The sequence below is a fragment of the Ostrea edulis genome, chromosome 5, assembly GCF_947568905.1.
Source record: "Ostrea edulis chromosome 5, xbOstEdul1.1, whole genome shotgun sequence".
Lineage (NCBI taxonomy): Eukaryota > Metazoa > Mollusca > Bivalvia > Ostreida > Ostreidae > Ostrea > Ostrea edulis.
In genome coordinates, this window is record NC_079168.1 from 35,496,234 (window position 1) to 35,568,322 (window position 72,089).

Sequence of the window (72,089 nt, forward strand, 5' to 3'; positions counted from 1 at the left end):
TGACAGATTGGTATCACAATTTAGTATCTATACAATAGTGCTTACTATGTAAATTAGTGGGAGGGAAGTGATGAGCAAGATTTCATTACGTTTTATATACTGCATGAGTGTTTTGGACACCAAATCTTTGGGCTCATTTCGTGTGCATTGTTGTGAATGCATGGTATGAATACGTACCATTTCTTTCAAACTCATACCCTAAATACAATTAATCTTGTCAGTATAGAGAGTCTCCCTTATGTTTCCCAATTTCGGATATCCCTTTTCAATGGATTATTAACGTTGTATAATGATTTATATGCCGTGCGTAATTCATGTGGATAGTCATTGTGTTTTCTTGTACAAATTATGCATTTACCACAGAAACCAATATTTAACGTCAGTCAGTTTAATAATTTAATATGTATTCGTAAAAGTGGTATCTTTACAGGTGATATTTTTAACTGTCTAGAGCTTTAGTTTGTCGTATTTCAAATCTTTAAATGTATTGAGCTCCAAGTCTCACAATTGTATCTTTTTATTTGGCTTTCCAGCTGTTAAAATCTAAGAAGGTGAGTTTTGTGCTTTCAAGTGTCAGTATATATCCTTAGAGACATATCAAATTTGTGGAGTAACCCGTATGACCAAACTAAAGCGATCGCGTAGTAGTAGTCAACGTAGGGAATCATCTTAATGAACATTTGCATTATGATATTTCATTAATCATCATTAGGTGCCAAAAAGTGTGCCCTAACCCTACTACAGAAATTTCTGACAATTATTTAACAATGCTGATTTTTTTTTTATCATTTTAAAACCAGTCTTTTATCTTTACTGCCTTTACTTTTTTTTTTCATACCGTAATCCTCGGCGCAGATAGTTTTGTGAATTTAGGTTAAAACATTATCAATGTGTTTTCATGATTTATTTCCGATTAGTTTGAAGCAAGTCCTTGTTTGACTATGTGTGGACGTCGAAGGCGACCCGGGGTGAGTTGTTAACCGTAGGAAGTCTGTGATTGGATGATATATTTTGGCATTCATTGGCCAGTTTGAACTTTAGTGCACAAATGAATTCTTTAGAAATGCACGTAAGGATTTAAGCTCAGTCATTAAGAATACCCCAAAATATCTCATAATTTGGAATGTTTTTTTCAGCTTATTGCTAACAATGATAGCTAGTAGTCTACATGTATATGTTACGTATATGAAGATCAGTCCATCGTGAGCATGTGTTGGCTGTTGTTTGTGACATGTTCTGTGTTCTGCTTTGATTGATTGTTTATATTTCACCCATGTTGTGAATAATATACACAGTAATTAATAATTCAAGAATGACAAGAAGTTAAGATTAAAAGACACTTGAACTTGAAGGCAAGCGACATAGAATATTGATAAGGAATAATCACCACTCATACGGAATTTATATATGATAACTCCTATCTACACACGGTCACACACAAACAGGTCTTGATGCATTATGCACACTTTGTATTGCTTGTATCACTGCTTTGTAAGTTTTGTTGACAGTTAATTATTTTGTTATGATAATATGGCAAAAAAGCGCCTTTCAAAGACTGAGCTAATTACCCTTGTCAATGCTGACATTATTTCACTTCCCTCCCCAATTTCTTTCATAATTTTTGCATTAAGGTGATCGTATTTTGATTTAGTATGCACGGATCGTTACAAATTTATAATTGTGAATTTATATAATTTAGTAGCCACTGAAAGAAATTGTCATTTTCTTTTGTTCCAGTTTCTTGCCTTTGCTGGGAAATTTATGAGGATATTCAATCTAATTTGCCTCATGTTACTGTTGGGTCACTGGAATGGATGTCTGCAGTTCTTAGTGCCAATGTTAGAAGACTTTCCCAGGGATTGCTGGGTCTCCATAGAAGAACTGAAGGTAATTTACTTCGCATGAAGAAACGGGGTGACGAGGAGGACAAAATTGTGAAATAGTGACCCCCGGTGAACAAACCTCACTTACCGAATTTAGGATAGAGGATATGTCAGTACCGACGGGATTTGGAGTAGAGACATATTTCTCCGTCGGTCAAAAAGGACAAACAGACGAAATTTTGCATAAGAGGCAAGATCAAAAGATCAACGTTTGACATATCTAACGTCCTCACCCCCATGGAAATTAATTTGCATGATAAAGTGAAGATAACTAATCAATTTTATAAATCCTGTAAAGGATACAAAATTAAGTGTAAGGCAAACACGGACCCCTGGACACACCAAAAGATGGAATCATGTACAATGTACTTAAGAGGAGTAAGCATCCTTTGTTGGCCGGTCACACTCACCTTGAGTCATGTATTTTCATTACGTAAATGGAGTAATCCGTAGTCAAAATCAGTAATTGCAAATTAGATCATTATAACGACCATAGAGTTTGCAAAAGTTTACTTTAAACGAGACTGTTGATATCCCAACAATATCAACTTAATTGTCAGAAGCCTGCCTCGATTTGAAAATTGATACCCAGAACATCATTCTCTTGCGTATTGAATCAGTTTAGACATTATTTGTCGAAATGAGCATCTGTTGCATCAAAATTGGTACCGTATAAGTTTTACATTAAGACCCCTGGGTCGAGGCCTCTGCTGGTGGACTGTTAGTCCCCAAGGGTCTCTACAGCCCAGTAGCTAAGTACTTCGTTACAAGCTTGAAAATACGGATGTATATTTAATTGCTGTGATAAAATTTAGAAATTCATTTCAAAATTAAGGATTATCTCCCTCATGCATAGCTTTTATCTTTAGACGAATTTGGCTCCACCTTTTGGCACTCTGTTTTTTCCCCCTAAAATAGCTCTAGCAAGTTTATCGTTATTTCGGATTTCAAACATTTCCGTTGAGCATCACTGAAGAGACATTATTTGTCGAAATGCGAAAGTTACATTTAGAAACATAAACACCACATCATAGATCGGAATATATCCAAATGTGTGTCAAGTTCAAGTACCTTTCCTACTATTTATTCATAAATGAAAGTGGTTATGTAGTCTTAAAATGTCATTTTAAGATATACTTGTAAAACGTTAATTCGTTGAATAAGTGAATCACGAAATCTATGCTGGACGACAGAAACTTGTTCACTCTCTCAATTTAGATTTTTATCCGACATTGATCCTTTGATCTCGTCCCTAAAATATCTTATTCGAAAACATTGCCTTGTTCTAGTCAAAAGAAAGTTGATATTTTACAGGCCGAGAGCATCTAAATCTGGAAGCATGAAAAACTAAGGACGAATACTAGTCCCGTTATCCATATTTAATGAGACATCAAAATAGCTACGTACGTTGGATTACTTTCTTCATCAAATCAAACATTAATGAAGCAATGCCAGAAAGGTGCCAGACATACACAAATATGATGCGGGGGAGTGGGTATGATTCTCACTGACTACAAGTAAAGATAAATCTTCACATAGATTTTCTGTGATGAATCCCATGAGGTTTTGGCAGTACAGTCTCGTTCATGGACACTGATACCATCCAACAAACACGTGGTTGTATGATGAAATGTTATACGTATGATATATAAAAATTCCCATTCTCAATAGCATTTGACAGCGTGGCGAGAATTTCATCGTCATTGAAACAAGTTTTTGAACACTTGCCTAGCTCGTCAGCGGTCTACCGCGCTTGTAGGAGATTTGGTTCCGCAGATCAGGAGTTCATTTTTTCAAAACTTGCCTAGATGGTTTAGTGGGTGGGGTGGGGGGTGGGGGTCCACATGCTGTTAGGAGATTTGGTTTCGCGGGTCGTGCGTTCAACCCCGGGTAGGGGCGGAAGTGGTTATCAAAATACAGTATAGTGAATTCCTCTGTTTAAATTCATTCATGATTCTTGGATGTTATTTCATGATATATATATATATTTGTTTGGGGGGTTCCATGTTTTGATTTATTTGGCAGAGACAATTTCAATGTAGATTTCAAAGTGCTTGAGTTCACATGATGTTGGTTTATTTAAAACGGAAATTGAGTAATTAATGAGTTTGACTTAGAAACTGCACTAAATCAATTACGAGTTGTTTTTTGTCAGTTTATTTTTGTAAGAAATATTTGTTTATTCCCAACAGTAAAACGTTGCAGGAAATTCAACTTTTTCCTGACAAATTGTTCTTGTAAAATAAACAATCGAAAACTTATTAGCAATAATAATTAATCAGAAAGTGATTTATTCTATTTGTGAAATAATCTAAAGACGTTTTATCTGGGATCTTAGGTGATACAGTTGACGTAAAATTTATTTTTGTGCTCGCCTAATTTCACCAACAGTTATATCTCGTTTACATGTTGTACATTACTATGAATAACAATATTAAAATAACTATTAAATGACTACATTACCGTTCATTTCAGGATGCTTCATGGTGGGCGCAGTATACCTGGGCGTTGTTTAAAGCTTTGTCGCACATGCTCTGTATAGGATATGGGCGTTTCCCACCACAAAATATGACAGACACGTGGTTAACTATATTGAGCATGCTCAGTGGTGCTACATGTTATGCACTTTTCCTTGGTCACACGACAACGATTATTCAATCATTTGATACATCACGGCGGCTGTACAATGAGAAGGTATTAATGCTGAAATAGTACATGTATATCCAACGGATAAAGATACATTTACATTTATATGTTTTTCAAAAGCATGAGTAAAAAAAAAAATTTTAATTGCATTAAGTATATACATAAAGAAAGAAAAACTGAAATTTATATCGTGCAAATATTTTAAGAAAATTGCGGCTTCGTATGATATTTAAAAGGTTTTATACTAATAGTTAAAATTCCCATTCGTGAATCGAAGGCTCATGTGCGCGCTTTTCTGATCGAAGCACGTCTGCCTGTCTGCAATCTTTGCACGTTTTGTCAATAACCGCTTGTCCACTTCAAACAGAGGATATTTGGGTATAGGAAATTCTATTATACTCAAACGAAGCACTACGCCGCCTTACTTGGGGCGACGATGAGAAATATTAAAAGAAAATGGTGGAACGATTTGATAATTTCCTAAGAATGACTTGGACTTAATGGGTCCCAAAGACTTACATAGCGGTATACAAGAATTGCCAAAACATTCGTGGACCATTCTGGCTGAAAAATAAAATAAAACAAGAAACATATTATTAGATTTCTATTATATTCTTATCAAAGTCAGAGTGGGATATGTAAGTTCATGTAGGATTCTGTTTGTGATATTTTTTGCACTTCAGAATAAACCCGTAATTTTTATTTTTTTAAATAACCAATTATATTCTAGACGTTTTTATATATAATACTGATATTCTTAATTAGATACATAATTTGCATAAATCAAAGGAGACTTAAGAATAATGACATTAGCGTATGTACCATTTGGTCCTATAATAAAGTAATTGAATTTCTTAACAATATGTACCGTTAGCAAAGATATGTATCAAGGTTTCAAAACAAATTCATATTAGATTAAATTTAGACATGTATCAATATGGACATACATGTATATTTACCTAATATTTCCGAAATATATTTTGTAATTGAAGTTTGAAAGTATTCTTAGATTTTGTGAAAGTATTTCAACTTCATGTATCAAAACAAGGATGCATTTCACTTATTGATTGTGATATTTGTTGACCAGTATCATGTTATAACATTTGAATTTGGAGTGGTTTCCTATACTATTGAATGTAGTTATTTTAAGAGGCATGTGACTTACAATCCGTCTATTCTGTCATGACGTCAAACTGTAGGGTTCTATAGTCGCCTTGTCTTGCTTTTTACTCCAAATCCACCGTGTGCCAAAAGCATAATGTAGTATAACAAATCAGTTTTAAACATGATATGACATTGAAAAAGTCAATTTCCCGATCCTGCAAAATAACGCAATTTCAATTACAGTAATGTGACTCAGTGCCTTTATTCACCACATCATGGAGTCGTGTTATCAAATTCCCACAACACAATAAAGTGATTCAGTGCTTGTCAACATCTGTCAGAGTATCCAAATTGTCGTGAAAATGCTTATTATACTTAGAAATATGGACATCATTGGAATTTTTCTGATCGCTCCAACATTGTCCTTGTTCTCTGTCTGCGATTTTCGCAGACGATCCACATCATATGATACCTTAAATGCACGTTTTTTCCGACTGTTTTGTAACGCCCCTTTGAAACTATAGGTTAGAACTGGTCCTCAGTACCCCTTGCTTGTCGTACATGTAAGAGGCGACTAAATGGGGGCGGTCCTTCGAATGAGACCGCAAAATCGAGGTCACGTGTCACAGCAGGTGTGTCGCGATAAAGATCACTCCCTGCTCAAAGGTCGTAAGCGCCGAGCAGAGGCCTAAATTTTACAGCCCTTCACCGGCAAAGTAACGTCTCCATATCAGTGAAAAATTATGGAGAGGGACGTTAAACGGTATTCAATCAATCGATCCAGTTGAAGTTTTGAAACTTTTCCGTTCCCCTTGCTCTTCATATCTACATGTAGTTGATTGATTGATTATGGTTTTACGCCGCTTTGGCAATATTTCAACATAATACGGCGGTTAACTAATATTGAAATATGTTTGGTTGTGAGTGTTTGAGTTTTCCTGACGGCCCCCAGTGAGCCTACTCTTTTTCGAAAATCAGGGAAACTGTCTTTTGTGTGTCAAGAGGGTTGTGATCCTTGACACGGGACACCCTTTAATGTCCCATCCGACGGTCATTAAAGTTAAAAATACATAAACAAGTAAAAAAAAAAAGTCATTTCGCGTATATAAACAGTTTTATCATAAAAGTATTCAACATTTTCTGTAAAAATAGTATTCTTGTAAATATTGTATAATAAATTGATGGTCAATGTTTTTAAAAAGTTCTTGCATTGATTGCACATTACCAAAAAGTCTATTCCATATGGGCGTAAAATCACTGCATATCCAGTTGAGTTGGGCAAGGATTTTTCATGTAATTGAATACATGTATGTAAAACTGAAACAGTATAAATTTCGTTTAATTATTATGTATTCATAGATGTTAAACCTTACCCCCTAGGAATCTTCATACCTTCCATTAAATTCAGTCGATTACGATCAGAATTTCAAAAGTAGTAATAAATAACATTTTAATCAGAGAATTACATTTCGTTGGTATTAATTAAGCAGCAACTGAGTTATTTTCTATCAATTTTGATTGGGATCGACACCTCTTCCTGGGGTTTAGTTAAAAAAAAAAAATTAAAAATCAATATTTCAGAAACTTGGTATTTTATGTCAATATTTTAAAAAAAAATATGTTTTCCAATTTTTTCTCATTTTTCAATTTGACATTTTTCTTGAAGATTTTACAAATATCAATAAATAAGGTTTTTAATTTTCATAAATACATGTATTTATTTTTAAAAATCAGAAATCTATCTGAGTCTTCTTGGCATATTTTCTTAGATATTGAAGCCATCAAATCACAGCGAAAAATATCTCATTTGCAAACAAAACACCAAGTCATTATACTAGTAAAAACAAGAATATTCATGTCATATAAAAAAGAGTTTGTATCACTTTTTCGATGGTGAAATCATACTTCCCGAGATGCTTTAAGAAATCTTTAAATAACATTTTGATGTAAAGATCCACCTTGAATTCAGATCATTTTTTCAAATCAAAACTTTCGGGGGTGGGGGGGGTGGGGGGTGGGGGATGGGATCTACATGTAGATAACCAAATTTTGATGATTCAGTTCCCCTCAAACGACTGTCCACAGTGTGAAAGTTGCGGCCACTAAAGAAAATATTTGAAACTCCTCTCAAGATCAAGGGAATCACAGATTGACATAATATAGAAGTATCTTTGCGTAAGGTAATTTAAATTTACTTGAACCATAACCCCCAAGTTCTAAGCAGGGCCACAAAATTTTACACACTTGCGAAGTCCATTTTGTTTGAATCATGACACCCCAGCCGGACTAGGGCGTAATTGGTACAATAATTCTCACAGAAATATAGTGACAAATCTAAGTATGTTGCAGGTTTACTACCTTAATATAATAGGGCTTTATGTCTTAAGTGTTGTGGACAATCACTTTTGTATGGTTCTCCTCGCTGGATGGGGTCTTTAATATGGTGTAGAATCTTATTCAGGAATACTGTATATATCTAAGAAAAAATCTTTTCAAGCACAACGAGGCCGTTAAAGGTGATATAAAATATATGGAAAAGTAAGAAAACCTTAAAATCGTTTCATAAACACGAAGGCTATAGAATTTGCAAATTAATATTCCCAACTCTATTGTCAGAAAGACTTGTGCCCACGGGGGGCAGAATGGACCTACAGTAGACGATCGAAGAATCCCCATATTAGAATTTAAGAATCTTATTGATAGCCAATTAATTACATTGTCAAAAATAATATGTTATCCTGCGGCAGATAATGTATAGGTTTGTAAAAACTACTCTTGACCCAGTGTAAAGCCACTGAAGGGCTCGAAAAACGTATAATGGCATATTAGGTGAATTGTGGCAATTGAAAAGGTTCTGATCCTTGTCATCCAGAAAACAAGAGAAGACAAAACATCGTTGGCCACATTAAATAACAGAACTAGCTTTAATAGGTCCACTGTAGCTGTCTAATGATGTCAGCGGGCATTGTGTATCCTACTTAATGTATGTTTTACGTCTTGTCGTTAGAATTGTTGCTGACTACAGATTAACTTTCCAGTCGTAAACGAACTAGTTCGTAGATAATGAGAGAGAATAGAAACTTTTCATTATTAAAGATTCTTTACTTATGAAATTTACAGACTTTGATTTTTACACACAAAGGATTCGCGTACTTATATATGACAAGGTAAAAGTCAGTTCATGTCACATGTTCTTTGAGGAAAGAAGTATCATAGAGTCACATATGTCAAATGTTAAAGTCGTAGTTTGTACTGGTTGATAAAATACATTAAAGTACTTAAAGATATAAAATACAGCACGATTATTTTTGTTATGCAGTATCCTCTGATCTTTATATTAAGGTAAAGATGCAACATTTAGAAAATAAATAACAGACACATTTCATATCTACATCTTTGGCGGGAAATGTACGTCTACAGGATTAAGCTAGTCTGTGACAGCCGAAGGTTAAAGGAATTAGAAATAAATATGATTGATTTTATAGATCAATAAAGCTAGTACAATGTCTTCTTAATACTTTCATTTCCGTACATTCTACGCCATGACGAATGAGATACACAGGTAGATTATAGAAGAGAGTTTACAGGAATATGTGATGTAAAGAATTACAATGTAGCAGTTTTTATTAGATGTAAGGAAATATCGATGATTTATTGATAAACAGTAAAACTGCACTTTAATTTAAATTATACAGATAGACATTCTCTCTCTCTCTCTCTCTCTCTCTCTCTCTCTCTCTCTCTCTCTCTCTATATATATATATATAAAGCACTGGACAAAGTCACAACACTGTTGATGTATATATTATAATTATATATATATATATATATATATATATATATATATACTGTATATATATTTTTCAGTTCAAACAAGTTGAAGAATATATGATATACAGAAAATTACCACGCAAACTACGACAGAAGATCTCAGAATATTATGAGCATCGTTACCAAGGCAAAATGTTTGATGAGGACAACATTTTGGATGAGTTAAATGAATGTCTTCGACAGGTATGTACTCATGAATATACAAACCTTACAATCAGGTTTATATTGAGGTATCAACTAACAAATATCAAATTGAACAATTACATGTATAGCAAAGAAGTTTGACATAAACGAAAAGAAAATAAAATGCCTAGGCTACGTTTGTAAGGAATGTAGAAAAATGAAATGCCTAGGCTACTTTGGTAATAAATGTAGATTTAGTTATCAATGTTGTATTCAAATATAAACTGCAACAATCACAATTACAGACAAAACCAATTTTATGAAATATAGGTTTTTCAAGTAGAAAATCAAATATGCATATTCCCTATTGAATTGAAGAAAGAATTCAAAAGAAGAAGAAAAAAAACGTGACGAACTTGGTCGTTACATTTCCTCTTTGCACTTCTAGGAAGTAATCAACCACAACTGCCGAGCTCTGGTGAAATCCGTGCCATTCTTCACAAATGCTGATCCCCAATTTGTGTCTGAGGTAATCAGTAAATTGGAATTCGAAGTCTTTCAACCCGGGGATTATGTTATCAGGGAAGGGACCATGGGAACTAAAATGTACTTCATTCAGGAGGGCATAGTCGACATCATCACCAAGGACGATGAAATTGCCACGTCACTGTCGGATGGCTCATACTTTGGCGGTATTTGTTTTCTTTTAAAATAACATTAACTCTCTATTGTGAAATATGTTCTCAATGACATGTGCAGTTGCTACTGTCGTTTACAAATTGAGATAGGAATGTAAGTTTGGTGCATGTATTTTATACTTTCAAGTTTTAAATTCTCCAATTCAAAATTAGTTAATAACACTGTTATTTCTCCGATGCAGAAATTTGTTTCCAATCTTGTTACAGTGTTGGACAGATTCGACTCTTCATCTTTTTTTAAAAAATGTTTTAGAATTGTTTCATACTTGTTCATATTTTTATATTTGTAGAAATATGCTTACTCACGAATGCTAAACGGGTAGCTAGTGTACGTGCAGAGACTTACGTCAATCTTTATTCATTGTCTGTGGAACATTTCAACACAGTATTAGAACGATATCCTCTCATGCGAAGAACTATGGAAAGTGTGGCCGCTGAAAGGTTGACGAAAATTGGTAAAAATCCCAGTATCGTCAGTAGTCGAGCGGACTTAGAGGAAGACCAGAAGTTGGTGAATGAGATTGTAATGGAATCAACGCCAGTTGTAACAAGTGCGAGTGAGGACGAGGATAAAGATTCTGACGACAGTTCAGAAAGTTCAAAAAGTTCACGTAGGAAAAAGAAATTCAAATTTGACTTTACAGGGAAATTGCAGAAAATAACAGAGGAAAGAAAATCGAAATCTAGAGAAAGCATTCACAAAGATTCCTTGGAAATGTCAAATGGTAAAATGGAAAAGTTACGGAAACTACCATCAGGTTCAAATTTGTTCGGACTACGGGTAGGATTTGCAGGTTTTACGGACAGAAAGCGATCGGAGAGTGTGGGTGCAAATTTAAATTCCATAGATCGTTGCGATTCCGGACAGAGTCAAGCCATGCGAGTTAATCTTCCACGCCGTGCCAGTTTTCTCGGAACAAAATTCTTTAAACCTAAAGAGCAAAAGAAAGAAAAGAAGGAAAGAACGCGATCTACAGGTGGAAATGATTCACCCTCCTCTGACGGGAAAGGTGGTGTGATCCAGTTTCTTACAGTTCCTTTAAAAGCTGAAGTACGGCATAAACTAAAGGGGAAGAAATCGAGATCAGAACATTCTGTTTCACAGAAGGAATCCACCAGCATGCATTCCCAGGACATTTCTGAAGATTCCTCGAACTTGCAGTCAGGTAGTGATAATATACCAAAAACTGAAACTGTGGTGCATCACACTGATAGGGCGAAAGAATGCGTTTATCAGATAGAAAATCTAGATGAGAAGTCCGTTAGTTCTTGTTTATAAACTTCTTTTTACACGGTGTTCTCTTCATGAAATCTTGGGTTATCATAAGAATTTAAAGTGTTCACTTCAGGAGTTCGTAAGGGGATCAGTGATCATATTCAACATGCCATATCATAAATCTGATATCTTAAATAATCAATATGAATGCAAATTTCAATTATGCAACCAAACGATAATAAAACTACATTGTATGTCATAAAGCAGATATCGAAAGACAATTTTCATTGAATTACCAGTAGATGCAGTTTTGATGTATTCAGGTTTCAACAAAAACACATTTTATTATTTTTTCTATAATAAATGCAGGTCATGCAAGGCAGCTTTAATAACGATATTTAAATATTTATAGAAGTGATAGGCAGTAACTGTGATAAAGAATAAGAATACCAAAATTTCTAATCATTTAACTAAACGTTTTTACGGTTAGTTTATTAAATTCAATCTTCTATATCTTTTCATATGGTTCTAGAATACTTCAGTGACAATTATCAAAACATATGACACGCAGCTAGTTTGATAACTTAGAGAAATATAGGCTTGAAGTGGATTTTATGGAATAGCAAAGATAACGAACAGCTTATCCGCGACTAATTTATACAACCAGAATTCAATGGTTCCTGGCAATCCATCTAAATGAGGTCTCATCAAATACTACTCATCCAATTCAAATTGACAATGAACAGGATCTTTGATTAATCCCTGGAAATTCTTGATAATGCCTAACTTTATGAGGCTATCTCTGCGAGTCTTTAACCTCATATCAGTCCTTGTATCGTTTGTAATTGAAAAATCACAGATTGATAATTACATGTATAACTAAACATTTGAAATTAGAATCAATGTAATAATCAGACCTCTCTAATCGAAGTTCATGTTCCATGACCTTTGTACATATCAGTACATATCAAATCAATATTACTCTCATGGTCTTTGCTTTGATGGGAACGTGTGCCAGTCAACTCTAAAGTTTGTCCATTCCTTTTAAGCTGAACATAGTTTTGTTAACGAATTTACTCTTGTGTGAATTTGTTCTGTGTGAATTCAAACAAGGATTAGGACTATATATATGATTGTTAGATTTGCAACATTATACCATATCAATTACAGAAGAGAAAGCTTTGAGAGGGATACGTGTTCACATTATTTTATAAGTTGTCTGCCTTTTTATTTTCGATATTCTAATGTTCTGTGATTCTAAGTGCAATTTGCATTGCACATCATTTGTGCCAAAAAGGAATTTTCGTAGTGCGTAGTCAACAACGAATTTCGTTACTTTTGTCTAATTTGCAAAAGAAAATAGAATTTTATATAATCTGATATAAAGCAAGCTTTAAGTTGATGACTGTACTTTATATCAGTATTATGGGCCACAGAAGTAAGTTGTCATTTGAAAAGTGCAGTGCAATTAAGGAATTGCTGCATCGCAAAATGAATTAAAATTCAGTAATATTCATTTTGAATGCCAACAGACTATGTAAACCAGGAGAAATTCATGACATCATTTTTGCGTTTTGATGATTTTATTGACCTTTGTACGTCATGATATTATTAAAGGATTATGTCTTTTGTTCTACATTAACTGATATTTTACGCCCCCTCGGTACATTTATAGATTGATATCAGACTGTGAACCTCATCTCTGTGTCTGTGTTTCTGGTCTGCACACCAAATCGCTCTGAATTCTGAACCTCTGAAAGAAACATTCCAAAGAGTTTGTTTTTTTGAAATGAAGTTAGTTTTAATTTGTGGTAGATAGAAGCTCGTTAAAACAGCGATGCTCTCTCTCTCTCTTTTCTTTTAGATGATATATCTCTTTTCTTTTAGATGATATATCGCCTATTGGCCTCAAAGTAATAAGTGTGCATTATTTTTGTTCCTTACAAAACAAGTGTTATTGTTGCAGATAACAGCGACTGTGATATTATACATGCATCTCGTTTTGTTAAATATTTGTTACATCTTTATTTGTATCAGTTAGATTTTTATCTCTTCCTGAGACGGAATCAAGGAGAGAAATAATACCTTATGATTTTCAATGTGTTATCAGAATAAAAATAAAAATAAACAAGGTTATTTTAAATTGTTGTGATTTTACTGATGCTTTGCTGGTGAAACCAGAGTCTCAAAAATCAGGAAGACACATATATTAAGACCTTTTTCTATGTTTATCAGAAGGCTTGAATTGAATAGAGGTTATGAGTCTTCATACAGGGCAGATATCGTTGAAACATCTATTATACCGATATACTGAAAAAACCTTGAATATTGTCAAAATTGTTTTAAATATAAGCACCTGAATTTATAAACATGATGTTTATGAAAGGCGAAGATAACGAACAGTGATCAATCTCATACTCGTAATTTATATTAATAAGCAATACAAAATAAAGAGTTGGGCAAACATGGACCCCTGGAGATACCAGAGGTGGGATTAGGTGCCTAGGAGGAGTAAGCAACCCCTGTCGACCAGTCACATCCGCCCTCTATCTTGATCAAGTAAACGGAGTTAGCCGTAGTCAAAATCAGTGTGTCAAGAATGGCCAAAATCGGTATGAAACACGTCAGACAGCATTTGATACAATGATAAGTTGTATTGGCATACTAAATCGTTATTACGACCATAGTATTTGCGAAATGCTGACTTTAAACGAGACTGTTGATACCCCTGCACCATCAACTTATTGTCAGTAGCCTCTCTCGATTTGAAAACTGACCATACACAGAACCAGGTCTTGCGTATCGAATCAGTTGAGAGATATAAACACCATATGCAGGTGATAATGGAATATTGCTACATAAATATGGAAAGTTGACGATGGAGAAGATGAAACCAACCCGTTTGTCATAAAGTTGAGTTAATAGTTTGCCGTTAATATCTACTTTCAATAAAATATCTTAAGTAATTAAAAAGTCATTACTTTGTATAAATTATTTTTGGAAAGAAAATCGCCAGTGGGTACCCCCTTTCCCCGGCTTTGTCATTTTTGCCCCCCCCCCCCCCCCCCCCCCACCGGTTGTGATAGTATGTTTTACAAATAAAATGAATATACTAAAAGGACTTGAATCATTTAACCTTATAGTTAAAATTGTATAATTTTTTTTATGGCTGCCACCATTTAGGAATCTATGTGATGAACATATCCAATGAATGAGAGATTATCACCCCCTAAACACCAACACAGAAAAGGATTAAATAATATTCCCAACAATCTCCCCCAATCATTGCCTTTTTAAACCAAACCTGCTTCTCATCGAATTGTATATTTTTCAGCTAATTAAACTTGAACTTGATTTTAGTTCTACGCCTGGTATAATATACTATGGGATTAAACATTCTTTTTGAAGAATTTATCGATGTGTAAACTCCGGACATTTTACTCACAAACTGAATAAAAGTGCGAAGCACTTTTATGTTAAGTTTTTGAGTAAAATGTTCGGAGTTTACACATCGATACATTCTTCAAAAAGAATGTTTGATTCTTATAATTCCAATTCATACACTTTATTAACAATCGGAAAAAATTGAATAGTTTCCCCGCACTATGTTATTTGTTTTCAGGCGTGTATGAATACATCGTGTTTTCGGATTTATTGATGTGTAAACCTTTGTTCAGCTTTATTTTTGTCCAATCAAAACAACTGTAATAAATAACATTGGAATTATATATATGTATCACATGGAATTTTAAATCGAATGAGTCCGATGTGTATAAAAGGTTTGCATCATTTGGGATCGGATTACGCAGAGTGAAAGTTCGTACCGGTATCCTGCAGATAGGTGATGAACCCAAAGAGATGCAGTGGAAAACACGACTGAAACAGAATCAGTGTAAACTAATGTTAAGTTTATGGCCCTAGTAAGAGGAATTAACTGATTTATTTATTTAAAAAAATACTAAATAGCAAAATGGCTAACAGAGAAGAACAAGATAGTTTGGCCAAAATCTGCCCTGTTAATAGCAGCTGTAATATATCCAACAGGAAATTCTATATTAAACTAACGACGTCACCAACTTTGACGTTAATTTTGACGTAATATAGGAGAATTCTCACCAAACGATGTTCTGAGACGTCCGACATTGTAGGAAAATAAAAGTTGTATAACGTATAGAAGAAATATTTTTCAGTAAATGCGAATTTATTGGTTTTCTACTGATCTGAATGGGTAGCTCACATTCAAATCACTGAATTATATACGAAGTGCAGGTTATCACCAATGTAATTTTTCACGAATCGGAACATAATAGAACGTTGGTATTTGTATTTAATTAGCATAAGCAATATCTTAAATTAGATAGATTAGAAATAAACAGCCAGAAGTTCTCGCTTATTTACAAAAATAAATTAGAGAGCTGCGGTCACCTAGTCTCCGTTATGGCCCTGTCACACTACATCACACTACATCACGACCTCACTACGTTCTATCATTTTTTTTTTTAGATCGTGGTGAGATCGTAGTGCGAACGGCATGGATTTGTAATTTTGTCTGTCTTCACGATGTCTTCACGATGTTACTGCGTCCTCACTACGCTCTTATCACGACTCCACTACGATTAAACTACGGCCTTGTTACGATTTCACCACGTTCTCACAACGTTCATCAAGTTCTTACTACGCTCCCACTACGTCCATCACGTTCTAACTACGCTCTCACACGACTCCCACACGAGTTTCCTACGCTTCTGCCACGATTGTACCACGATCTTACTACGATTCTACCACGATCTTACTACGGTTATACCACGTTTCCGCGCCGCTGTCGCCACGCTTTGCAGCAGCTGAATCAGATCCAGATTCAGTATAAATACAGCTCAGAACCTTGTCATCCATTTGTACCAATATTTCCATTGTAGAAGCATGCCGCCAAGGTCGTACCCAGCAAGATCTACGCTGCCTTACGATTCTCCTCCTCCTCCTCCTTCGCCTAAGTAACAATATAGCAGTTTGGTCGTTAAGTGTCATATACTGAACATGCATCAACATCTCCATCAATATTTCTTGGTCTGGCCTTTCCATGATTCCAAAGAAGCAATGGTCATATGCAACCTTTGTTCAGTTTTTATACCAGTGTGTGGGGGAGAACAGAACGTGATTCGGTCGTGGCTTGCGCGCAGTGAAATCGTAGTGAGGACGTACATGTATTAAGGACGGGATGAGCTTGGTTGAAACGTACTACAGTCTTCAACAACATAGTATGGACGTGCCGTGATCGTAGCGGAAGCGTGAAGAAAACGTAGTGCAAACGGGATGATCGTAATGAGAACGTAGTTAAAACGGGATGGTCGTATAGAGAGCGTAGTGGAATCGCAGTGCAGTCGTTTTCTTCTGCATCACGATCCCATTACGATACTACTACGACCTTGCCGATCTAAATACGACCTTAGTACGTCCTTGCTACGCTTCCACTACGATCAAATTTGACCACGACCTTACTACGTTTGTTTTGAGCATGTTCAAAGTTGCTCCACGACCATCACGTTCTTACTACGACCTTACTACGACGTACCCGATCGCACTACGATCATCAAATTTTTACATGGTCGTAGTGCGAACATGGCCTAGTGTGATGGGGGTATTAGTTAAAAAAAAAAGGAAAATGATAAATCAAACAAAATGTTGAACTTCCTAACTTAATGAAATCACGAATTGTCGTTGTTTTATACATTCTTTAATCCCCGTAATGTGATGTACGAACGTGTGTAATTAATCACATAAACTGTATTATGTATATTACACGTGCGTTAAATACGTTTTACCACGAGAGGGGGGTTGGGTTTATAAATCCCGTGTTAGAGTATGTGTTCTTCCCATTATCTGCCCATAGCTGTCGGTTACACCTCTGTCAATACCGAAATTACGAGATTTTTGAAAAACGCTAAATGTAAACTCTTATACAAACATTTAATCAACTTCATCAATTTATGGTGCAAAACTTTAAGATAAATTTATTTTACCGCTAATTGTAAATATATCATGATTTTGATTTTAATCAAAATAAAGCATATTTGCGCAATTTTTGTGTTATCTTGGCTACATTAATAATTCTAATTCCTACATTTCCGTTCCGTTCCGCGTTTGTGACACTTCACTTCAAGCTGGCGACGTCTCTACGTGAGTGAACAATTCGAGAATGGGACGTAAAACAAACAGTTAGAAATAATTTCAAACTGTTTCCTTCATTGATTATACATGTATATTGTTTAACGTCCCGCTTGAGAATCTGGAGACATCAAAATTGCCGGTGAAGGACTGCAAAATTTCGGCCTATGCTCGGCGTTTACGGCCTTTGAGTAGTGAGGGATCTTTTTCGTCCCACACCTGCTGTGAGACGGGACCTCGGTTTCTGTGGTCTCCTCCGAAGGACCGCCCCATTTAGTCGCCTCTTACGACTAGCAAGGGATACTGAGGACTTATTTTAACCTGGATCCCCACGGGGACGAAGAAACAATGTATAGGTAGCATTTCATTTAAGTACAAATATATTTAATCTCTTACTATTTTATAGTAAGTTTTGAAAAGTAAACTTTAAAAAGTTGGGGCCTCGTTTTTTCCGGTCTCATCCGTAGGACCGCCCCATTTAGTCGCCTCTTACAACAAGAAGGGACATGAGGACCAATTCTAACCCGGATCCTCACGACAAGAAAGGACATGAGGACTTATTCTAACCCGGATCTCCACGGGTTGTCCCGCACAAAGAAAATATACAGCGAAGGCCTACTCCAATAAACTAATACTACAGTATAGACTATTGTAGTTAACAGTATCAATAATTTTTTTTACCGGAGTAAATCAGAGTATGAAAGTTTTTACTATAATACTTAACGTATGGGAGTAAAACATCAAAGTTCACCGGCAATGGTGACGTCTCCAAATTTATTCAAAATATCAACGAATTTACATAAAGAACCTAGTATCAAAAATGATTTACTTTGTAAAAAATGTTGCAACACCAGTTTCTTTCATCTTAGCCGAAGTATGATAATTAATTTCACACAACAAGATGAATAACTGTTACAGTTTCCATGTTAAAAGTTATTTTCAATAGCATCACTTATCTCTATAAAATAAAAAAAACAAAAACAAAAAACAAAAAAAACAACACTATAATTAAATTTATTGATTGTCATTATTTTTCAAAGATAAGAAGACGAAAACGATCAATTCAGGGTACGAATACATACATCGAATCTCACTCAAAGTGAATTACAAATTTTCAGTATTTTTCATTTCAATTAAGTTATCCAGAAAACGGCAAATTTATAGCATACCCGTACTGAGTAGAATGGGCCTTTGTTGCCGTATTTGTAATACATATCGTCAGATTAGGGCAAATCAAGTTCTACAGACTAGCTGGCCAATATAATTTTATGATTATAATTCAGACTAATAATAAAGTACATAATGTAGCAAAAACAGCCGATACTCATAAATAGCCTAGGGGCTCACATAGAAATAAATAGAAAAATTGATTAAGATATAAATACCACTTCTCCACACACGCATTAGTCCAAATGTGATATATTGCAAAAAGCGATTCTCCTCCAACCAATGGACTTTCCTCCAATAGGCTAGGTTCCAAAGTAGGCGAGGTTGACACCATTGAATATGTGCTGTTTTGAAGTTAGTGCTTCCAGAAGCAAAAGTCTCTTTAAGTGACTTCTATTCTCGTTGAAAGCAAATGATGTACAGTGTAGCAACCATCCACTTTTCAAAACTCAGCTATTGGTAAAAACATTTCGTCTAACTATCCTTCTGAGTGCATTGTCCTCCCGAACAGATGTTTTACGGGGCTTTCCAGATCTTGCACGATCTTTGACGTCATTTGTTAACTGGTGCTTTCTGACAGTTCTACAGATGATTAAATGGTGATGACCCACTTTGTCTCAGTGACATACCTGCTTCCTTCATTCCAAGAAGCTACCATTTACAATTTCGGTGTGTAGGAAAAGTAAACCTGATTTGAGCGAAATTACTTTACAAAATGATCAAGACTGTTAGAAATTAGTAGAATAGCCGCACGTGCGATTCTTGGCCAACAGAGTGGACAATAAACAATCGAATACAGGTACATTGTAAACAACGGTACAAACTGAATTGCATCACTTTATTCAAAATTATAGTTCTGTTTTCAAACACTATAATAAAGGAGTAAATTTGGTACTGCAATATCTTTCCCCCATGTGTACATCACTTTCACTATAACTATAGCCAATAGGTTTTACAGTTGTAAATGTCAGCATTTTTCACAAGGGAACGCATTTCGATGAGAATGATGTCTGACGTGTTTCATACTTATTGTTAGGCTGTTCTTGACACACTGATTTTGACTACAATTACTCCGTTTACCTGATGAAGACATACATGTAGGGCTTATGGCGGGTGTGGCATGTCAATAGGGGATGCTTATTCCTCCGAAGCACCTGATCCCACCTCTGGTATGTCCAGGGGCCTGGGTTTGCCCTACTCTTTATTTTGTATTCCTTATAAGGGTTATCATATTGATCACTGTTCGTTATCTTCACCTTTCATTTAGCATGTAAGAGATTATACTTTTTTATTATATGATTGATCAGTACTGAGGATTCTGATTGGCTGCAATATGAAACAGTCCACATGAGCCACACGTTGGGCTTCTCCCACGAGAAGGAGAAATGACTTGTAATTCGATCATACTTGATGATTTCCTTTGCCCAAAATTACCATCGAACGTAAGATTGTTTGTAATTTTTCGTGAACATCAGGTGATTATTACAGACCACACGTTACCCGTGCAACATATCAAGATATGGGACGCACATTTTATTTGGCTACTTTTCTAGTATTTTCCGAGTTCTGTCATACATTCTAATGAAACTATTAAGACACGCACAGCTGGTTACAAGGTAAGTACATTTCCATCTTTGTACATTGGTGGCATTTCTGTATGGAATTTGTGATTCATAAAAAATATAATACGTAGAAAATTAAAACAGCTACTTTGAAATTGTAAATATATACAGCAGTGGAAATATAACCCACTATACGGTATAACGCTTGCTACAAATTTCGTCTTATGCAAGGAATGTTTGCAATAGTAAGTTGCGTGCTATTATCAACTAATGCTTTAGTCTAATCACAGGGGCTTATTTCTGACTCTTAGAATTAAGTTTGAAAAAGAATCAATAACAGTCTATATATCTTCACCGTAACACAAAGGGACGTACATTGCGCATCGACGTCGCGCTTCGAAGTTTTACCTAACCAAATAGACACATTGTACTGTAAGTACCGTATGATCCGAGAGTGCATAGAAGCGTTAAACTGGAAGAGGACAACGCTGCCAAGTTATAAAAAGGGTTCTACAGAAGAAATGTTTGAATGATGCAGTATTTGAGCCTTGTCAGATAAAAATCAACCTTCATTCAGGTGACGTCATAATAAGATTTTCCCGTATCTCCACTGCACGTTGCAATCACGTGTATACTCTGTAGTTTCTTTTCCAGCTTAAATGTCTATTGATATTTGTAATTAAGGTTTCATGGCGTTGTTATGATTACTGTGTAATACAACAAGTTATCAATTATCCATCACTATCTGAGTTGCTGTTATTAGCCTTAATTTCCATCGAGCTGCTACCATGGCTGTATGTAAAATAAATGACCAGAATGCCGAATTCGATGCTTTATCTAAGAGTATACTAGCAACTCTCCATTTAATATTTTGGCTTGTTGATTGTGATTTTTGATATCCTCTGCTCTCAGAGGGTAATTTCTTTCTTTCTTGGAGTTATCCTATTCATTTGATGTCATGGTCATGGGAAGGGATCGTTTGAGATACCCACATCTTAGGAGTGTTCTGGGTGAGGCGGATGTTAATCTCACCTTAGCTACAACGAACTGCTCAATTTAAAGCGAGCAAATCATAAAGCAGACAATATACTGCTGAAATCTTAGAGAGAGAGAGAGAGAGTAAACCTCTACATTAGATAGTATATGCCCAACACAAAGAAATAATACAAGGTATGATAAAAAGGATGAATATAACGAACGGTGATCAATCTCATAACTCCTATAAAGAGTGCATTAAGAGTAGGGCAAACACGGAACCCTGGACATACCAGAGGTGGAATCAGGTGCTTAGGAGGAGTAACCATCCCCTGTCGATCGGTCATACCCACCGTGAACCCCATTTTTTGATCTGGTAAACAGAGTAATCCGTAATCAAAACCAATGTGTAAAGAACGATCTCAATTGGTTTGAAACATGTCAATTAGCATTTGACCCAAATACAGGTTGTATTGGTAAATTAGATCGTTATAACGACCATAAAATTTGCGAATGCTGCATTTATACGAAGCTGTTGAAACTCCTGCACATAGTCTGTCTCGATTTAAAAACAACTAACCATACACAGAACAAGCTCTTGTGTATCGAATCAGTTGAGAGACATACACACCATATACAGGTGATAATGAAACATTGCTACATAGATATGGGAAGTTGACGATGAAGAAGCTGAAATAATATCGATTGTCACAAGACTGAGTTATGAGTTTGCTGTTAAACATCTATGTTCAATAAAATATCTACATGTAAGTATAAAACAGGTGTGGAAGACTGTGATGTCTTTCATTTCATGTTCACCGGGATATATCGAATTGATTGATTGTATATAGTTTAACGCCTCCTCTCGAGAATCTTACACTAATATGGACATATCAACACTGCCGGTAAAGGACTGCAAATGTAAGCCTATGGTCGGCGCTTATGGCCATTGAGCAGGGAGGGATCTTCATCGTGCCACACCTGATGTGACATGGAACCTTGGTTTTTGGGGTCTCATCCGAAGGACCACCCCATTTAATTGTCTTTTACGACAAGCAAGAGGTACTGAAGATCTATTCTAACCCGGATCCTCACGGGAATATTTATGACCTATGAATGAAAATGTTTATCATTATTAGATAAAACGTTGTCGACGATATATCTCAATGTCGAGTTGAAAGGCTTAGGAAGACATTTAGAAGCTTTTGAATAAATTATGCTTCTAGTCTACTCCCCAATCTTTGTTTTTCTCGGGGGTGCATTGCGTTTACAGGTAATTGCTTAACTGGTAGCTTAGTAGTTTACGTGTTCACTGCTGATCTGTGGTTCGTGTGTCCGAGTCGAACAGGGGAATTTAATTGTTTTTAGATTACTTTCTGCTATATCTGCATATTAAAATCTAGATAAGGTAATTGAAAGGTTAAAATAACGAACAGTAATCAATCTCATAACTCCTATAAGGAATACAAAATAGAGAGTTGGGCAAACACGGACCTCCGGATATACCAGAGGTGGGATCAGGTGCCTAGAAGGAGTAAGCATCTCCTGTCGACCGGTCGTACCCGCCGTGAGCCCAATATCTTGATCAAGTAAATCGTTATTCGTAGTCAAAACCAGTATGCCAAGAACTGCCTAACAATCGGTATGAAACACGTCAGATATCACTTGACCCAAGGATAAGTTGTATTGGCAAACTAGATCGTTAAACGACCATATAATTTGCGAAATGCTGACTTTTAAAATGCTGACCTCTGTAACATTAACGTGTTTGCCTGCCTCTATTTAAAAACTGATCATACACAGAACAAACTCGTGCGTATCGAATAAGTTGAGAGATATAAACACCTATGCAAGTGATAATGGAATATTGCTACATAGATATGGGAAGTTGACGATGAAGAAGCTGAAATCATCCCGTATGTCATAAAGTTGAGTTGTTAGTTTGCTGTTAATTTTCATTTTCAATAAAATATCTAAGTACGAAGCAGATGTGGAGGACTCTGAGGTGTATTTTATTTCGAGTTCACAGGGATATATCGAATCGACATATGAGTGAAACTGATTATTGCTATTAGATAAAACGTCGTCGATACATCCAAATGTCGAGTTAAAGGCCACAGCGAGAGGTTTCTTCTCCTTATGTAGAAGCTTTAGAATAAACTGTGCTTCATAAGAATATAAAAACAGGTCATCCAACAATGGAGTACAATTTGTACCCATGGGAATACCAACAGACTGTTAAAAAAGTATGTATTCAGCTGATCAAAACTCGGAATTTTACCTACCCGAATAATGAAAGGACTACGCATGTTAACAGCCTTTCTGGGGGTTTCCTCATTGCATATGTTATATCACTTTGATGCAATTTTGATATAAATAACGCCAGTCACCAGTGCTTTACTAAGTTTTTTTTAAAAATGCAAAATTTACTAGACTTCTTTGTATCAACAAATTCATAATACCAAATATAACACGATTATATAAATATCAGAGAAATTACATGATAATTGAAATACGACCTCAATTGCGCGCCCTGCGATTGGATATGATTTTGAAAAAAGATACCTTATATTCTAATGTCGAAGAACGATTGATTGGTTGTATACTATTTAACGTCCCTCTCGGGTATTTTTCACTCATATGGAAACGTCACCATTGCTGATGAAGGGCTGCAAATTTTGGCCTATGCTCAACACTTATGGCCATTGAGCAGGGGGGGGGGGGGTCTTTATTGTGCCACACCTGCTGTGACACGGGGCCTCGTTTTTTTTTTACTAATCCGAAGGACCGCCCCATTTAGTCGCTTCTTACGACAAGCAGTAGGTACTGAGGACCTATTCTAACCCGGATCCCCACGGGATTCGAAGAACAGAGAACGAAATATCCATTCGTTTCGGTATTTCCTGTGGATTGTTGTTTCATCACGATAGCATTGGGGTATTTTATTTCTAAATTAGAACTTAAATCAATATTATCTACTTTTATCCCTTGGTCTTGGGAGGAAATCCCTGTTGGCTGACTTAACTGAGTTCATGTCCATCAACTCGTGAAAACAACACGCGCGGCTACAGACTTTTTATTTCCGATGACCGAAGATAGCAAAGACTCATAGCAGATAACCCACGGTATGACGGGTCTTGGAGGAAATCCTTGTTCGCTGATTTAATGAGCTCATGTCCATCAACTCGGAAAAATGACACGGCTACAGACGTTTGAATCATGACGATCGAAGATAGCAAATAACGTGACCCTATGCAATTTGCCACAATCACCGATCACCAGGAATTTTCATTTATGATTGAGTAAAATCAAACAGAAACATTGGTATAGACATTCTTCTTAATTTTAAGAATGAAACATAGAATGTGAAGAAAATGTGATCATAAAATATGTATTCATTCTATCGTAAATTCACTGAAATTATGTATTTGTTTCTTTACTAAACGATATAACACTTGCTAATCCTGACATGTTAAAGACTACATGTGCACAGCATTTGCGTATTCTGCAAAGATTCAATAGATTGTTTTACTTTCTAAATGCTATATCAATTGAATTTCATATTTATCAAATGTTCTTAAAAGGTTTCCCGAGTATTTATTGCAGTTATTTTTCTTATTATTTCTTATAATTTGAAAAATTTTGTTGACATTGTGCTAATGATCAGGAATATTTTTGTCGAATTAAAATGTGATGAACCTCTGTTCTGCAAGAAAACTAAGCTTTCTACTGCTAAATTCACATTTTCAGGTGGTGGAGAAAACATTCCTAAAATTAGACTTTGTCATTCCAAATAAGAATCATGTCTCAGCATACCAAATGAAACTAGCATCTTGTCAATCCAAATCATAATCAGTCGTAGTCAGTTCAAATCAAAATCATCCTAGTCAGTCCTAGTCAGTTCAAATCAAAATCATCCTAGTCAGTCCTAGTCAGTAATAATCAAAATCATCCTAGTCAGTCCTAGTCAGTTCAAATCAAAATCATCCTAGTCAGTCCTAGTCAGTTCAAATCAAAATCATCCTAGTCAGTCCTAGTCAGTAATAATCAAAATCATCCTAGTCAGTCCTAGTCAGTAATAATCAAAATCATCCTAGTCAGTCCTAGTCAGTAATAATCAAAATTATCCTAGTCAGTCCTAGTCAGTATTAATCAAAACCATCCTAGTCAGTCCTAGTCAGTAATAATCAAAATCATCCTAGTCAGTCCTAGTCAGTAATAATCAAAATCATCCTAGTCAGTCGTAGTCAGTCCTAATCAAAATCATCCTAGTCAGTCCTAGTCAGTAATAATCAAAATCATCCTAGTCAGTCCTAGTTAGTAATAATCAAAATCATCCTAGTCAGTCCTAGTCAGTAATAATCAAAATCATCTTAGTCAGTCGTAGTCAGTCCTAATCAAAATAGTCCTAGTCAGTAATAATCAAAATCATCCTAGTCAGTCGTAGTCAGTCCTAATTAAAATTATCCTAGTCAGTCCTAGTCAGTAATAATCAAAATCATCCTAGTCAGTCCTAGTCAGTCCTAATCAAAATCATCCTAGTCAGTCCTAGTCAGTAATAATCAAAATCATCCTAGTCAGTCCTAGTCAGTCCTAATCAAAATCATCTTAGTCAGTCCAAATCAAAATCATCCTAGTCAGTCCTAATCAAAATTTGTTCTAGTCAGTCATAATTAAAATCATCCTAGTCAGTCCTTATCAAAATCATCCTAGTCAATCATAAGCAGTTCTATTCAGTCCAAATCAAAATCATCCTAGTAAGTCCTAATCAAAATTATCCTAGTCAGTCCTAATCAAAATTATCCTAGTCAGTAATAATCAAAATCATCCTAGTCAGTCCTAGTCAGTAATAATCAAAACCATCCTAGTCAGTCCTAGTCAGTAATAATCAAAATCATCCTAGTCAGTCCTAGTCAGTAATAATCAAAATCATCCTAGTCAGTCCTAGTCAGTTCAAATCAAAATCATCCTAGTCAGTCCTAATCAAAATCATCCTAGTCAGTCCTAGTCAGTAATAATCAAAATCATCCTAGTCAGTCCTAGTTAGTAATAATCAAAATCATCCTAGTCAGTCCTAGTCAGTAATAATCAAAATCATCCTAGTCAGTCGTAGTCAGTCCTAATCAAAGTAGTCCTAGTCAGTAATAATCAAAATCATCCTAGTCAGTCCTAGTCAGTCCTAATCAAAATCATCCTAGTCAGTCCTAGTCAGTAATAATCAAAATCATCTTAGTCAGTCCAAATCAAAATCATCCTAGTCAGTCCTAATCAAAATTTGTTCTAGTCAGTCATAATTAAAATCATCCTAGTCAGTCCTTATCAAAATAATCCTAGTCAATCATAAGCAGTCCTAGTCAGTCCTAATCAAAATCATCTTAGTCAGTCCTAATCAAAATCATCCTAGTCAGTCCTAATCAAAATTATCCTAGTCAGTCCTAATCAAAATTATCCTAGTCAGTCCTAATCAAAATTATCCTAGTCAGTCCTAATCAAAATCAGTCCTAGTCAGTCCAAATCATAGTCATCCTAGTCAGTCCTAGTCAATATTTTATTGAATAAAAAATCATTTAATTTTACATGTTACACACTTTTTCAATGGTTGAAAAATTATTGGAATATCTCATATAACGAGAAAAAAAAATTTGCCGGAACTACTTTCTATTGGAATGTTGGGGATTCCTCTGGATGCTTCGTATGTACAGATCTATTTACAGATCTATTTATAGATAGGGAATCCTGAAAAGAAAAACTTAACAATTCTATCATTCTACATAAATTTAGTCAACAAAACAAACAAATATCAAATATAAATAATAATTAATTATGCAAAATGAAATAAACATGGCTATTTGAGGACACCCCCCACCTCCCGAAAAAAATAACACGTCTGCTTCTGCAATTCCGGGCTGAAAGTCAAATGTATTCAACTGGGGATGACAATAGTTCAGTTTGCACCTTGTGACAACTTCCGTCATGTCACAAACCCAAATGCCAGATACACTGCCTCAGAGACACTGCATATCGTAGCCCTTGACGACTATGCCTATGATTTCGAACTTTGGCATAATATGTTTATGAGTGGGCACCGAAACGAGGCTTCCGTAAGACGTTACAACAGCTGTGACGCCTTATAAATCCACTGATGAAACTCAGAAAACCTTCTCTATGGCCACCTGGAAGCCGTGACAACCCTCAAGCACACCTGACATCCCACATCATGATCATGCACGTGTCCCACGCTTGCCGTTAGTACCGATATCGAACCTTGCACTTAATTCCAGTTCCACTCAACAAAATTCCAGCAATTTTCTCTCAACAGGACTTATCTCTAACTTATCCTTTTAAATCTGCACTCTTCTGTCCACGGGAAACCCGTTTGCTCAACAGTAAACAACAGCAATAACGAACAGTGATCAGTCTCATAAATCCTATAAAAATACAAAAGTGACAGTAGGGCAAACACTGGCTCCTTATATCTATATTGATACCAGGTGTTTACTTCTCCTAGGCACCTGAGTCCACCTCCGGTGTGTCCAAGGGTCCATATTGGCCCCGCTCTTGATTTTGTATTCTTTGTGGGATTTATGAGATTAATCATTGTTCGATATCTTCACTTTTCATATGAAAGTACAGTAAATTCTTGTGGTCAATATAGTGTTTTTAAAGTGTGTGTATCCCCTATGTATTGAATCATACATGTATATGAATTTCACTTAAGAGTTTTTACAATAGTTTTACTTGGACATATACATCAAATTTCTGATTACTGGGAGAAATAACCAACATATCCCTTAAGGCAGTAAAACTGTTTCAAAAAACAATTTTTCAAATCAGGACACGTTATTTTGTAGAAAGTGACCTACAACAAGATATCATGGGTTCTCCCGTGTTGTTGATGTAAAATCTCCTGGGATAAATTTAGACAGAAACGTTCACATTACGCTGATTTATGAAATGCAATTAAGAGCGGATTAAATATTGGTGTAAATTGGCTAGTCGGTCTATGTTACGTCCTATGAATTTAAACTTTCATAAAACAGGTCTAGATTTAGGGCAGACTTTAGGTCGACTGGGCCCAATTTACGCCAACACTCAGCTGGCTTAAATTGCATTTCATAATGCAGAGTAAATGTGAACGTGTCCGTCTAATAAAGTTAGCTCAAGACTTTCGTCATTGACAACCATTGTAAAAGTTATACGGTACCAATTTTGATGCATCAGATGCGCATTTCGACAAATAATGTCTCTTCAGTGATGCTCATGCCGAAATGTTGGAAATTCGAAACAACAATAAACTTGTAAGAGCTAAAAGGAAAACTATAGCGCCAAAAACTGGAGCCAAATTCGTCCAAGGATAAGAGCTATGCATGAAGGAGATAATGTACCAAGGGACGATGCATAGGATACATACTGCTATATAGATATAAATATCATTATTGTATCTATTTCCATGTGTACACCTTTCAATCATAAAAATGTAAATCATAAAAAAAAGGTAAATAGATTTGTTCCACCTCGTACCATACATTTGTAAAAAGGAGACTGAAAACCTTAATGTATATGTAATACATATACCTGTACATAATATTAGTTTTACATTATGATCCCTGGGTCGAGGCCTTTGCTGGTGGACTGTTAGTCCCCGAGGGTCTCTACAGCCCAGTAGCTAAGTACTTCGTTACTAGCTTGAAAATACGGATGTATATTTAATTGCTGTTATAAAATTTAGAAATTCATTTCAAAATTAAGGATTATCTCCCTCATGCATAGCTCTTATCCTTGGACGAATTTGGCTCCACTTTTTGGCACGCTGTTTTTGGCTCTATCTAGCTCTAAAACTTCATAGTTATTTCGGATTTCAAACATTTCGGTTGAGCATCACTGAAGAGACATTATTTGTCGAAATGCGCATCTGGTGCATCAAAATTGGTACCGTATGAGTTTTACATGTAGACTCTCATACATGAACTAGGCACATGATATAATTATTTTATATACCTATACTTATGATATACAGTTATATTAAAATTATATAGTACTTATAATATGACAATAGTGTAAAACATATATTTTATTAAAGTATGAAAGAATGATTACATATAATGCATGTATATCGGATATACATGTAGAAGACGAAGGAATACTGTATTTGGAAGGATGTTCAGCAGTTTTATGTTGCAAATTGTTGTTTTAAATATACTTTCTCAAATTTTCACCTGTACTAAAATTCGTGAATATTCAAATAACAAAATGATAAGAACACATGCATGTTTATATTGGTAAAACATTGTGTCCTTGAGGTAAGGACGCTAAATTCCATCCTAAGATTCACTTCAATCTGATTAGAATCAGATCCACTGAGGTTCACGACAAATGAATTGCTGATCCGATATTAAAATACATGTAACTTATGGAATTCTAATTTCGTTGGCCATTAACTTTGAAATCAACATTTTAATTACAATTTATATTCCACAACATTTTGTGATTTAATGATAAGGACATGATGTGTCCAGTATATCACATATGCCAGCGAGGATGAATGGTTGTAGATCCAGTTTATGTGCACAGGAGATACTGTTCATGAACAAGATATACTCCGACCTATTCATGTAAAACTTATACGGTACCAATTTTGATGCACCAGATGCGCATTTCGACAAATAATGTCTCTTCAGTGATGCTCAACCGAAATGTTTGAAATCCGAAATAACTATGAAGTTTTAGAGCTAAATATAGCCAAAAACAGTGTGCCAAAAAGTGGAGCCAAATTCGTCCAAGGATAAGAGCTATACTGAAATGATGCAGCGGTAACCTGTTCTCAAGCAAGGATTATCATAGATACATGTATGGTGGCTTCAACATACATGTACATCACGTATATGTAGAAGCGTTAACACATACATCCATGCCTTTTCATTTGTAGCATTGTTATCTATCATAATGATCTTCCCTATAATCTAATTTACAGACAGTGCCCGACCGACACACTACTTGAAAGATGACAAATGAATGAATTCACCAAGGTCATGGGATAGACAATTTGTTTCTTCAATGAAAAATACTTTGTTCCAACTTCTTTCTTTTCCTAATGCTGCATTGGCATACAAATGCGATGTTTCATAAAAGCTAAGCTCATCTGTAGTGGAATTATGTCTCTCGAAGTTAATTCTGAAAGTTAAACCAGATATTTCGGAGCGAGGCGATTACCTGAACCCTAAGGCCATAACTATGTCAGAAGTTATTCGGCCAGACCCATATAAGTAGTTGTCCTACCTATTCTCATGACTTCAAAATGCCCATGTATGACTGAGATAATGTGTCAAAACTGAATTGTTTAAAAGTTTGTAAGTTCAAGGGGCATAACTCTGACAGAAAATATCTGATCGGAACCATATTATAGTAACTTGACCATTCTATTGTCATGATATATCTTCATCCCAAATTTCAGTTCAGAATGGCCATGTATGACCGGGATAATGAGTGGAAACTGAATTATTTAAAAATCTGTGGCGGATGGCCATGGGCATAAAATGTTTCGTGCATTCTCCATCTTTATAATACATTGTTTAATCAACCTAACATAGAAGATTTGTTAAAGACTGAAAATTTTATCCTTTGCAAAATGTTCAGTCTTTTTTTTTCAAATCTAGAAAGCAGGTTACATAATATACAGAAAGAACAAACCTTTCACCAAAACTGTCATTTGAAGCAAGTATACGATTTTGTCAAATTTAATGAAATATTTCAACAGTTAGTTACTTTATTGTTGGTCTATAATTTCATTATGTAGTTTGACAGTGGGAAACTGAACATTTCAACAAGTGTACAAGGAGAAAATACTTGATAGCACATGTATCGTAGATGGTACTTAATCGTATCCGTAAAAAAGCCACGACAGTATATGTTGAAAAAGTTTAAGATAACGAACAGTGATCAGTCTCATAACTCCTATTAAGAATATAAAATTAAGAGTAGGACAAACACGGACCCCTGGATACATCAGAGGTAAGATCAGGTGACTAGGAGGACTAAGTATCTCATATCTACCGGTAACACCCTCCGTGACCCCTTTATTTTAATCATGTAAACGGAGTAATCCGTAGTCAAAATTACTAATTCACTATATAAATTACCTTTTGAAGAATTAACTCTAAGCCCTGTAATTATTCGTGTTGCCTCAACTTGAATCTTTTCAAGTAATTCAGAATTTTCTTTTGTACAATTACCCCATACTACATCCCCATATTCCAAGACTGGTCTGATGAAAGCAAAGTAGATCTTCTAGAAATGTGCTTGGACCAATAACCATCAGACTGGAAATGCAGGCCTAAGTGAATATGAGAATTTTGTTGATTAATAGCTTCACCGTCATATTCAAACTGAATCTCAGGAAAGTTAATATTCTTTCTAGTAAAATCAACGTTGACAGTTTTATTTGCATTAAAATCTACAGCCTAGGTATTAGACCAGTCTTTTTTTTATTTTGTTAAGGTCAGTGGTAAGTGAAAGAGTTTGGTTTATAATGTCATTATCTATGATAGCAAATAAGGAAGTGTCATCAGCAAATAATCGGATATTGTTAGAAATGCCATTAGTGATATCATTGATTTATAGTAAGAACAAAAAAGGGACCCAGCACTGACCCCTGGGGTATCCCAGCATTTAATACTTTGTTTGTGGATGAATAGCCTTCTAGAGTTACTCGTTGTTGCCTCCGAGTTAGGTAATCCTTAATGTAAGGTGAAGATAACGAACAGTGATCAATATCATAACTACTATAAGCTATACAAAATAGATAGTTGGGCAAACACGGACCTCTGGATACACCAGAGGCGGGATCGGGTGCCTAGGAGGAGTAAACATAAAGTAAACAGTCAAAATCAGTGTGCCAAGAACGGCTTAACAATCGGTATGAAACACGTCAGACAGCATTTGACCCAATGCGAGGTTGTATTGACGAACTAGATCGTTATATCGACCATAGAATTTGCGAAATGCTGACTTCAATCGAGACTGTTGAAACCCCTGTACCATCAACTTGTTTGTCAGTAGCTTACCTCGATTTAAAAACTGACTATACGCAGAACATGCTCTTGTATATCGAATCAGTTGAGATATATAAACACCATATACAGGTGATAATGGAATATTGCTACATAGATATGGGAAGTTCACGATGGAGAAGCTGAAATCACCCCGTTTGTCATACAGTTGAGTTGTCAGTTTGCCGTTAATGTCTACTTTCAATAAAATATCTAAGTATGAAGCAGAAGTGGACGACTCTGTGGTGTCCTTTATTTCGAGTTCACAAGGATATATGAAATCGACATATGAACGAAAGCTATTATTGTTAATAGACAAAACGTCATCGATATATCTAAATGTCGAATTGAAGGCCACAGCGAGAGATTTTTTCTTCTCACGTAGAAGTTTTTGAATAAATTATGCTTCATATGAATATAGAAACAAGTCAGCTAACAAAGGAGCACAATTCGTGCCCAGCCTAATATATTACCAACAAAACCCAACCTCTGAAGTTTGTGAACAAGACTTAAGTGCCAAACTCTGTCAAAGGCTTTGGAAATATCGCAGAAAATAAAACGAATATTTCCCTCTATCTAGATTTGACATTATTTTATCATAGATTTCAACCAGCTGGTTAACAGTTGAGTCTCCTGGCTGGAATCCCGACTGATATTTTGATAGTAACTCATGATCTTTGATGAAGTTGAACATGTATTTAAGTAATATTTTCTCCATAACCTTACACACAGCACTAGTTAAAGATATGGGCCTATAATTAGCAAGTTGGTCTGTACTACCCTTATTCTTATATACTGGTGTAATATTTGCTTGTTTCCATATATATGGAAGACTTTCTTCCCTGAGTGAAAGATTGAGGATCCTTGTGAGTGGCTTAAAGATAGAAAAGCATGTTTCTTTAAGTAATCTTGGTGAAATACCATCAGGTCCTGGAGGCTTAGAAATATTTAATATTTTCAACTTATCAATAACATCTTGTTCAGTTATTATAAGATCTTCAAATTCAGAATCAGGGGGTCTAGGTCCATGCTCTGGTAATTCTGGGTCCCCAGTAATATTTGATATATTTGAGAAATAAGAATTGAATTCATTTGCCTTATCAATAGGATGAACAAGTATTCTACCATCATGCGACATAACGGGATATCAGCTTAGGTAATTGTTACGCATTTATGACACAGAGAATTATGACAAACTTAAAGAGTGCCTTTGCACCTAAAAAAATAGTTGGCCGAATTGAGTGGATGACTCTGTGGTGGCTTTTATTTCGAGTTTACAGCGATATACTGAATCGGCGTATGAATGAATTTCATAACACAAGGAAATGTGAAATACACGTACAATTTTCCTCATAGATATAAAACGACAAACTAACAACTCAACTTTGATAAATGGAATGACTTCAACCTCTCCATCGTTAACTTCCCTTATGTAGGTAGCAATATTCGATTATCATCTGCAGATGGCGTTTATTCAATACGAAATAGCTTGTTCTGCGTATGATCAGTTTTGAAATCGAAACAGGCTACTGACAAACAAATTGATGGTGCAGGGATTTCAACAGTCGCGTTTTAAGCCAGCGTTTTGCAAAATATATGGTCGTTCTAACGACCTTGTTTCCCAATACAACCTGTCATTGGGTCAAAAGCTATCTGACGCGTTTCATTCCATTTGTTAGGCCGTTCCTTACACATTAATTTGACTACAGATTACTCCATTTACCTGATCAAGATATAGGGCTCATGGCGATTCTGACTCGTCGACAGATGCCTAGTTCTCCTAGAAATCTGATCCCACCTCTGGTATATCCAGGGGTCCGCGTGTGCCCAACTCTTAATTTTGTATTTCTAATAGGTGTTACACTGTGTGGAATTGATCACTGTTCTTTAACTTCACCTTTTCGATAAACATATGACCTGTTGCCCATGATAAAAAAAGATTACGATCCATTTTACAGTAGAACAATAATTTTTGTACGATTAGGAAAGTACATTGATTGATTATATATTGTTTAATGTCCTTCTCGAGAATTTTGTACCCATATGGAGACGTCACCATTGCCTTTGAAGGGCGGAAAATTTAGGTCTATGCTCAGCACATACGACCTTTGAGCAGGGATGGTTCTTTAACGTGTAACACCTCCTGTGACACGGGGCCTCGGTGTTTGATGCTTCATCCGAAGGACCGCCCCGTGTAGGCGCTTCTTATGACAAGCAAGGGGTACTGAGGAAATATTTTAACTTGGATCCCCACGGGTATGGATAATAGAATTAGAGAAATGTCACTCGGGTTGTTAGCTGATCCAAAAATGGGATACTTCGTTAGCATTTATGGTATTCCATATTATGTTTTGAAGTTGAAATGTGGTATGCATGTTTGATCATAATTATACACCTGGAGATGCACATTTCTTTGTCGCCTGCTGAACTTAGTGACATGAGGGGACCACTTTGCCAATGTATGTGTGCCTGGACAACGTCACATATTTAAAATGAATTGCTTGCAGACAACACATGTATAACTTATAGAAGTTTTATTATGTGCAGGAGGACACTTAACAACAAAGGGTTCCAAAGATGTTTAGAGATCACCCATCTCAATGACCGGCATATACATCTTGTAACGTTAAATCTCTGATAAATTAGAAGAGAACCTTGCTTACTGTATCATCATAAAAATTCTTAATTCTAAAATCAGAAAAAAGAGATATACTTGTTTATCTGAAAAAAAAGACTGAACATTTTACAAAGGCTTAAATTTTCAGTGTTTAACAAATCTTCTATGTTAGTAGATAGGCTCTTGTTTAAACATAGCAAAAACAATCAGCATTTTAAAACATAAAAAGCTTGTTATACTGTTTCGTGTGAAAATATATAAAACATCAATTCTTATATCAACATTGTAAATATACAACCTGTCACCATTACAGCCAATACGCGTACGTGTACACATGTGCAAACTTCTATCTAGTTAAAAAATATTTTATAATCTGAATTTGTAATGTATTATGCAACTGAAGACAATATTTACATTCCACCATGATTGTGGTATGACAGACTTCAAAACTGTGTGCATTTCCAGCCTCTAAGCATCCCAAAACCACACTACAGGAGAACATAGACATCACAATGCCTATTTGACATATTACAGAAAGAAACCACAGCGATTCTATATTTGTTACAACTCGTTGGCTGACAAACACGGAGAGTGGGAGTGGGATATTACAATGCTATTAAAAAAAAAACAAACACCACGTGTAAATTTAATGTAAATAAAAATATTACCCCAATGTATATTATGCTAACAATATGAAAACACTGTGTTGATCATTTGTCAACTCCCCTGTACACTGTTGTGTTAAAACATATATAAACAAATACATCGTATCTCTAATTAGTTCATCGTAAAGAAAATTGTCATTACGAATGATGAACCAATTACCTAAGACATGCCTGTAACTTCCACGCACAAGAAAATAGCAATGATACCAAATGTTCTTCGAGACAGAAAAGACTCCTTCCTTGTACAGAAAACAAATTTGGTTTCACATCCAAGTACATTAATGTCGGTAAAAGATTTATACGATTCAGTTCGATATTTCAAACTTGAATTAAGAGGAAGAAAACAACCCAAATTAAGTCAACATGTAACTTATAGCTAACTATAAATACTTTGATACATAATATAAACGAATAAACACAAATGATAAGGGCTTTGCATTACTTGAAATATTGCGATGATAACTCTTGATAGACAGGAACAAAGAAATATGCGAACAAAGACAAAAGGGCCGTGACATATTCACAAATCTATCTTTTGTAACAAAACGTTTGTATCATAAAATCATTCATTTCCCATAGCAAAAAAAAAAAAAAAAAAACCTCTTCTCAGCAGAACCAGTTTTACATTCGACTGATACACAAAATTAATATCCCTTTTCTTTTAAAAAGGATAAAATCGGGAGCTGTGATATGACAGAAAAAGATGTCAGAAATATGACATCAGAAATCTCACAGGGTTCTTTACAAGGGATGAAATATTGATCATGGTTGCGTTTCCCTGCTGCCTCTTCAGTGGTAGTCATGCTGTTTCGTCTGTGAATGACAAGCGATGAGTGCCAATTAATATATACCGACAAGAAAATGATGAATAATTCGACATATAATTGATTAGATTATTCTTTACTCCTTTCCTAATTTTCTTACTTTACGTCATCATTCAAATCATGAAATACGAGTCCTTATGCTGTAAGTACATTATAATTCTTAATACTTTATTACCGCGATATTGTTGGATTTTTCAAGAAGACAACATTTTCGCAAACGGTTCAATTTCGTTCATCAATACGTAATTTTGCAAAATTACTAGTATTAACATGAATCTTGCCTTTTGCATCAGGGGAGCATCGCGAGGTCAAGCGAAAAACAAAGCTTTAGGGAATATTGAGTAATTTACAGTAACTAATGCTAATTCAATACCAAAGAAGCTCATTCTAACAAAACTTAATAACTTCGCCTTTAAACCAGAACAAATCAAGCTATATTCCGAGTTCAAAGAGCTGTACAAAGCTGAAATAACAGTCCTATGGAAATCGCAATGCCACACTAAACAATGTGATTGATACAAGATTACCAATCCGACTAAATACGTTGAAGAAAGTAGTCTCGATTATATATTCCAAGATCATTACAACGTAATGACCGACAAGCACGGATAGTTCTAGGAATTTCGATTTCTCCAAAATCGCATGCACATCTAATGAAAGGCGAAGATAACGAACAGTGATCAATCTCATAACTCCTATAAGCAATCCAAAGTAGAGGGTTGGCGAACACGGACCCCTGGACACACCAGAGGTGGGATCAGGTGCCTATGCGGAGTAAGCATCCCCTGTCGACCGGTATAATCTTGATCAGGTAAACGTTATCCGTAAGCAAAGTCAGTATGCCAAGAACGGCCTAACAATCGGCATAAAACACGTCACATAGCATTTGACCCAACAATAGGTTGTATTGGGAAACTAAATCATTATAGATATGAAAAATAAAGATTTAGCTCTCATTTCCATCAGGCAAAGCTTATATTTGGGTTGAAGTAACTACATGTACTACCGTGTCAATGAATAAGTTTATTCTGGGGAAACATTACTTCTGATCATGGTCTAAGATAATTAAATATTTTAATATCAACAGAAATGTGAGGTCAAAGGAAATAGCGGACAGATTAATTATGACAATAAACAAGCCTCGTCATGGGAGAGGAGAATTAGTTACAATTTTGTATCTAAAAGCAAATAATGATGATAATAAATGAGGACGTTTCGAATACGGTATATTTTACACATAGACATTCAATGCTGAGGACAGTTAAGATACAAGTCATATCTACACACCGAGTTGGATATAATTGATAGGTGTTATTTTAGTCAATATTTTGTATATCGTATCGAGCACAGAGGAGGGAATTAAAATTTGTTATAACTTAGAGTATAGTAATGGTTCTAAATTACGTATTACCACAATGATCGTACCTGGTTGGCCAACAGCCTTTGATATACTTCATCAGGCCTCTTGGGAAGTGGCCGGTTGCTCATAACGGAAGCCTGTGGTTGAACAGACTTCGCCACTGAGTAACTGCGTTCCGGAATTGGAGGAGCTGTATCAGTAGACAAGAGACCGTCCCTGGTTTGATTCTCTGGCACTCGGCTCAGGCGTGTTGGAATTCTCTGTAATTATTATACAATAATATTATTTATAAGATACATCGAATAATGTATCGATCTGAACTACTGTAGCAAACGTTTCAACATTGAGTTTACATACCTTCTAATAATTATTGGTTTTTTTTTCTTGTTTTCAAACTTACATGATTAATGTATCTGTAATGGTGATATATAATAACTTGTTACACGTAAATTACTCGATTTCATCCTAGATTAAAGGAATAGGTAGAACGTTATAGCTCATCTTTGATTAATTAAATTCTCTGACATTTTCAGTTAGTCTTATTTATAAATATATGCAATGCGCGCGCCTCCTTCAGATGTGGTTGGAAAGAAAACAATGACGTCGGTAAGTTTTTACATCGACTGTAGATAAAGGAGTGAGGAAGTATCACATTAAATTCATTATGTTACATGTACGCCGTTTGTAAAACAATAAAGCGTAGTTAGATATGCCCAGATCCTAAAATTGTTGGGGAAAATGGCATGTGGTGTGCTAATAAAACGGTCACATGGTCAGCAGTTAGGTCGATGGAAAGGAAGTATCTAAAAAGACAAGATGTATTTTGAACCTCTTTTCATTTATATCTCTACAACCGTAGTTTTGTGTATGCATATTTGATTGAATTTTTGTTTTATTCTATTAATAGAATTCCGTAGTATTGATATCGTTATTAAAATCTTACACCATTTATCTTTGTACCTTTAAAGATATTATTCTACGTTCACTGTCTCGACATGAATATTCATTAACTAAATTTCACATGCAGTGACCTTGGATGTGACCTTAACTCCAGATTGATATTCAACTTCTAACACGAATTTCCATAACGCAGTTACTTTCAGGCAAAAAGTGACGTAGGCAAGGTCTTGTCAAGCATTACTGGGCAGTGCGACTCAACCGCAACAAATAATCAGGAAAAGGTTACCCCAACCACAGACAGAGACGCTGGATACAGTCAATTAACCCGGATCTGAAATACTGACGCCGGACAAAGTTACTACGAATAAGTTCTGGACAGAGCTACTCTATCCACACAAAGAAACGATATGTCATTCAATGTAGCCCGCAGAAACATTGATACTATTGATAATACTAAAATGTTACGACTTAATTTGAATTATTTTAGTATATCAATAAGTAATCGCTTTAATAACTTATAAAAGACAAAATTACTCGTCTGACTATGTACAATTCCAGTGTGCTTCTATACATGTAAATATCAAGCATTTGCAATTTACCATATCAATAACGATGGATGTTATTTAGAACTTTCAACACACAACACAATGGCGTACGGAAAAACAAAAAGCGTGAATTGATATGAATGCAGTTAAGTTTGCGTATAACCCACAAAATAGCTAAATACGGTTGAAACCTTCCACAAACTAGTAAACGGATAAATCATTATACAGACTAATACAATCTTAAATACTATTTTAAATAAAATCCTAGCCTAGTTAACATGCATATAACATTATCATTACAAGGTATTAAGTACAAAACTCAGCATACCAAACAAAATCCATGCATGAACAATGGAAACAAGAAGCCCATGGGCCACATCGCTCATCTGAATCACCTTGACCCAGCTGTTGCGATTTTAAAAATATTTTTTCAAGGTTGTAGATCACGAAATGATCGTGGTCTTGTCATAAGAAATCTGTATACGAAATATGAAAGCTTTATCTTAAATACATGTAGTTCAAGAGATATTGAATAGCTTAGGTTTTCTTAAAAGTGGGTCAAAAACAAGGTCACAAGTCCGACACCAGGATATCACATGAAAGGTCTTGCCATAAAAATCTATATACAAAATATGAAAGCCCTTCCTTACTTAGTTCAGGGGATATTTGATAGGTTAGTTTTTTTTAACAAGCAGGTTAAACTCCAAGGTGAAGGTCACAAGATTAGAAACTTTAGTACCAAATAAGTTTGTCACAAGGAATGCATATATGAATTTGTTTGTTTTACGTCTCGTCGAGAATTGTTCAATCATAGTGAGCATATATAAGATACGAAGACTCTACCACTTACTATATAAAAGTTAAACTCTAAGATCATGTATGAAAGGTAGGGCTTTACCATATGGAATCTATATACAAATCATGAAAGCCGTACAAGTCAAGTTCAGGAGATATTAAATAAAGTAGGTCAAACTATAAAGTCAAGGTTACAAGGGTAATAAAAGGGTCTTGTCACAAGGAATGTGCATATGAAATATGAGAACATTATCACTAACCATTCAAAAGTTATGAGCAATGTTTAAGTTTCGGACAGAAAGATCGGACAAAATAATATTTATGTTTATCAGCTTCTATTACCCAAACTCTGCTCACCGTAGCTCGTTTTTGCTGTCATAAAAAATCTGAACAAAGAATGATTGAGATTGAAAATTTGTCATTTATTACAATACCAAATGACGAAAGAAATCTTCAACATAAGATTTTGGGGGAAATCAGATAATACATTCTACATGAAAGTACCTGCAAAGCTAAATTACTCAAAGTCTGATTTCCCCCAAAGAAGACAAAATAACTTAAATAATGCTACGCTATAAGATGACAAATAAAAATTCATCAAAACAAACCCAGAGCAAAAAGATGGCGAACAAATAAGGCCACAAATTGATTGCTTTAGAATATTTTCGCGAGGGGAATAAAAGACAAAATACTTGAATGTACACAATTTGGGAACATTAGTACTTGGATATGATTTAGGGTGAAAGAAATTTGGTTAAATTAATTCCCTGTACACTGCTATATAAAACTTTGATCTCGTATTGTAAACACTACCTTCGGGGCCCCTGAATTGAACAAACTTGAATCTGAACTACTTGAAGATACTTGCATATCAATATCACTAATCATGGCTGTTGTTAAGATACAGATTTTTAAAGACGTTCCTTGTGTATTCCCCTGTAAAACGTTGTTACCCTATTGTGACCTCACCCTGCTTTAGGAGGCCACGGTTTGAGCAAACTTGAATCTGCACTACCTAGGTATGATTGCATATTAACCTGACTACTCATGGTCCTGTTCTTGAGAAGAAAATTCTAAACTATTTCTTCTATATATCTGAATGTATTTTTAAAAATCCCATATTGTGGTTCCACTCTACCTTGGGGACCATGATTTGAAAAAAACTTGAATCTATTATTCTGTCAGCAAATTTCATGTAAATTTCAACTCTCCAAGTAGTTCTTGGGAAGAAGATTTTTTTTTTTAGAGATTATATATAAATATATATCTAAATAATTAATTCCCTTTTGTGGCCCTATCCTACCCACGGGGGTCATGGTTTGAAAAACTTTAATATACTCTATATCAATAAGCTTTCAAAATTTACTGACCCAGTGATTATTCTTGAGAAAAAGATTTTACAAACATTTTTCTTATGCATGTTCATGTAAAACGTTGATCCCTATAGTTGCCTCACCCTACCTATGGGGGCTATAATTTGAACAAATATGAATTGCACAATGTCAGGCAGCTTTCCTGTAAATTCTAACTTCCTGACCTAGTGGTTATTCAGAAGATTTTCAAATGACCCCACCCTACTTTTGCCCTCCCTTTTGAAGGGGACATGTCAATTCAATTTTTTAATCTTTATTTCTTTGAGCCCACTGATTCATAAGATTAACAATTGAACACAATGATAATTGAAGGTAATGCAGAGAGAGAAAGAGAGTGAACGTACAAAGTAAACAGGTAAAAAATTAAACATCAATGTGACATTTTCTTAATAGTATATTGGTCTAGAATACTTTTTCAACCCCCCCCCCCCCCCTCAAATCGTTATACAGTGGATATTTCAATATGAAATGAAATTCTTCATTAATATCATAAAGATCACAACATGTACACAATCTATTAGATTGATTCCGTTGCAGTGTCTATCTAATTCAATATTCAAAATACGGTTAGACAACCTAAATTTACTTAACACCCTTCTGTATTTGTTATCTATGTGTTTTAAATATGTTTGCAAACAGAAATTATCGATTATGTGTTGATATAAGCAGCCTTTTGAAGATCCAACAATATTTTCAAACATATTTTGTTCATATACATTTAGAAGTATTTGCTTTATAACAGAAAGATATTTAAAGTCTACGTGGTTTTCTGACCATATATAGTTTAAACCAAGTAATGACAATTAATTTTTAATATGTAAAATCCATTTGTCATTTCGTACCACTAAATTTTCGTAACAAGATTTGAGATTACAATTTTCTGTTGTTCTTAATTTGAACCAATATTTGAAAATTTTAAGTTTCATTGTAGTAACCAATGGCAAATGCCCAAGTTCAAAATAACCCATGTTGTTAGAGGTCTTCTTGCCGACACCAAGGATATATTTACAAAAATTGAAATGTACTTTTTCTACTTCGACACATCTGTAAAAACCCCACACTTCCGATTCATAAATACTACAAACATGTGACAAAACAGAGCACAGTTTCTACATGTCCCTCATTTGAACAAATTTGTAAAATAAATTGTTCTATAACCTATAAATCCTAGAACATCAACTGTGAAAGTCTCATTTATTTTGGCGAAAGGGTCAATTTTAGTACTGTGTGGCTCTGGTTCTTTGAATCTCCTTCATCCAATGATGACATGTACCAACTTTGATTGAACGGACAGACAGACTGAAGGAAGGACGCAGAGACAGACAACGGACAAATGTACGGACAGACTGACTGAAGGAAGGACGCAGAGACAGACAACGGACAAATGGTGATCAGAAATGTCCACTTGATCTTTCAGTTTATACTTAGTATAATTAAAACTTTACTTGGTAGATGTGTATGATTTTAGATTAAGATATTTTTTCATTGTTCAAAGTAGCTAGAATTTATTAATATATACACTATAATTGGACACCGTCAATTACTTTTCAGAATCACTAGCTCAATGTTAAGATCCCAGCGAAGTGGATTCATTAATTGTCAATTCATTAATCACCGGATTTTTTTTTTTGTTTACTTTAAATAAGTCTTCATTTCAAGTTGGTCATTAACTCGACACACCCCAAATAAAAATACTGCGACGAACGATACATACTTTACCATGGTTATCTTTTTACGTAGCACCAATATATTGGAATATATATTTAAATTTTTAATATTTTGAATAACTTTAGGTAAAACTTTAACGAAATGAAACATTAATACTTTTGATGTCCGATTGTAAAATCCACGATGCGCCGATTCAAAGAATTATGTGACGGGTACAACGTATACCCCAACACACTTTGCGACGATTTTCAAAGATAACCATTTTGGAATGAAATACTTGGGAGTTGATCACACATAATGAAATTTCATCTGATTTTTTATTTACGAAAAACAATGTTAAACACTTCGAAACGTTTGGTTCAAAACAAAAGTTTTTACTGAAAAAACAGAAATATATATATAAAAAAATATCGAATCACCCCTAATAAAAGAAAATATTGTTTCCAAAATATACATTTAGATCATCAGTTTGTATTCACGTTTTCCGTGTATACCCACAATACATTCAAAAACACCATAAAGCTGTGGTCATAAATGCAACCAAATATAAGATACATAGAAAAACAAATGAGGGCATAAGGATAGTACATGCCAAGAAGGAAATGACACATCTGTGATGACGAACCAAGCAATTAAAGCATATTTTATAAAATTCATGTATCTGAAAAATTGCTTCCTTTAAAGTTTCTAACGTAACGTTGCAAAATGTTTTAAGATTTCTAAAATCGCTTTTCAAAGACAACATTTCTGGTATGTATATACCACTCCCATCTTCTGTTCCAAAATGGATATATTTAATAATTCCACAAAGCGTATGTAGATTTGCAGTGTGCCACACCTTCATCATTCACTATAGTAAATACCTTGATACTTTAATTGATAAAATAAACTATTCTTAACGTTGTAGTTATTGTTTGGGCAGATACTCAAGGTATCACAGAAATAAATAGTCTAGTGATATAAAGAATTTACAGTGGTACAGGGCTTGTACAGAACTTTGGGGGAAAAGTATTTTTACGAAGCCATTTGGATATATCTGGGTATACATATACGACACTGACGTAAAAACTCACACTCAATGGGTGTTCAGGTGCTAAAACAACATACACATAGTGTAACATGTGACGACTTTGAATAATTATTATCATTTTAACAATTGAAACACTTCAATCAGGCAGTTAATTAGCAGCAAGGTAAGTCATTGTTACTTTCACTTAATAAATATTGTTATTATCCTATATTTAGTTAAAATAAAGGTATACCAATGGCTCAAAACAAAAATGCGGAATGTAACATAGACATGCACATCTTGTAACAAGGACTTTAAAATCTTACTCTTTGTGGATTCCTTGGAATTTGTTGACTAGATTTTGTCTGTAAATAGTGTGGATTATACAGTTGATTATTGAAATTTGAATAGTTTTGATTCATCGATATTGTCAGTTGTAATGAATAACAAACAATTCGATCAAATACATAGAGAATTGACAATTTAAAATTTCTATTTTTTCATCAACATTGTTTTCACTCTCATGTCAGACCAATTTGATCCCAATTTTATGAAACGTCTAGCATTGTAGCTAGCAATGTCTTTAGATTCTCATCATATTTTTAAATAAGAAAAAAACAAAACAATATTTGCTGATCAGGTTCTGTTCATATTTTGTAAAATATTTGTATAGGAAGTTATCAATAAAATATACTAAGACACAACAGAAATCTATTAGTTTATTTGTTTGATCTTGCATGAATCGAATCAGAAATAGTTTCCAATGAATATTATGAAAGATCATTTTAGATAAAAAGGTATATTTGAAATATGTGTTTAACTGTTTCGTTACTTTTATCTGATATCTGTAGTTTGCGTATGTTGCAAAGAAGATCACAAACAAGTTGAGATTTTACCTGATTCTTTTGCTCCAGCTGGAAATAAAAATTGTCTCCAACCAATTCCTGGTAATCACAAATGCCCTCTTCCTGAATTAAAGAAATAAAAAGTTTAATTTTCGTCAATGAAAATAACAAAATATTGATATTAAAAATCCCGATTACATATTAAGTACACGCACTTAATATTCCATAATATCAATAAATTAATAATTTTCAACACAAAGTACAAGAGCATACACTTGGGTAAAACATGTAATTGTTCAAATGGTTCGTTCACTTGATAAATCATGTACCTGTTCTCATGGGTTATACACTTGATAAACCATTTACCTGTCTATAAAGTTCATACATTTAGTTAAAACATGAACCACTCCACAAGGTTCATACACTTGGGTAGAACATTTACCTGCCCACACGGTTCTGCAAGAAACCCATTCCAGTTGGATATCTTAACCTACAAAAATACAAAATATCACTCTATAGATGCAATTTAGCCACATTTGTATCAAGTAGAGAGGGAGTTGTTAATCCAGTTGATATCTTACACTTTTATGGTACTCCACCATGTCTTTGAGAGTCCTGTGAACTTTCGGTTCCCCAATAATGATGTATTTCTTGTTTGGAAGCTGGTCTATCATGTAATGCCGAGTTCGATCTCCTCCACTGAGAAATAAAAGACCAAAAATATTATAAAAATTCTGAAAATAACATTAGCTGATTTTTAAACGTTTAAAGTATACGAGGGTCTCTACAGCCCAGTAGTTAGGTACTTCGTTACTAGCTTGAAAATACGGATGTATATTTAATTGCTGTTATAAAATTTAGAAATTCATTTCAAAATTAAGGATTATCTCCCTCACGCATAACTCTTATGCTTAGACGAAGTTGACTCCACTTTTTGGCACACTGTTTTCCCCTATAATAACTCTAAATCTTCATTGTTATTTCGGATTTCAAACATTTCGGTTGAGCATCACTGAAGAGACATTATTTGTCGAAATGCGCATCTGGTGCATCAAAATTGGTACCGTATAAGTTTTACAATCTACCATTACATATGTTTGTGTAATGTAAGCTTTGTTATTATAGAAGATATGTAAGTCAATTGGACTCACTTGCTCACTAAAGAGTGGATTTACCTGAAGGACAGTGTGTAACCAAATCTACTTTCACTGACTCTAATCAAATAGCAACCTTTTGGTTTTGTTTTTAACAGGGTTTCTGACTCTCTGCAAAAGAAGAAAACAATTTGATTATTGGTGGTTTATCTTCCTGTACAACAACAATGAAAAATAGAAGCATCAGCCACTTTCTTTTTTATATGAAAACATTTAGTCACATTTATCAATTATAAATATAATCATTGGCATTTATACAAGAAACCAAAAATATCTTATGTTACTATGCTTCATAGTTAAGGTAGAACTCGATGTACCTGCGACTTATGACACCATGGAACCACTCCGCGATAAAATTCCCGCTAACATTGACAGGGTCATAGACCTGTTGAGTCTGGGTCTCCTTAAACCATCGCACTGTGGCCTGCTTAGTCCCAGGAGTACCAAAATTGTGGGAGGACACGGGTTTGAACTCATCTTCTGAATACTCGGAATCGGATGAACTTCCTTCTGCCTGTAGATGTGTCAAACAATATTCTTTTTTATCGAATGTTCTTACTTCAAGCATTCAAATTATCAGTTGCAACGTAAATTCAAGGAAGTAGGTTTGTAAACTTCAGTACTTAATGGTTCTTTTTAAAACTGATATCACAAAGAGGATTTGATTGTAGAGTTAAACAAAAATGAGAATCGGATGTCAGGTAAAAGTTAAAATCGTTTACTACTTATGAACCTGAATTCATTATGTGTTTATACCAATAATGTTGCCACAAGTAGTGAAATTTGTCTCAATGTATAACACACTCATGCATGTCATATATCTTAATAATGTTTACGATGCTACCGTTGGGGCGAGCACAGCCAGCACAAGCACGTATAATCAGCAAATGTCAAAATTATCCGGACGTGTACGAACAATTGTCAAAACATCTCAAAAGCTTGCCACACAACTTTTTACATTTGATCCGCCTAGTCATTGCAGGGAATATAAAGCAGTTGATGAAAACAGTGCATTTTGACGTCATATGGTTTTCGTTGTTATCAACAACAAAGCGTACGAGGTATTAAACAATCCACCTATGTCCGAATGGAATTTTTAAAATTAAGATCATGGATGTTTAAATTCTTTGCATATTCATGCATGGTTGAAAGAAAAGTACCGAATTATCTGCCACACATATAGTCAATATTCATTTATTTTTTAATCATGAAACATATTGATACATCGTTTGTTTTTGTATTGCTTATGTTTTTATTCTGGAAATAGGAAGTTAAGGCGACGTCGCGTTTTAACATCACAGTATGTATAAGCTTGAAGGCACAGTGTATAATTCCATAGTGTTATCTGTGTGTACGGAAAGCTTACATGCCCCAATTGGCGACTGTCTTCCATAAGCCAAGTGACTCGAACAAAAGAAATGAGGGTAAACAATGTAGCCAAAAGTTTGGATTTTAAACTAATTTTCTCTTATACACGTGGTATCATTATAGCTCGCTACCCTCTCTGTGATTATCTATAAAATATCTCTTCCCTGAAAATATGTGTTTGCTGAAAATGAACCACACATAAAGTTACATATACCGTACCCAACAAAATCTATACCTGGGTGCCCATTTCATGAAAGGTCTTCTTCGGCGTTGGTGTTTCATAGCTTTTGGTGCTCATCTGTACCGACTGGACATCGGTAAAATCAGGTACTGGGGGAGAGTTTGCGTCATCAGAAACTCCAAAGAAACCTTTAAAACGATACATCATCGCTGTTCGTTATCTTCATTTTTTTCTAATAACATTTTTAATTCAATATCCGTAAAACAACATGACTTCATATATCAATCTAAAATGACAGTCATTCCATTGCATTTCCTTGTCAAACCTTCTCAAATTTAGTTAATAAAGTTCCCTTAGGCAAGTAATAGAAGGTATTTTAAGATGTAAAGTACTGTAATCATAATACTGATAATACATTGTAATTCATTAATGATTTCATCAAGCAAAACCATTATTACAATTTTTTTAAAATGTTATTGATTTCTCGATGAGTAGAAACAATTTCTGATATGATCAATGCTATCAATGATTTTCGACGACTTTCGGATTTGTCACAAAGGGGACGGGGGTGGGGGCATTATTACAATTATTACTCGCACACTTACTGGATGGAATGTTCATATCATTTTGTTTGGCTATCTGCAGCTGGTTAGTAAGATGGATGTTAAGATTAAAGATATCATCGGCCAGATGTTTAAACCTCTCCGCTTCACTTCTGGCATGGACCAGTCTTCGTCGGTACTCCTGGCGGCCGAGAAATCCTCTTGCCACTAACAAAAAAAAAAACCCAACGAAAATCGGTTTAATCTGTTGTATATATTCATATCTTGTGATCAGTCATTCAAAGAATTACTTTGTTAAACACCTCTCTGATTCTATGCACAAGTACTCTGAAGCTTATTAAAAAATGCTGGAGTTCCTCATTCATCAGGTCGTCAAACAGTCTGTTGGAATTCCTATGGGCACGGAGTGTGCTCCTTTGTTAGTTGACCTGTTTTTATGTTCTTACGAGGCAGAATTCAAAATCTTGTACATGAGAAAAAATATCTCTTTCTGTGGCCTTCAAACTCGACATTTACATATATCAACGATGCTGTATCTACAGTATTATCTGTCTAAACCGGCTATATGTGGATCCAAAGAAATTGGCCGGTTTGCACAGAGTCCGGAGTGCAGAATGTTGACAAGAATGAGAGTTGCTTCTCTTGTATTCACTATCAATGCATACGTGTGTAATGATTGCTAACGTTTTAATATATCACAAAAGAATTCAAAATGTAAAAATATGTTTTATTGTCGTGCTCATTTGAAAAAGTTTCAATTTTTATTAAACAGTTTAAAATCTGGGAATTATTCGCGCAATTTTCTGTTGGTAAATTGTCGATTTCGTCTACATCATCGCCGTTATCAAGTGCTACATTATGTACGTTCGTCAAGTTTGTGTTGTGTTCGTTTAAAATTTGTCTTTCCCAGCTTTCATTGTAAATGTATCGCTTTTAACTGTCTCAATTTGTGAAACGGAAACTAATGTAATGTCGAGTGATCGACCGGACATGGCAAGTTGTGCTAACTAACTGCATATCATCACTGTCTGACTCGCCGGAGAGCTCCGAGAAGTCCACGAGGGGAAACCCTGCTTTTGGAAAACATAACAGGATTGTTGCCGATTTTGTTTCATTCCAAGAATGTATCGAATTCATCGATTAATTGAACTTTGTCTTCTAATGTCAGTTCTCGTCTCTGTCGTTAGGGGTAGGGCGCCATTACCTCGTGCGTTGTGCTGTCATAATTGAAAAGTGCACCCCCTAAAAATCAGGTTTTATTTTAAACTGATCGCGACTCATCACCAGTTGAACTCTTTTACTTACCTGTGGCTTCCCTTGAGACACCCTTTGTGTACTCTGTGTGTGATCGACCGAATACCGACAGGTTGGTCATCGTGGGGTGGCTGGTTTAAATGCGATAATTAGAGCTAATTACGAGCAGTTGGGACCTTGTGTACACCAAATACAATCGACCGCACCAATAAGGGTGGTGTATCATCGAGGGCCCGGTTTACACAGGATAATTAAAGTTAATTGATAGCAGTTGGGACTGTGTAAGCCGGCCGATATACAGAATACGCAGTATCCGGAGTACAGGGAATTATTAATAAAGGAATTGTTAAAGAAATGTTAGGGACTATATTTTGTGGCCGGAATTGACAGAGCGCCGGAGTACTCAGAGGCCGGTTTGGACAAATTATACTGTATTAACAATATTAATTTTCATTCATATGTCAATTCGATATATCCCAGTCAATTCGATACAAGACATCACAGAGTCCTCCACATCTGCTTCATACGTATATATTTTATAGAACATAGATGTTAACGGTGAACTAACTACTCAACTCTTATGACAAACATGATGACTTCAGCTTCTCCATCGTCAATATCCCATATTTATGTAGCAATATTCCACAATCACCTGCATATGGTATTTGTTTCTCATACGATTCTATACATAAGGATTGTTTTGTTTTGTGTATGGTAAGTTTTTAAATCGAGACAGGCTATTAAGTTGATGTTACAGGGGTTCCAAGAGTCTTGTTTAAAGTTTTAAAGTCACCATTTTGCAAATTCTATGGTCGTTGCAACGATCTAATTTACCAACACAACCTGTGTTTTGGTAAAATGCTGTCTGATATGTTTCATACCAATTTGGGTTGTTCTTTACACACTGATTTTGACTACAAATCACTCAGTTTACCCAATCGAGATATAGGGGTCATGGCGAGTGTGACCGATCTACAGGCGATGCGCGATCTTCCTAGACACCTGATCCTATCCCTGGTATATCCAAGGGTCCGTGTTTGCCCTACTTTTAATTTTGTATTCTGAATAGGAGTCATGAGACTTATCACTGTTCGTTATCTTCACTTTTCGTTTTAATATTATCCTCATAAGGTTTTCATCAAGATAAAGTCTTACCTTTTTGTATTTTAATGGCAGAAAATCCCATTTTCTTTAAAACATCAGATAATTGTTCCAAATGATAATATTTCATGAAAACCTTTGTTTTGCTGCAATGAGAGATTCGATTTGTTCAGAAACATAAACGTATTAAACAATTGTATTGAGAAACAAGTATCCAATTTATAAAAGTCAGTTTGCTGAGAAATAAAATTGGGATACATTGTAGTAGCTGTTATAAAACCTACCCTATCTGCCAGCCAGTTATTTTGCTTGCCTTTAGAATCTTAACACAATTTTCCTTTGTTCCTGGTAAAGCAGCTTCACATTTTATGATTTTGTACCTGTAATGGTAAACACAACCTTAAACTGCTAGACTTAAAACTACACTCAAACGTTTATATGACGCGTTATCTACCGTAGACTACATATACTGAATATCCTCACAAAGCTATACCATACACTTACTTTTCTACAAACTCAGCAAAGGATGGCCTAACAGCAAACCCCTCTCTTCTGATTTTGATTGTTTCCAACATACCAGTGTATAACAACTGAAATAGACATCCATCATAGCAATAAGATCTTATCATGCAATTTACTTTCCTTATTTATATTCCAAATTATCCAATGATTTCCACATGGATAAAAATAGATATAGGTTGTGTGAAATCTTGACGAACCTACCTATGTTCCAGTATGCACTACGTGATTATTTTCAAGCAAATATCAAAATGATTTTAAATCACATCTTTGAACAATGAAAGTCAGGCATTTGTATTCAACCAGATATTCGTTTGCCTTCATCCAAATTAGTGGTTTATGTGTACTTATTTCTTACTTGGTCATGAATGTAGGTTTCATCAAATTTTCCTGGGACTTTTAGGTGGTTGGGTTTCAGACACCGTACAAATACCGGGGAAGATGACATCATTCTCTCCATCAAAATATTCAGGGAAGTCTAATGTTAATGATGCATCAAAATGAATATGCATTGATTGCTATGTACTACCAATTTTATTTGATTTATTATATAACGAGACAAAGTCACAAGGTTTGTTTAAATTACCTTAAACTGACCCCCAACAGTCAGTTTCCTATGTCTTCCATCACGACCACCTGTTTTAGGCGGCTTCTACAAGATATAACGTGTATATACAAACACAATCACACAAAACTCAAGAGTGATAGGAGAAATGCAATCAGAAGACACACACCAGACACCGATTACATCGCTGGGTACAAAATGTCATCTGACCTTGCTCCTCCTGGTTGTTCTCGTCGACTTCCTCGCCTGGAGGGCTAAGGTACCAGTTCTTGTGATTTGTCCTACAATTTTAGAATACTTTAACCTTTCTTGTGTACGCCATTTGATTAAGCACATGATAACACTTGATTTAGTATACTACATGTAGTATGGAACCAGATTGAATATCAGGCCAGCTACTCACCCCTAAATATCAACTTGACGAGATCATTAGAACTGCTCTGCAACATTTCTGTTACACCTGGGGGAAGTGTATCTCGATTTTTCTCCAGCCAACGGTTAGCATCGTAAGTTACCTGTAGAGCACAAATTGCACTAATCCAAAAGGTTACTTTTAATCTCCATATGGAGGGAAACATCACCAAGTTCTAATGAAACATCACAAATTCAGATCTGTTTTAGGATTTTACTGATTAGCCGATTTATTATTCTTTAACGTCCCAGCAAGAGATTGCACTCATATCCAAATATTAACAGCTTTATGTGTATTGCCACAAAATCAGACTTCAGATGCATTACACAAATTCGTACTTATACTGTGGATTCAGTCCAATACGACTAGGTTCTTTATCGTGCCATATCCTACAATGGGGCGGTTTTTTTTTGTTTGGAGGGGTGGGGGGGGGGGGGGTTAAGGTCTCATTGTAGAGACTTAGATGTTTTTCCAAATGATCAGCATTAAAACGTCCGACTTTTCAACACTTAACAACGCCATTTCCTTAAGAGAAATTACAGACGAGGCTTTCTGACATCATAATGAGGAATTTATTCAATAAAAATGTAACACGACGGAAATATTCATATCTATGAACTGTCATTCAAAACAATATTTTGTTAAACACCACTTTAATTCTTCGCGAAAGTATTCTGAATTTAATATTAAAGAGACGCTGGAGTTCCTCAATGAATATATCTTTGTAGACTAGGTCTTCCAACAGAATTTATTGAAAAGCTTCTTCATGAGAAGAAAATAATTCATTGCTGTGGCATTCAACTTGATATTCAGACACATTGACGATGTCTTACCTGTTAACAACACTCACTTTCATTCATACAAATGTATGTCGATTCGATTTATCTCAGTCAACTCGAAATAAAAGACACCACAGTCGTTCACACTTGCTTCATATTTTGGATATTTTATTGACTGTAGACTCTAACGGCACACTACATGTAACACCTCAACTGTATGGCAAACGAATGACGAGTTTCTTCATCGCAATATTTATGTAGCAATATTCCATTATCCCCTCATAGTGTTTAGGTCTCTCAATAGATTCAATTCATGGAGGCCAGTTCTGCATATGATCAATTTTTAAATCAAAACAGGCTACTGACAAATAAATTGACGTTACAGGAATTTCAAACGTGTTGTTTAAAGTCAGCATTTTGTAAATGCTATGGTCGATATAATGTACAACCTGTCATTCGGTCAAATTCTGTTTGATGTGTTTCATACCAATTGTTAGACTGTATATTGTTTTCGAATACGAATTACTCTGTTTATATGATCAATATATAGGGCTCAAGGCGAGCATAACCGGTTAAGAGGGGATGCTCACCCTCCTAGACATTTGATCCTACATTTGGTCTTTCCAGTGGTTCCTGTCTACCCTACTCTCAATTTTGCAATCATAATAGGATTTATGAGGTTGATCACTGTTTTCTAATGGTGAACTCCGCCCTCTTTCAAAAACTTACATGAATGATAATCTACATCAAGATATAGGGCTCACGGCGGGTGTGACCGGTCAACAGGGGATGCTTACCCCTCCTAGGCACCTGACCCCACCTCTGGTGTGTCCAGGGGTCCGTATTTGCCCAACTATCTATTTTGTATTGCTTATAGGAGTTATGAGATTGATCACTGTTCGTTATCTTCACCTTGCATACTAGACAACCTCTTGGCTCTTGTGTAGTACAAATGTATGGTGTTTTAGTATTAATCTTGCAGCAAACATTTACGCACCTTTCCAGCATAATGGCTAATGGTGAATTTGCTAGATTTTCCATGAGGTGATTTTCCATAATAACTGTTCCCACCAAAGTGGATGTTCAATTTTTCCACTAGAGACTGGTCTGTACCCTGCAAAAGAATATGAAACATCAACAAGATCTTAAATTACTGTCATAGACTCCTGTTTAAATCAACAAACACATGTATGCTCAGAACTCTTTCAATATGTAAAACTGAATAAAACTATAATAGTATATTTTATTACACAATTTATCAACAATCCTGAAAATTTTCTAACCTTAGGAAAATGACTTTCTTCATCCAACAGAGACAGAATTCCAATAGGCTTGATCAGAAATAGATCCTGAAATATACAAAATATTTTTGAATACCGACCAGAATTATAAAACTGTTGGAAAATATTGTTAGTCTGGTAAGATACCAATTTCCCCATTCATTAAGCAATATACAATGCGTTTCTACGCATTATTTTCCTTACCAGTAACGGTTGGTTGTCTACAAATTTGATTTCTGTCCAGTCAATACCTTCTTTAACATATTCATCTTGCTCCATTTTAAACACATGCTACACATACAGGAAGATAAAGATAAATAATTAACATATTTTACGAAAAACAAGCAATATGTAAAATTTTGAGAATAAACTTTCATATATCTATATTGCTTCTGTGTTGTTTATGTCACATTCTAAATCTTTCTATTTATAGATACGATGACATCTTTATGCATGTATTTTCATCAGTATGTAATCATGTGATAGTAAATTTGCTCTGTACCTGATTAAAGAAGAACTGCAGCTGTTCGTTAGCAAGGTTTATACACGCTTGCTCAAAGCTGTTCTTCTCAAAATGTTCAAATCCAAATATATCTAGGATACCTGTAAAATTTAAGGAATGATTTCTTGATTCCTGTATATCTGACGGTACTTAAAACTTTCTGATTCTATATTACCATTGAAGAATCGATGCAGTATCCTTTACTAACCAATTTCTCTTGCTTCAACATTAGAATGTTCCTTTGGGGCCAAAAGTTGGTTGATTTTGTTAACAATCCACCCGAATAGTCTTCCATACAGGGCTTTGCTCAGGGCATCTCTTGCATCTAAAACCATATTTTGAGATCTGTTTACATAAGTATCTTTATAAAAACAGTATGGATGACATCAAACATTTAGTGCACTCCAAATGACAGTTTGTATTTTGTGCTCAAAAATTTCTCCAGACGATGGATTTCTGTCCTTTCACTTGAGACAAACCCTGTACTTTATCTTACCTTCGGCCATTGTTTTTGTGTAGTGTCGCTTAACCTGCTCGCCCCTGGTGAAAGTCACCATATTTGTCAGAGTTCCTATCAATTCATCCCCACCGATGCCAAGGACGTTCTGGAATGAATCCATTTAAAATCATCACTTTTAGACAATGTACACACTCATCCATCAGAAAGAGGTTCATTTTGGATGAACACAGAAATGAGATACATGTAGTGATCACTCTTCGTTATATTCACCTTTCATGTATAAAGCAAAAAGTGTTTTTTTCTGTAACTACGAAAACGGAATATATCAAAATTCTACGATACGAGTTCGTTAAGGTTTTCTTTATTGATTCTACTTTGACAAGACAATAATTGTTTTCAAGAAAAATAGTAAGATGCATAAATCTTACAGCAGCCATTTTAATGGGTCCATTTTTGTCCTGTACATATGATGCATCATCATCATCCATGTCAAAGACCACATTTCCCAGATGGAGGACACCTGCAATAATACTGAAGAGATTTTCCTCCTCCTCATCTGTAAACCCCACCAGATCCATAGCATTCACTAGCTCATCATATTGCTTCCTGTAGTGCATGGGTTCTCGTTTCAAGCAATCAGCACCATTTGTTAAGTACCTAAAATAATGGAAACGTCAAGATGAAGACAAATGCGTGATAAAAATCAATACACACCAAAACTTAGTAATGGTAAAATAGCTGCTATGACGCAGATATATTTGCAGAATGATTATAAAAGGCGTTTTTGCAAGACAATCAGACAAAAATGCTAGAAGTAGCAATCGAATTAGTTTGTTTTAAACACTACTGATTCAATTGTTGCGGTATACCATGACATAGCATTTTAAGTTCATTTCACCTCTGTTTATCAGGTGGTAGTAAGTTGTATGCTTTCTTCTGCTCTGCAGATAATCCACCAAACATGTAGTAAAATATGTGAAAGTTTTCCTCCTCCTTGTTCTGGTGGACAACTCGAGATTTCTCCAACAGGTATTCTGAGATTTTGGCACCATTTACTATCAAGGAACATTTTCATTTCATCAATAAAATGATTGTATCTTATTCATCGCATTGAGATGATATTCTTTGTTAACATACCATTAAAACAAATTAAGAAAAAACTCAAAGCAAACCATACTGGATACCAGTTATACCCACAAGCACTTACTCCTGATTAACAAAATGAGTTATTTAACTTTGCAATAAAGGCTGACATAAGTTACATGTATGTGAAAACATCAAAATTTCAAAACCTATCCAACCTTTACGTCATCTGAAAAGGATGGTTTGGGGGTTCTAATCATTGCCATTTATTTTTTAAAAATCGTTTGATTATGTTTTTAATTTCATGACTACATCTAAATCTGAAAACAGAAATCTGATCTTATTGTTAATTGCCCTAGTCCCGGTAATAGTGCTTGTGATGTGAGTTCAGTCAGGAATAATGCTTTCATTCTCAATATCATTTTAGATACCGCACACAGAATTTTTTGTATGAAACACTTAGACGCAGAACTGTAGCTTTCTAGGGAAAATTGGACATTCACAATGTTCCCCATACAGCTACAATTCTGTAGCAATGAAACACTGATATCATCAGCGTCAACTTTCACGCAAGATAGGGATCAAACTCAGAATAGGAGGAGGACCACAACCTCAGCACTATAGCCTTGAGCATTGATGGTGTTATTGTTATGGTGGCCAAAGGCAATCGTAAAATTGATAAAATGACGAAAAAGCTAGAGAAACTAAATCAGATAGTGACGGATCTAGGGAGACTATTAAATGAACAGAGTCGTATCAAAGCCAGAGGGGGAAATTAGATCGTTAGAAATAGACATCGGGAAATACCACTTCATGCCAAGAGTTGTTTTCAAAAGTATGCTCGTGGTACAAATGTGGTGTTTTATGAATTAAAAGTCTGATAAATTTTACAAGTCGGAGAGAATACCATGGCCATCACGGAATATGAGTTGAATGTATTTTCCAAAGCGGCTGGAGTTATCGTTCATGGCTGTGCGAGCGTTTCCAAAAGCCTCCAATAATGGATTGACCTGTAGAATCTGCTGCTCTAGCTGGGTGTTTCCGCGACACAGCTCTATCAGCTGTTTGATTATTAGCTTGGTACTTTCGGTTTTGCCAGCTCCACTCTCCCCACTGGTTGGTTAAAAAGTACATGAAAACATTTCAAACATAAACATATAGATACTTAAACAAAAATTTGAAAACACTTTAAAAATACACACAGATATGATTAATAGTTTAAAATAAACAAATAAAAAAGACGAAAATGGGAAAACATCATAAGCCTACGGACACACAGAATTAATAACGTGTATTGCTCTAGGTGGCAATCAACTATTTAATTAAATTATTTCATTCAAAATATATACAGATCATAATCATATACCCTTTTAAAAGATTAAGTACAACATTTCTCATTGCTATTATTACTTTGTATATACGTGGGCCTTATCACATGTCGAGTTCCTGGTTTGTACATATACATGTATATATTGCAATCCACTTTTATATTTTGTCAGATATTTTAGCAATTCATGAAAGGTAACCTTGGCGATCTGATGTCATAAATCGAAAACATGTGTCTGAATATGAAACATCAAATGGGCAATAACTAATGTTTAAGACATGTACTTCTAATTACATGAAGTGGTAGTACAGTGTACATGGTGTTCAGAAAGTGTACATGCATTTTCCTGGTATCCAAGGAAAATCTCGAGTGCAACACATTACCTATGCATGGCTTAATATTTATCATTGATATTCATCTTTTCCGGAAAACATTTCTTTACCTTATGAGCACACATTGGTTTTGGGGAATTCGTCCTCCGTAACCCAACATACACTGGAAAGTCGCGTCAGCAATAGCAAATATGTGAGGGGGGTGCGCACTTTTCTTTTCCATGAAATATTTCTGCGTTTCCTGGACAATATTTAAACATATTGATGTTAACACACAAAGCCATGGTTCACACAAGGTTATTCAATTGTATCATGTAATTATTCATCCTTATTACTTTACAAACTAGATTGCCACTTACTTGTTCTCCATAGATGTGGAGGGGTCTAAATGGATTGATTGCAACAAGAATATCTCCAACATACGTCTAGAAAAGAACGTAAAAGAAATTAATTTTCATGCAACAATAATACAGGAGTACCGTACACCATTCTACACGTATATCGCTATTGATTAGCGCTCTATTCTGCAATATTTAATCACAACAGCATATCACCAGCCACATGCGAGGTGCCAGAAATCTTAACCAACATGTAATCTGTTTTATGTCCTTCTCTCACAAACGATAAATCACATTAAGTAATCAGAATGTGAAAATTACAGCAATAGTCAAAATAAAGTAATACACTGTATGTAATTTCTAGTAAAGTGAATATGGAATTCGTATCACTTAATACATATAATAGCCGTCTCTCTCTCTCTCTCTCTCTCTCTCTCTCTCTCTCTCTCTCTCTCTCTCTCTCTCCATTTGAAAGTTTTCACAAGAGATGTTTATGAAACTGAACAACTGATATGAATAGAAAGCATATCGTGTTACAGTAGCGTTAGCTCGGTTGCAGTACAGATGTACATACGTGCAGGTAATTTTTTCTGTAATGATAACTAGTGCCAATATTAACAATTGTTACTTTACAAAAACACGATTCATTTGTGCTAACATTAAGACTAGATATCACTTCCTGGTACAATCCTTTCAGAATCATTCTACAAATGGTTTGTACCATTTAAAGTCTTCAAATCACCACCTATATGTGTAACAGGCATCCCATGTAGATGGTTTTATAAGCTTAAGACGCTATCTACTTAAAGATTTAAAGTGTGCATACAAAAATATGATTTTATGCAATGGATCACACATGCTACCTGTAATAATCATTGTCCCGAATATATCCCGCAAACCAGGAAGTTCACCTGGAGGAAAGTAAGAGAAAAGGACTATGTTTCTCGTAGTATCGAAATCACCTCTATACTAATGGAGTTTTGGAACGGATCTGTGCATGTTGCCACCAATGCTACATGTACCATTTTTTGAAGTGATGGAGAGATGTGGTGACATACTCAGATAAACATACATTTGATTAACAGGATAGACCACAATGTTTTGTCAGGTCCTGATCGATTATGAAAGCAATACCTATTGTTTTGTTTTTGTGATATACGGTACATGTAGATAGACTACCCGATTTCGAAAGTTGAATTGCTGCCTGCGCATGTGCACACATATGTCCAAAGATGCGTTGTAAATTGAGGAACACGAACAGCGTCATTATGATGTTCTGGCAGATTATAAAACATTACCCAGTAATTCATTATTTCAACAAAGGTTTTGTTATTGAGCTGTAGAACTACTTAATCCGAGACACGCGAAGTAATGTCACGCCCTTCTTAAATTTCACATCAATGTAGAACGATTGCAAAATAAAAAATATACCCATTCAGCTGAGAAATAACCAATATCTGCATGAAATGAGATTTTTTTGCTGATAGCATTATTTATCTTTAAAACCGTATACAGAGAGAATGGCTAGAACCGGTTCAAAGCGCAATGTTTACTCACATAGATATTGTTGTCCATATATCGGACTTTGAGTTCATTCAGCAGCACCTTGCCATCCAGGTTGGCCAGGGTAGCTAAGTCCTCCGTGGCACCTGGCTTGGACTTTTCCATGTCTACAATCCTTAGTTATGTCTAGAATACCAGCGACACTTCCTATTTCGCTCGTCCAACTACTGTTTATAGCTAAATACTAAAGACTCACGAATGGTATTTTACCTTTAATGTGATTGATCTATTTTTAGATTGGCCATCGATGAGTTACCTGTCTGACGTAGAAGTGTACGTGAGGCAAAAATAACCAACACTCTGATTCATATAGTGAACAATAACGACTAAGTTTTCTATTGGGGTTGTTTAAATATAGCTTTAAAACGTGATTTTCGGGTGTTTATGTCCTGACACATAGTAGTATGATTTAATGAATATTTAAATCCCCATAACATTTGAACAGCATGTAAAGTTCCTTATAAGGTCATGAATATACATATGTATTACACAATATTTACACACATTCATACATGTACACAATATTTACACACATTCATACATGTACCCTAATTTGCATACAATCATATGTACCTGTAAAGTGATATATATATATATATATATATATATATATATATATATATATATATAAAAAAGCATGAAAATATGCAGTTCCAAAATCTATTTTGGAACTGCATATTTTCCTGCCTTTTTATTTAATTATTTTGACTGTGTGATATCAACTCTCTTTATATATATATATATATATATATATATATATATATATATATATATATATATATAGGGCGGGGGTCACTGAGCGAGTCCGTTTATGCGTTGATTATCTTTTAATCTTATGAAGATTAGATATATACACCGTGTACAATGCCACATGCGGGGACCGTGATCGGTGTAGCGCGGGGTTGTGATTTTGAAGCGACGAAAGTAGGTCAGTAAGTATTCGAAGCCTTATTGTGTTTAATTGAAATAAATCTAGATAGTCAAAAGTATTGCACGGAAGACAATAGTTATTGACAAGCTAGCACTAGGAATTGGGGAGTCCAGAACTCCTTCAAAATACTCAAACACTTCGACAATATACAGGTAAGGTAGGCGCTGGGTATATTTTTCGGTGTATTTAATGAGAAATCTTCATTCCTACTGCATAAAGTCCACGTTTTTTCAACCAGAAACATTCCCTTTGAATGGTAACTCAATATTCTTCTGAAGAAACCGATAAAAAATCATGATATGCCGAGTATTTGACTGAAAATCCTGTGTGGCGTAGGGGGGTGAAAATCTTGTGGCGTAGGGGGACCGAGATTTATTTTTACTTTAGCAAAGTTTCTTGTCAAAATCCACATCTTGAGCACAGCGAACATATAAATGTCAAATTCAAACTTGTTTAAGGCTAATCCGGTATTTGTACAGTAACCCTATAATGAAGTGCCTTTGACATTTTATATCATTAAATGTTCATTAAAAAATATTCTCTAAAAATATTACCACGACACCACATGCTTAAAACATTGTTTCATACCTTAATGAAACTGACATGGATTCTTTATTATTTCAGATAGTGAAATGACCAGAAAAAAGAGCAATCTGTGGTTAAATAAACCCAAACGAATAATATTGGCAAAAAAGAGGAATTTAGAAACACCACTAAACGTTACTCCGAAAAGACAGAAAAATTCTTCATTAACTATTAAGCGAAAATCTCCCTTAGGAAATGTAACACCGAAACGTCAACGAATTTTTTTTTACCTTATCCCAAATCCTGCTCTCCATTTAAAGCTAATTCAAGAGTACCACGATGCTCAAAATTACACCACCTCATAGACAGTGTTGCCCAGAAACTGGAAGCATTGGGCCTGAACTACGCTTTTATTTCTTTTCTGACATTAGTTGAGGAACGCAAATTTCCACTCAACAATTTATCTTTCCTTATGCGCATGCGACTCTAGGTGACGTGTAAGGTTTGATTTTGTCGAATAATGCTTCCCGCATACATGACATATATGTACTTGCTGGGTTGATTGAGAATCCACTTCTTCTATGTGGTCAATGAAACTGCTATCCATTTTATTCTACAAAAAATGAATAACTTTAACATATGGATAACCGTCAATCACGCGTGATAATTTCACTTGTGTACCCTTTAATGCCTGTCTTTGAACAAAATGATTTAAGACTTTTCTGTATAATTTTGAACCAAAACAATATTTATATGCAATGCTGAAGATGTGAACTTTGCTAAAGTAAAAAGAAATCTCGGTCCCCCTACGCCACAAGATTTTCACCCCCCTACGCCACACAGGATTTTCAGTCAAATACTCGGCATATCATGATTTTGTGTCGGTTTCTTCAGAAGAATATTGAGTTACCATTCAAAGGAATGTTTCTGGTTGAAAAAACGTGGACTTTATGCAGTAGGAATGAAGATTTCTCATTAGATACACCGAAAAATATACCCGGCGCCTACCCTACCTGTATATTGTCGAAGTGTTTGAGTATTTTGAAGGAGTTCTGGACTCCCCAATTCCTAGTGCTAGCTTGTCAATAACTATTGTCTTCCGTGCAATACTTTTGACTATCTAGATTTATTTCAATTAAACACAATAAGACTTCGAATACTTACTGACCTACTTTCGTCGCTTCAAAATCACAACCCCGCGCTACACCGATCACGGTCCCCGCATGTGGCATTGTACACGGTGATATATGTTACATGCATGATACATCGATGCTTAATGAAAAAATCCAAACAAATACGGCTATACCTGTACTATAAAGTAATGATTTAAATTATAGATATTACGTATACCATTTGCCTTTACACTACTAGTTTAAAAAACCTTATATAGTTTTTCCTATTCTTAGTTACTGTGTTAATCTCAGTTTAATATTGTTTTATGGTTTTTTTTTTATGTATTCTTTGTTCTTTGGTTTTAGTTTGTTGTACATCTTATGCACTTTAGGGTGGTTGTGTTGATTAGACAAAGCTCGATATAAATCTACAATAATAATAACATCACAAAAAGAACATACACTGTACGTGTATGTTTACGTAGTATATAAAGCTTTCAACTTAAAACCTATTTCATACAATAATGAAATATTGCCATGTTTAAGCGAATTCGGTCTGATAGAACAATTGAGAATCTAGATGTTCGCTTCGTTAATTTTCTGTTATGAAGTATAGCTATTTTGAATTACATCACGAAAAACAAAAATCGATAATTTTAAGAAGAAATCCTTATGCAAATAATTTTTACTGATAGTGCATAAATTTGAATTTCTGTGGTAAATGCAATCACCATACCATTACACATGTAGATACGCAATCAGATAAAAAAAAAACATAGAGAAGAAACGTCTCAGACATTAGTAAATAAGTATGTCTCAAGGTTAGGTCCAATGTAAGATACAAGTGCTAATCATAGAATATACCAACACACACCGTCAGAGCAGAGTAAATGTGAACTCATACCAGTCCTAATCATATAATATACCAACATACACCGTCAGAGCAAAGTAAATGTGAACTCATACAAGTCCTAATCATAGAATATACCAACATACATCGTCAGAGCAGAGTAAAAATGGGAACTCATGCCAGTCCTTATCATAGAATATACCAACATACACCGTCAGAGCAGAGTAAATGTGAACTCATACAAGTCCTAATCATAGAATATACCAACATACACCGTCAGAGCAGAGTAAATGTGAACTCATACAAGTGCTTATCATAGAATATACCAACATACACCGTCAGAGCAGAGTAAATGGGAACTCATACCAGTCCTAATCATATAATATACCAACATACACCGTCAGAGCAAAGTAAATGTGAACTCATACAAGTGCTTATCATAGAATATACCAACATACACCGTCAGAGCAGAGTAAATGGGAACTCATACAAGTGCTTATCATAGAATATACCAACATACACCGTCAGAGCAGAGTAAATGGGAACTCATACAAGTGCTTATCATAGAATATACCAACATACACCGTCAGAGCAGAGTAAATGGGAACTCATACAAGTGCTTATCATAGAATATACCAACATACACCGTCAGAGCAGAGTAAATGGGAACTCATACCAGTCCTTATCATAGAATATACCAACATACACCGTCAGAGCAGAGTAAATGGGAACTCATACAAGTCCTAATCATAGAATATACCAACATACACCGTCAGAGCAAAGTAAATGTGAACTCATACAAGTCCTAATCATAGAATATACCAACATACACCGTCAGAGCAGAGTAAATGGGAACTCATACCAGTCCTAATCATAGAATATACCAACATACACCGTCAGAGCAGAGTAAATGTGAACTCATACAAGTCCTAATCATAGAATATACCAACACACACCGTCAGAGCAGAGTAAATGGGAAGTCATACAAGTCCTAATCATATAATATACCAACATACACCGTCAGAGCAGAGTAAATGTGAACTCATTAAAGCTGACCTATAAAAACATGAACTGATCGGGAATTTAACGAGAATTCCTTAATTAATGTTTCAGGTTGTTTGTATTTCGGAAATAATGAAAACACGAGGAAAATACCCCCTACGTCCATTTTTTATTTACCCCTATAATTGATAGATCCTCGACATTAATCCCTTACATTTATATTTTGTTGATGTGGTGCCTACATTATATAAAGTGGTGATATCATCATATGATGTGCTGATGTCATTATATGATGTGCTAATATCATCATATGATATGCTAATATCATTATATGATGTGGTAACATGATTATGCTAGTATGATATGATGACATCATTATGTGATATCGTAATGCCACTACGTACCTTCATTATAACATGTGGTAATAACATTACTAGATGTGCTACCTTCATTTATGATGTGGTATTATCATTACATGGTATGGTAATGCCAGTATTTATCATATCATGTGGTAGTGTCAATATGATATATTTATTATCTGATGAGGTAAATTCATTATCAGACACCCTCTCTGCATTAGCGGTTAATATCAATACTTATCTTAAAATTTACCCTCACTAGTGTATTTTTGTAATGTGTTGATTAAATATATATTAACGCAACAAAGTGTGCAGGTACATGTACTCATAAGGAAAAAATTGTGACGATTACGGTACTGACGAAATGTGTCATCTATAAATGCAAGACGAATAACAGCTACATATACTATTTATATTTCTGATACTGAAATAGATAAAAAAAATTGTGTTGGATTTAATTTCGTTGTCTTTTTCAAGACACAAAAATAACGAAATTTAACCCGACACGAAATTACTAATGTCTACAGTATATAAGGTCACAAAACTGATTTATGATGTGGTTACGCAATTATATACGTCATCTGGTCTTTATGATCAACATAAGACATTGATGGGTGTTTTCTCTCTATTTTTCTCTCTGTCCTACATCAATGTCTTCTCTTACCGCTTTAGTAGAGTCGTAGGCCTATTTTTTAAACGCAATGATTATGTCTTGATCAACATAATATAAAATGAATTTTTATTTACTTTGAATCTTTGGGATTATTTTTAAAAAAGTACTACATTCCAAAAAGATGAGGTTTTGAGCCATATTCACTTCTCTCATATATATAGAAAATGACTTCCAGCGGAAACGAGGCAATTGATTCTATATTGTAAGAAGTTTTGTAATCTTTATTTGGGCGTTTTCAGGAGGGAAAAGTGACTATTATTAACATTCTCAGAAATATATCGTCCAGGCGTGTCAACAACACATCAGTTGACGTCTCTAAAAACAACTGCAACCCAGGTACAAAAAAATCAAACAAGTCAACCCTCCCTTCTCCCTTGGCACAAACATGGGTTGAAGAATTAAGAGGATAAATGAAACTTGCTTTTCCTTCCTAAAGCACCAAATGGAAGACCACAAATCTACATCTTCCATGCAATAAGAACTCAATCTTCCCGTTCCTCCTGGGAAGCCATTTTATCAGAAAAGTGAGAAGTGAATGTGAATCATTAAACTTCAAAGGGCATTAGCTGTTCACTAACAAGTTCACAACGTGGTTAAAATACTACCATACATTCTAAACGAAGGTAAATAGATTTCAGTAAAAAGTGCGATATTTGATCGATTATGATTAAAATTAAGCAAACATTATTTATTTTCACACAATTATATTTCGATAGTACATTGTATTTCTATATAATTTAATTCTATTTGTAACACGCAATTTCATTGGCTGAGGACACTAACAAAAATGAGTTTCTATTGTATAACATAACTTGGTATGGGGACACGCCCCCTTCACAAACCAAGACGGTACTACTTTAATTTTTTTTTTTTTTTTTTTTTTTTTTTTTTTTTTTTTTTTTTTTACATCGCAGCACCGTTAGTTGTAGGCCTTCTATGAAACAAAAAAAAAAAAAAAAAAAAAAAAATCAACGGAATAAAACATGCACTGTAAAATACTTTTGTTAGACAATCTTTTTCCCAATGTCAAACAAGACGTATGTTTTTTTGTACTTGTAAGTAAAAATTCAATACACACTCCGATACAACGTTGTACGATATCAAATGCGAAATCCGTTTCTCGGATTATAAAGCGTAATCTGCGCCAAGTTAGGTCATATCGTATAACATTGGTCAAAGTTAGCTTCATTACTTAAATAAACGAAAGAGAAACTTCCAAAATTACCACACATGTTGCAGGAGGTATACACTGTAATATAATCATTAGGGACGTTATGCTATTAGTCTTTTAGTGAAAATCGTCAAAAACGACTCTGGTAGCTAGCTCTCCTTCACTTTTCCGCAAGGTGATAAACTTTTCAAAGTTATCCTGGAAATCATAAATGAATAAGAATCAATTTCAGATAATATCAATCAAGACATAACCATTGCCAAAAAAGTAGACCTTTAAGACTCTATCAAACCAATGCGGGTAGCCATCAATATAGCATAGAGAGAAAATCACCGATCTATGTCTGATGCACCTCATAAAGACAAGACGACTGTACATCATATGATGATTCCACAACCTCATATGATGAATTTTCCACATCATATGATAATATCATCACATCACGTAATGGCATTATCACATCTTAATTATAATGATATCATCATGTGATGGCATTATCACATCATAATGATATCATTACATCACGTGATGGCATTATCACATCATAATTATATCATCACATCACGTGATGGCATTATCACATCATAATGATATCATCACATCACGTGATGACATTAACACATCATAATTATAATGATATCGTCACACCACGTACGTGCAATAGCTGTACCACACCATATGATAAACAACATGACCTTGGAACAGTGAAAGTAAATAGATGAAAATTTAAAATGAAATCAGCAGATTTAATCTAGAAAGAAAAAAGATAATGAAACGAAGATAAGAATGATCTAAGTATATAAATTCTTCAAAATAGAGACTATGGGTATACAGAGAGGCTATGTAATTTGCACAACAGTATTTACTAGGATTTTCAAAACATGACTGAGTTTAAATAATTCCGGGATTTCTCCTCTGGATTCGGGTGTTTTCAAAGACAGGGCTAATGGTTTTTTCGTTGTTGTTGAAATGAATAAATGTGTGTCAGCTTCTTGATTATGCGCTGAATCCTTTCCGCTGAGTATTTACGAAGGGAGGTACTGGTGGACTCAATGGTGACGATGCAGGAATCTGAACAAAAAGCACCTACTTGTGTTTGACGTAAACAAACTCCTGCTTTGATGGATGGCTATGTGTTTGAGGAAGAATCGTTCTACAAGCTGTGAATAGAAATTATTTTAGATGTTTTGTTGAAAGAAGTAATCATCTTCTTAAAGATGTGCAATATTAGTTAGAATATAAAGCAGAATTATACTGAAGTGCGACTTATTGCATGATTTCGATCGCATGATTACGATTTGCGCTTTCCCCAAGACCAATTCAACAATGATATAAGAACAAAATAATGTTTATTGAAGAAGAAATGAGACGATTAGAGTTTTCACAATGTTAATGCCTGTAATTACACGCACTCCAAAATTAGACATGATGAATCAATGAAGAAACATTTCAAATCAAATCTATGACTACAAATAGTGTATTGAAACATGATTTTCAAACAAGTTCACCGAAGGACATATCATAGCCCTTAAAGGACACAACGCATGTTTCTAAACCTTTTCATTTTTTCAGCAAAATCAATTCTTTTCATGCCTAAAACTACTTAAAATGTGTTTTAAATGAAATATTTTGCATAGTTTTCAAGTTTGAAAGCGATGAAATTCAAATCTTGCGAAATGCATATTTACTTTCGCTATTTTACGCGCCATTATGTGTGACATGTAAAATGCGCCCTCGGGTTGGAAAAAATCTATTAGCCATTTCATAAACAGATCAGACTTAATCGACAAAAAACCAATTATCACGTTAACGGCTTGTAAACAATATTGCATTAAGATGTTTTGTGCCGTGCTCGGATATACTAGTTGTCGGTAGAAAGGATTTAGACTGAGTATTTTTCAATTTTTCGAAGGAAGGTACGAGAAGAAAGACGTGGATAATTTTTTGTTGGAGGAAGAACTTTACCTTAAAAACAAACACCCAGTCACATTTTCAAAAACTGCTAGGGCAGAGACCCTGATAAACCGCTAGAACATGGATATATAGAAGCTATAAGCACTGGCAGGCCTACAGCATACATTCTGTTTTGGTCTTCAAATTCAATGCACACTCGAATCAATTGACCTTCACCTTGTAACAACATATACCATGTAACTTGTGAGTTTCTACCAACTGGAAGATCAGATGTACAAAATTTTTAATGATACAAAATAATTGAACTTTTGATTATAAAATTATTTCCTCATTGAACTCGTAAAATCTTTCAAGGGTGCGTCAGTACATCGTCGTGCTCCCACTTCATATAACGACGTGCTGATCACAATTCAAAAATGATAAGATTGCTTTATCAAAATAAAATAATGTCATTTCCACTTTAAATTTGATTATTTTTTTTATTGATTTGTGTGGGGTGTTTTTTTTTCTCTTTTTCTTTCTTTCCGAAATGCACCTGTGACAGTAGCTTGGATTAGGGTCTAGTTGAATGTAACGTATTATAATTTGTCTAATCCAAAATTAAATAATTATTGCCATGCGCGGATCTAGAGAGGGGGGGGGGGTCCGAACCCCCCTCCCCTAGAATTTGCAAAGGTAAATTTTTTTTTACAATATAACGATTTATAAGAAAAATGAGTTGACTGTTATTATAAAAGGTTCGACCCCCCCCCCCCCTGGAAAAATTTTTCTGAATCCGCGCCTGATTGCACTGTTTATTTTAGAAAAACAGCGCCAATTACAGATGTATAAAGGAACAACATTACCAAACAGTTTGTAGACAACGACCCATATAAACATTATTTACTCGCAATATTGTCGATTTCATACTCGCTTTCCTCGCTATATTTGGGTATTTACATCGCTATTTGTATGCACTAGTGGCGAAAACATAAAACTCGGGAAATTTGTCATAATCGATTTAAATGTTGCCCATGGTGAATAAATTAGGCCCCTAAAAGCTGAGTTTTTAATAATATCTCAGAGTACTTATACAATCCGAAGGGCGCATGTGACATCACTGTATCACGTGACAAACTACACTACAAGACTTGATCTTTAGTAATGGTATTCCAAGTACAAAGCATGTGGGGGGTTTCTTTTACTGCGTTTCGATACACAATCGTTGTAAAGGAGGGACACTTCTTATAAACTTTATTGCAACTTTTATAACAGAAATTTTCTTGGTTATATCCTGTACCTTTTAAAATCACAAAGGAGGAAATTCGAAATATGTAAAAAGTTCTGATAGAAATGAATCTGGTGCAAAGTATATTATTAGCATAATTTGGGAGACATTGTGCTGCAAGCTCAGTATATCATTCCGTTACGCTACAACAGTTATACAACTCCATTGGTATTCGTAGGGGAAAGTAGTCCCGGATGTCCGTGTACTGAGTGTGACATTCTTTCACCAGAGAGCACGTTACGCAAGCTTCTCTTATAGTGTAGTGCGAGTGGCGCACAGAACTCTGGATAGAGAATGGGAGTTTGATTGTGTTGGAGTTTTATAAATTCCAAATCCTACCAGGTGATATCCGGAAAAATGATTTATCGATAATGCATGGTAATACATGTAAAGATTGCAAACAGCATTATGATAGTTATAATGGATAGAGAACGTAGCGTTCCAGTTTGTTTAAGACACATGGCACCTATAACTCAATTTCCCGTTCTGACTCGTTAAAGCATTTCAGATAAGGTACAATGTATATTGATCATAGAGTGATATAAGCTCTCAATTATTCTAGATGATTTGGTTTTTTTGTTGTTGGTATTTTTAAAAAGAAGTTGTTAAGCCGAGGAGCAAGTACCGATCTCGATCAAAATTGATAGAAAATGATAAAATAATCAAATTGCTGCTTATTTGTCATCAAGACATTCATAGAATTTGTAAACCATTTTATGACAAGGAAACATGGTTTTCTGGTTAAAATGATATCTATTAGCACATTTTATCATAACCCTCCGATCGGACTTTGAAAAATTGCAATATTTCTTTATTTTGGCCATATCATTTCAAATTCCTGTAAAACTACATTTGTCGATATACTTCCTTTCAAATAACATGTCTCTTGACGATTTTAGCTGTAGATCTAAAAAAAATAATAACAAATAACATTTTTGGATTTTTATGAATATTTTTTATTTTAAAAAGTACCGTATAACATATATCTAGGTCTTTTATACATTTTTATTAGATATTCATATTATGCATCAAATCATAGCGAAATTTGAACTAAAACATCTAATTGCATCGAAATCATACTTTTTGGTTGAAAAAAAAAACCATTTAAAAAATCATTTAAAATAACCGAGAGCTTGCATCACCCCTTTGATGGTGAAATCATACTTGATATGAAATTCCCTAACGAGCCATTATATAAAATTTTGGTGTAGTGATCTATCGGAATATGGAATACAGACACATCTCATTAATCCGGAAGATTTTGTTCCGCACATAATGATTGAAATTAATGAAGCCTCTGGATTCTTTCTTCACTTGTAATTGGTTTCATGAGGAAATATCTTGTAATTACAACTCATTACAGGTAAAATAATATTTTCTAATAAGTTTCCTTGGTATTTGTTCTTAGATACCAACGGGTATTTACACGGTTTTTTTTTTTATAAGACAGGTAATTTGTAGGATGCAGGAGTTTTTCGTGTAAATAATCGATCTGTGGAAACAATGGATAAAAGCGTCCATGCTTTTATGATCGCTTTTAACCATCCCTCCCCTTCTTTTCGGTCCGTAGTCTTCATCTTCAGTTATATTCAACTTCTTTTAATTATCAATTATACTAGATGAAACCCCGCGCAAGTGCGGGAAATATTGCATAGAGGATGAACTTTTTATCATGAATAATTGCGTGCATTAGTTATGTTATATTTATTGATATCATGTACAGTAAATAAAACTTGATTATTAGGAAGTTATTTGTAGCTCTAAATCAAATGTTCTTTATGTAACATAAATGATCTCTCTCCGTATTGAAAATTACATAATGATTTTAATAATGCAATTGTAATCCGTCATGCCGAATAGTTGACCAAAGGCAGAATGAACGGTCGTTCATCATTTCAATATTTGAAACTCAGTATTGCGAATGTGTTGATAATGGTAGTTTTGTACAGTGCGACAATTTAAGGGCAAAATTATGAATACACGTCGTTCTTCTCGTCAAACACTATAATCAATTAAAACATAATGCACTATATGAATGACAAACAGAAACACTGCTGTATTGTAAACAGTGGCCTAATTTCTTTAACATCGTCAGGTAGTGTACAACCTAATTTCGGTCAAATGTTTTAACTTTAACGTTATAAGGCGTAAACTTCCCAGAACAGCCCCGAACCATTCGATATCTGACATATTGGACAATGGACAGTTTTCGACTCATCACAAAACATGATCAACCAAACTAAAAACTTTTTTGTGTTTATTCATCTCGAGATGTGCATGTATTATCGAGATGTGCACGTATTTGGACATATCAGTAACTGTTGATAAATTATTACAAACAGTCGTAACAGTGACTTCTATTATCACGGGAAAGAATTAAGAACATCGAAAATATCAGATGAATATCGTATTTAAAAATTTATCGATGTGTCAGATCGTTGGTCTCGGAAAAGGGGGGGGGGGGTCCTTCGTTGAAGTTCTTCATAAAATG

The 72,089-nt window shown here is 34.9% G+C and overlaps 2 protein-coding genes and 1 long non-coding RNA gene across 12 annotated transcripts in view; 1 reads left to right on the forward strand and 2 right to left on the reverse strand.

The window, feature by feature from the left end:
* The window catches only part of LOC130054875 (uncharacterized), a 40,502-nt gene extending 36,067 nt beyond the window's left edge, over positions 1 to 4,435 (reverse strand). Inside the window, exon 1 of the long non-coding RNA XR_008803209.1 lies at positions 4,347 to 4,435. This is a non-coding gene — a long non-coding RNA (uncharacterized LOC130054875). The remainder of the gene's footprint in view (positions 1 to 4,346) is intronic.
* Positions 1 to 13,644, forward strand: part of LOC125652019 (potassium/sodium hyperpolarization-activated cyclic nucleotide-gated channel 3-like) — a 100,922-nt gene extending 87,278 nt beyond the window's left edge. For 3 of the 8 annotated variants that reach the window (XM_048880896.2, XM_048880894.2, XM_048880899.2), the window contains exons 6-12: positions 534 to 551; positions 918 to 968; positions 1,738 to 1,887; positions 4,359 to 4,577; positions 9,501 to 9,647; positions 10,036 to 10,279; positions 10,576 to 13,644. In XM_048880896.2, coding sequence (XP_048736853.1) covers positions 534 to 551; positions 918 to 968; positions 1,738 to 1,887; positions 4,359 to 4,577; positions 9,501 to 9,647; positions 10,036 to 10,279; positions 10,576 to 11,564 — 1,818 coding nt within the window. In that variant the 3' untranslated portion in view covers positions 11,565 to 13,644. The remainder of the gene's footprint in view (positions 1 to 533; positions 552 to 917; positions 969 to 1,737; positions 1,888 to 4,358; positions 4,578 to 9,500; positions 9,648 to 10,035; positions 10,280 to 10,575) is intronic. The other 5 variants (XM_056165915.1, XM_048880897.2, XM_056165916.1 and 2 more) reach the window with 3 other exon arrangements.
* A 21,287-nt stretch (positions 13,645 to 34,931) lies between these two features.
* Positions 34,932 to 60,033, reverse strand: LOC125650400 (myosin-IIIb-like). Of its 3 annotated transcripts, XM_048878671.2 has the most exons (29): positions 59,789 to 60,033; positions 58,253 to 58,318; positions 58,004 to 58,134; positions 57,142 to 57,347; positions 56,050 to 56,206; positions 55,580 to 55,808; positions 55,188 to 55,296; positions 54,900 to 55,016; positions 54,692 to 54,792; positions 54,394 to 54,480; positions 54,193 to 54,258; positions 53,907 to 54,023; positions 52,122 to 52,233; positions 51,929 to 51,999; positions 51,740 to 51,805; positions 51,512 to 51,631; positions 51,139 to 51,224; positions 50,919 to 51,014; positions 50,689 to 50,780; positions 48,322 to 48,486; positions 47,771 to 47,904; positions 46,485 to 46,681; positions 46,189 to 46,278; positions 45,595 to 45,712; positions 45,456 to 45,503; positions 45,065 to 45,136; positions 44,495 to 44,533; positions 37,944 to 38,138; positions 34,932 to 36,507 (listed from the first exon to the last, which is right to left on the reverse strand). In XM_048878671.2, exons 1-29 carry the CDS (start codon positions 59,897 to 59,899, stop codon positions 36,484 to 36,486), a joined length of 3,222 nt encoding a protein of 1,073 aa, XP_048734628.2. In that variant the 5' UTR covers positions 59,900 to 60,033; the 3' UTR covers positions 34,932 to 36,483. The 3 variants fall into 3 exon arrangements, with proteins under 3 accessions (XP_048734628.2, XP_048734629.2, XP_048734630.2); XM_048878672.2 differs by lacking the exon at positions 44,495 to 44,533; XM_048878673.2 differs by lacking the exons at positions 34,932 to 36,507; positions 37,944 to 38,138 and adding an exon at positions 40,522 to 44,252.
* Positions 60,034 to 72,089: the final 12,056 nt, after the last annotated feature.

Coding starts and splice junctions, on each gene's coding strand:
- LOC125650400 (XM_048878671.2), bottom strand. CDS start 59,899: ATGGAAAAGTCCAAGCCAGGTGCCACGGAGGACTTAGCTACCCTGGCC. Junction 52,000..52,121: donor CGTCAAGTTGATATTTAGGG/GTGAGTAGCTGG, acceptor CTAAAATTGTAG/GACAAATCACAAGAACTGGT. Junction 50,781..50,918: donor ATAACTGGCTGGCAGATAGG/GTAGGTTTTATA, acceptor CTCTCATTGCAG/CAAAACAAAGGTTTTCATGA.